The sequence below is a fragment of the Eleutherodactylus coqui genome, chromosome 2, assembly GCF_035609145.1.
Source record: "Eleutherodactylus coqui strain aEleCoq1 chromosome 2, aEleCoq1.hap1, whole genome shotgun sequence".
Taxonomy (NCBI): domain Eukaryota; kingdom Metazoa; phylum Chordata; class Amphibia; order Anura; family Eleutherodactylidae; genus Eleutherodactylus; species Eleutherodactylus coqui.
Genome location: NC_089838.1, coordinates 286,183,705 through 286,255,793, shown reverse-complemented (window position 1 = coordinate 286,255,793; position 72,089 = coordinate 286,183,705). Strand labels below are relative to the sequence as shown.

The 72,089-nt window shown below is 44.8% G+C and overlaps 1 protein-coding gene across 1 annotated transcript; it reads right to left on the bottom strand.

Annotated features, from left to right (window-relative positions):
• Positions 1 to 24,877: 24,877 nt before the first annotated feature.
• On the bottom strand, positions 24,878 to 59,565 carry NPC1L1 (NPC1 like intracellular cholesterol transporter 1). Its single transcript, XM_066589421.1, is given in 20 exon segments — positions 24,878 to 25,188; positions 27,131 to 27,293; positions 29,377 to 29,490; positions 32,165 to 32,396; positions 32,642 to 32,792; positions 32,893 to 32,948; positions 34,476 to 34,611; positions 36,834 to 36,952; positions 43,751 to 43,941; positions 47,053 to 47,142; positions 47,244 to 47,381; positions 47,882 to 48,009; positions 48,120 to 48,234; positions 48,314 to 48,496; positions 49,751 to 49,879; positions 50,026 to 50,198; positions 50,716 to 50,816; positions 51,597 to 51,811; positions 57,147 to 58,484; positions 59,512 to 59,565. Coding segments are annotated over 20 exon segments (4,137 nt in total).
• Positions 59,566 to 72,089: the final 12,524 nt, after the last annotated feature.

The window sequence follows — 72,089 nt, the reverse complement described above, 5'->3', positions numbered from 1 at the left end:
GCAGCCAACAACGGAGGGACGGAGCTTACCCCCCCCCCCCCTCCCATTGTAAACAGCCGGAGGAGAGAAGAGGGAGGAAGTTTAGCAGTCACGCTGCTAAACTCCCTCCCACCTCCTCTCTCCGGCCGCTGTCATTGGATCCCACAGGAGCCAATGCAGTGGCCAACTAGGTAGATCCAGGACTCCTCGGCCCAGCGCTATATTGGGCTGGGCACTTTTACACCGTGGCAATACGGCCATGTGCTCTGATGCATTGGAATCCAATGCATCAGATCGTATCGTATGTTTGAGGGCTCTTTCTCATGAGCGCATATCGTCTGCCGTGTTCACGGTCTCAAATGAAATGTCGTATATTGTCCAAATTACACCCTTAAAAAGTAAAGACTAAATACAGACATAAAATGTGCCCTAAGTGAGTTCTGACATCAGAGGAAATCCAAAATGTGTTTTTTACTGCGGAATTCACTGCATTGCAATGAGTAAATTCCACAGTGACAATCCGCTGCATTTCCATATCAAATAGAGCTTGCTGTGGATTTCAAAATCTGACTCTTCTGCTGCGGATTCCTTCCACTGTAGGTGAATCGGATTTGTGAAAACACCATTCACTTACATTGCAGTGGAATTTCAGCATGAGATCTGAAGCCAAAATTCCACAGCAAATCTGCAGTGTATTAGCTCATCCCAAAAATCCATTCCATTCACCTGAATGGGGTTATTTTGGTGGCAAGTACAAGGATTTCTGCCAGCCCCATTCAACTAAATGGGACAGTTGCAGAATATTCTGAAACTAACCTGCCAAGTGTGATTATACCCTTTTGGGAGGGGCAGAAATTAAATACCCTCCTGATATCACTCCTATTCACTGCTCTGGTAAAGCAACATGTAGAGTGTTAAGATGGCCGTAGACTGAGCACATCCAGAGGGTCTGCCTATTTTGGTCAGTTAAGTAAACAGTAGGTGCCTGGGAGTAGATGTATGAAGTGATTAGTACTGTATAGACGTAATGTACAGTGCTACATAATGCTACGCTCTTTGTTCAGTGCAGTTGTTGCTATTCACTTTGGCCAACCATGGTACTCAAATACCAAGACCTAGTACACTATCTGTCTAGCATGCCAACTCAATGTGTTAGTGCTGCTATATCTGTACCTCTATGATCCTCGGGATGAGAACGGTTGTACTGTATTGGTGTGAGTATGGACACTACCTTTTGTCTTACAAACCTTACTAGAGTACCGAATAACATTGTGGTACCATATGTAAGAACTTTGGTTGGGGTTATGGGAACATGGATGATGGTAGAACACAGCCTTATAGAGTGTGCCCCTATAGACTTCCATGGGTACTGGTTTTACAGTTCTGTACAGCCTGCAAATTTGTACATAGCGGTGATGCAGTTATGTGCATGAGGTTCTTGTTTCAAGCTACACCGTGATACTGCTGTCTGTTACAAAGGATCCAACTGCCACTTACTTTCAGCCCAGCAGCCAACTACTTACACATAGTGAACAGATCCACTACCACTTGGTTATGGAAGCCTTCAAGGTTTGTAAAATTCCTCTTAATTCCCGGTCATTGTTACAAGGCTTGTATAAAATGTCTGACTTTGGCTTGAAGGAATGCTGCCATCCAATAGGTGGGACTGTGGAGGTTTTATTCCATCACCCTTATTTGCATATTACCCAGAGGAGCGTGCATGGCTATTTGAGTCTCCTCACTCACCGTCTAGGTGCTTTCCCTGAGGAGAAAAGATAGTGTTTTAAACTTCCTCTCAATGACTGAATCTGAACAGATCTCTTGTAGTTTGGGTCATACAAGAAAACTCTAGTGGTCTTCAAATAATTCTTCAAATGTGGTATTGACCCAAAGTTCTTCCCGTTATCGCTGCACAGTCAACCATATCTACTAGATTAAGGATAAACTTACACGGGCCAACTATCAACTGAAAGAAAAATCGCTCAAATTAGCAGTTTTGACAGATCGGTGTCCCATGTAAACACGGGACCCAAACAGGGTGCTGAGCAAAAAATTGCTCACTAGTCTCAGTGTCCATTTACTGAAATGAGGGTACTACTTCTCGCTCCAGTATAAACAAGCAGTTGTTCCCTGTGAATGAAGGTGGGCGACGGGAAGAGATCTCTGGCTCGTTCGGCCTTCATTCACTATAAATAACTATCGCACAGGAATGAAGTCCCCCATCTAAAAGTACACTTAATAACTATCCACCTGCTATGTACACAGGATCAATAGTATAGTAAAAAGTTAAAAATGTGTGGACAGCTGGTTGACGATAGACATAACTGATCGCTGAAAGGTTTTCTAGTCAAGATGATCCTTCTTGTGAGAATGTTTAGGGACTGGTCACATACAAGATGTTCTATTCCTTCTCATAATGTCTTCTACAAGAGTAGACCAACAACAAGGTCACTTACGTTCTCTAATGTCTTGTGTTTCACAGGGAGATGTCCTAAATGGCACCGATCAAGAGAATGGACCTCCTTGGATACCTGAAACTTCAAGAAATTGGACTTGGGAATCTCCTCCTCATTTCACCAACAGTAGCTCAATTTTTCCAGGACCCGCAAGTGGACTTATTCCTGGTAAGCAAAACCTGGACAAATCCCAACCCTGAACTTTCTATGGTCCACCCATTAAGTATCTTCTGTTGGGAATGACATTCTCCTCCTTACTTATCTCCATTTTTTTTCTCAATACCTCCTTTATATTATCTCAATTTGTTTTCAGGCCTCATTGCTGCTGGAATCTTTATAATGTTCCTGCTCTGCCTGTATGCCATCCTCTGGAAATGTATGGTGTCACGCCCACAAAAGTAAGTACATTGCTTTAGTGTTTGCAGAAAATAGAATCCAACATAGTCACACCTCGTGTTTAATATATGCTTCCTATTAAATAGCCTTAACATATATATCTGAGCATTTCTCCATATAGAAATAACTTTTCTGCAGAACCGGCCATAACCAGTCAGTTGGAGATGGAAATGCAAATGCCAGTGCCAATATATCTTTAGCATTTGTACTGGGTGTGCCAGGTTGGCACCCTTGTTCTCAGGTGTAACTTGAAACTCCTGGGATCAAAGTAAAATCCATAGTAGATCCCCCTCATCTACTACCTGTCCACCCATAGGAGGCACTAGAACGGTTTGGATCTAGGCACTGGGTGTGCCCCGGATACATCTTGTTCCATGAGCTGAACATTCCTCCTGTTCTATATCAGAAATGGTAATAAACAGCAGAACACTGTAAATGCCATTGAGTCTTCGTAGAGGTCTGACTAAGGAGTCTAGCATTGGGGAATGCACAAATGTAGCAAAGATTTTAACTTTATTCACAGTGTTAAGATGAACTGCAACAAATTTGCCATTTTAATTGCTTTTTAACCCCTTGAAGACATGGTCATCTTTGGTTTTCTCTTCCCTGCTTTTAAAAAATCAAAACCTTTTTATTTCCTGGATGACATTGCCGTCTGTAGCCTTGTCTTTTGTGGCACGAGTTGTATTTTACAATGGTACCATATGATGTACTGAAACTTTTTAAAAAAACTTCCAAGTCAACGGCAAAACAGCAATTGCACCATTTTTATTCTCCCCCCCCCCCCCCCCCCCCCGTGATTAACCTATCATAATTGTAGGTTCATCGTGGAAAATCGCGGTGACTTTAAATGATCTCCTCTAGTGGAAATCCGCTCGCGAAAATCTGCAACACCCATGGACAGGCAGCCTTACTGTGAGATCATTTTATTAAAGAAGCTTAGAAGTCTAAATCTAACTCCAAAATGTGCATTATGGATGTGAATCTTATGTTGTGAGGGGCGCCTCAGTTGCTAATCTCACACCTGAGAAAAGACCACCGCTGCAGGTTTTCTCCAGAGCACAATCACTTTTTCTAAGCTGGGTCTATCAGATGGGAAGAAGTTAAACAATTTAAAGACCATCTGCTTCCGCCTCTATAGCGTGCTCCATGTATGTCTGGTTAACCAGACTTGAAAACCAACCTGTGGTATAAGGTGACCTTCCGGTTCGTCTGGTGCTTTTATCAAAAAATTGGACTTTAATAATCCGGGCAAAAAAAAATGCTTTGCATAAGGCATTGAATTCTGCCTTTTACCTAACCTCTACAAGAATGGAAAATTATAAGGGTCCGCTCTGTGTGCGCTTAATACCCAGGCCCAGGACCTGTATGCACTTTCCCTAAGGCTATTGGCCTTCTGTGTTTTGCCTTATAGCCCTTATGCTTTACTCTTATTCTAAAATGCCTTTGTTCTTGCTTTATGGCCTTTACGGCTTGTGACCCTTTTTGGCTTGGCTTCGTGGCCAAATAAGCTTTTTGAAGAAATTCCCAAGAGGGCATATTGTGGAATACGGAGGTGTAACTTGAATCTTCTGGGCCCCAGTGCAAAATCTGTAACCGGGTCCCCAAATGTTTTATTCATAATATTGGGCTCACTATATGGAGAAGAGAGGCCTTATGAGCCCCCTAAGGCCCAGGTGTAACAGCATCCCCTATAGCTACACCCCTGGTGGAATATATTCCTCTCCCAAAAATGGCTGTGGCATCCAAGCGTGTTTATGTGCGTACAATCGTGCGCACACAAGCATGCTCCTATTAAAACCATTAGTTCCTTATGGTGTGTTTACATGTCTGTGTTTTACAGGCGTACAAACGCATGTACCTACAAAACATAGGACATGCATGCACCATAAGTCCGTGGTGCACGTCAATATTACCCAGCGGGGAGTCCCCTTGTCACTGAACACTGACAGCACTGACCGTGTTCAATAACAAGGGAACTCCCCACGGGGGAGTAAAGAATCTCCTGCCACAGCTGTGGTGGAGGATCGCGATGTTCTCCTATTGTTTTCAATGGGACCAGCACTTCTGCAGTCCGATTGAAAGTAATAGGCTTCCGGCAAGCCCTACAGGGATTTTCAGGGAAGGGCTTTAAAAAAGCATCCTTAGAATGCTTTAAAAAAAAACAAAAAAAAAAACGTATGTATATAATTTCGCCTCTGCAGCTGCCGGTGCTCAGCGCGTCTAGCCTGTCTTCTCCCTGCACTGCTCTGACTGTTTCAGCAAGCGGGGATTTAAAATCCCTGCATGCTGAAAGTGCTGTATCTGATTGGCTTAGTGCTCAGCCAATCAGATACAGCCATTAGCCATTCATTGACTGGCAGCTAAGTACTGCCTGTGATTGGTCACAGCACTCAGCCAATCACAGGCAGCTCTTGGCCATTCATAGAATTCTGAAGTGCAAAGTTTAAGAGTGCCATATCGGTCCAACTGATATCACACTGCCCGTGTGAATGCACCCCAATACGGTTATGTACTACTTTTGTATTGGTAGCAGGAAATGCCATATTTGTTACTGCTGATTGTGATTTCGTCCAGTTTGGAAAGCCGCTTGTAGTAACCTTCACAATTTGTGAACAAAGCTTCAAAAGATTTCACCATTTTCTGGGGACAGTCTCCTAGCTTTTATTTTCTGAGTAAGGGTGTATGCACACAGGCGGACTTGAATTGCGGAATCCGAAGTGAGCGTCCATCTCCGGTTTTCACAGCAAATACTGCCTATAGCATACAATGCAAAAGTGATTCTTCATGCACAGGAGCGGAAAACAATTGTCGTATTCGCTCACAGATGAAAAATTGCAGCATGTTTCATTTTCCTGCGCATTCCGCACAAACTGCTTCCATTAAAGTCAATGGAAGCCGTCTGACCCACAGCGGATTCTGCAGGAAAACCAGGAGTTAAAAAAAAAAACAAAAAAAAAACTGTCCTGCGCATGTCCGCCAACCAGCTGTGCGGACCATCCGCAGTACAGAAAAGAAGAAAATACAGGTATGCTTGGATGCCAGCCAAGCACAGGGTCTGATTCCGCTGAAGGCTCCTGCATGTGGAATCTGACCCGCCCATGTGCATGCGGTCTAAGGATAGCCTCTGTGTGAGGCCATCGCGGGATGTATGTGTAGTGGCCCAGCAGGTCATACAGAACACTCACAGCATACTTTTCCTGTCACACCTGTCCATATGCCCTCCATGGATATTGAAGGTGTCGTCTGTAGGAGAGACCCTGTGGTTTCCCCCTTAAGAGCCTAGAGCTTAACACTACTGTCAGCTGGTTCCTCATTGGCTGACAGTCAGGTTCAATTTCACTGGTGCAAAGCACAAGGGTGGGGAAGAAGCTTCACTAGTCCCCATGCAGGAGGAGGATGAGCCCAAAAAGTGCAGGAACTGGGAGAGGTTATATAAGTAAATGGCAGTGAGCAGTTAGGAGACAGAGTAGTCAGAGGAGGTGGAGATAGGAGCAGTTCAGTTATGTCGGAGAGGAGGAAGTACCCATACAAGAGCAAGCCAGCAGCACAGCACGTCGTCTTCCACGGTAGAGCGTGGGGTAAACCCGCTTCCTTGGCACCCCACAGGAGGAGGAGGGAAGAACCTTTCTGAGGTCGACCTTCTACAAATAGTAAGTCCTAACTACCTGGTGAATTCAAAGCCAGGATTAGCCTTCCAGCCACTTGTCCCTCTGCTTCATATATGCTTCACTAAAATCTAAATCAATCCTTCATCTAAAGCAGCTAGTGGATAAATTGTCTTACAAATAAATCCACAGGAAAGGAAAAGGGGAAGCGTTTAAGTCAGGTCTTAATCAAATCAATATCACTGTATTTCTCATCGTGTCCAACTGCCTGCTTAGTGCTGCATCTTTGTGTACCTGTTAAATACTTTTACAGAGAACTGTGAATTCAATTTGTGTTTCAAATATCAAAGTTAGGAAATCTGTACACTCCCAGACTTCTAAACTATTGCTGGACTCAACTCTGTTATTTCTTTGGCATACCATCCTCGGGGTCCAATTGGAGTGTTGGCGTCACCGTGACAAAACTAGGCCTTCTGGCCATACGTGCTACAATAGATTCTTTGGGGCCATTACATATGCGCTATGCAGGTTGCACAATCGTGGGCTATAGTGCCCATATTGGCGCTTTTTACTGTACGTGTTTTGAGTAGGTGGGGCAACCTACTTAGTAAGTTGGGTCTCATTGTTTAAGCCTGTAAGCAAGTCGTGTGTGTGTGTGTTGTTTTTCCCAGCGTTCGACATGCTTAAGGAAAAAAACATGTGAGGGAACTCATTAAAATCAATGGGTCCTATTTGCTGCACATTTGACATACAGATTGTGCGGCTGCAAATACGCCAATGTGTCCACCCTAAGCGCTCCAGTTTGTAGACTTTGAGGAGAGTTGTGGATCTTTTAAAAAAAAATAAAAAAAATAATGGCTCAAGTGATGGGGTCCTGTAGTAGATCTTACCCAATGGTTCAAGTTACACCTATGTGCCCGTTACCCTAGCTACCGTATGGCATTTACAGTACTGAAGTCTTATGTGGTGGCAGAGAAGCTTTTGGGCCACTTATGCACTAGGGCTGGGGTTTGACTGCTACCTCTGCACTAATGTATTTTTGTGTTTTTGTTTTTTGTTTTTTTTGTTTTTGTTTTTTAACTTTCTTTAACCTGCCATTTTTTTCATCCCCCAGAAAGCAGAAGAAACGAAGTCTTGCCAGCTTGCACTCTCAGAAGCCACTTGATATAATCTGAATAAGCCGACATTGGACTATTGTGAATAAATGTTGTCTGCTGAGCTTCTCGATGTGTTCTTCTTTTAGATCTCTGCACCTTGCAGATTTCTGAGGACTATTCCTAGCTGCTCTCCCTTACAGAAGGCTGCAGAGCATCACTCATGAACGTTCTTTGCACACCGGTCTCTGTCTTACCGCCTGCAGTGCAGGTCTGTGTATATTTTTGCCCTGGTATTTATTCTCTGCATGTCTCTATGCCAAGTACCGCAGTCGGACCCCTTCTTACTGTGGTGTAAATACAGATGTGAGCTGCTCCTCTGCTGAGAGCTGAAGATTCCTTTTGAGGAGATGTGGCCTGAACAGCATCTTATCCCCAGCTGAGGAGGAAGAATGTGCCTGTCTCCTCACAAGAAGGATAGAAGAATGACACGAGGCATGGTGACATGGATGGAACATTAGAGAACTAATTTATTTTTATATGTGAACCTTCTGATTTACGCTTCTTGTATATAGGATGTCGGTGTATATACTATAACTTACAAGTGACGTTAATAAAAAATATATTAACAAAACCTCTGAAGTGATATGTATTTGTATTGGAGTCCTTGTATCATCAGCAAATAGCGCTGGCCTTAGATGGCACCTTGTATTGCATTTATTTCCCCCCCTTTTCCCCACAGTCCTTGTGAAAAAACAATATTTATTGCCCTGATTGACAGGCTACCTATATTCTGCTTCTGCTTGCCCAATCAGAAGGGCTTAAAATGTAAATACAGTTCCAGAACCTATCTTTGTGCATAGATACAATACCAGAATCAAACCCATAACAAATACAGTAGCAGAACTAAGCAATTGTTTCACAGGCACCGATGGGCTGAGAGTGGCGCCTTGGAACATCAGAGGGGAGGAGACCAAGCCAGGAGGAGAATGCGTGTAGCTCTGCAAGACACTACTGCACGATGGAAGATGATCTGGCCAGTTGGGCCTAAAGAGGGTGGCTGGTGCCCTGTAAAACTCCATTGGTCGCACGTAGCTAAGGTCGGCCATGTCAACAATGTGGTGAGTTCTAATGTGGCAATTTGTTCACATACAGCAGATCTTCTATACATGTGAATGGGGATGTTTACAAACCCCATTCAGTTGTATGGAACAGTAGCAGAAATCTGCTGCATGTGAACAAACCCTAATAGTGTCAGTGGCCACTGAGAATGCAGCGTCCGAGGAGTGGGGTCACAGCCAAGGAGATGGCGGGGTAGATAAAGGCCTTGTCACAGGGCTCTACCATCTCCTTCCCTGGGGATAGCTTGGGACCTGACCACATTACTGCTACAGACGGTCACAGGGAAAGTAACCCGAGGTTACCAGAAGTCCAAATGTCACACGTTACGCCACCGTTACGTCCTCTGTGGTGAATCTTGATGATAGAATTAAGTAGTTCACACATAGGAAAAAAAGTTCTGGACAAAACCGGGACCGGTCGGTATGTCAGTTTACTGTAACTTTAGCAAAGCCAAATTCACAACAGCAGCTTGGCACAAATTCAACAAGATTAGGGGGTGCAAAAGGGAGGATTCTCGGGGTATTCTGGATGATCCACAGTCCAAGTTATCTGTGTGATCCTGCTCCCGGCGACTCTTACTCTACCAGTCAACATTCGCGTTACTTGTGCTTTCTTCTTGCCATGCAGCGGTCCTTCTTTGACTCAGTGCATAGGGGTAGCATCGGCATATCCTGGGTAGGCTGGTCCCAGGCCAAGTATAAGGAAGTCGCTCAGCTTCCTCCATTCTTTTGACACGCAGACAGATCAGTGTCTGTGTGGCTCACTCACTGACTTCAACTAATTGACTAGACTACTACAGACTGATTTGCATCCCTCTTGCAAACACATATATAAAACATAATCACATGACGCACAAAGTGATACATTTTCTTGACTTAACCCAGACATTAACCCATTCAATCCTGCAGAGGTGCAATACACATAAACCAAATGCATACTACACATGACACTGACAAGACAATGGCACGAGACAGACCTATAACATGATGGAGGGGCCCCACTAACTCTGGGCCACTACAAGAGCATTCATGCTTGTAATCTTAGAGTATTTCCAGTGACCTGGATCATTCAGGATCTGTCATGGGATTTTTGAAGTTCTAATGCTCCATCTGAACACATGGTCCAAATTCCATAAACCGTTTTTGTTTTGTTTTTGGGGGTGGGTGTTTTTACCATACATGATCATGTTAATTTAATTCTATGTGTTGGTACTATTATGATATGTTTATAGATTTTATGCTTCACTACTTGAAAGGTTTAATTTTTTTTTTTTATACAAAAACTTTTTTCTTTCATAGCTAGAGGCCAATAACTATTTCCATAACCTCGCCCTTACCCACACTTCTATGGGGTCGTATGTTGGCACTTTTTTTGTGGGTGAGTTGCATTATAGATTTTTTATTTATTTTTTCCTCAGTTCCCTTAGGCTGCTTGAACCTGCGATCATTTGCTCTCCAAGAATTTACTGTCATACTGCAATACAGAAGTATATTGCACTTTTAACATTCGCCTGTTACATGGCAGCCCTGGGAGTGTTCACTAGTCCTAGGGCTACCGTGGCAGCCATCAGCACCCTGTGAACACATAATGGGGGCCAATAGTGAGTTGAAGGGTGACCTCTTCCCTGTCAGTTGACAGCTTACATGTCATGGTCAGGATTGACACGTATAAGGTGTCATACAGCTGCTGCTGGAGCTAGCACCAATCATGGCTGTTTGCAACAGTTGTCAAAAGTTTTAAATAGCTGGCACCTAGCAGGTATGCAGCATGTTTGACTTCTGAGCCCACTTAAAACATGCATGTCTGTAGCAGTTCAGGCACTAAGGTTGAGCCTCAGATGTAGCAGCCGCAGTACTGAAGAGTAGTCAGATGGAAAGCCAGGAGTCGGCAATGAATAATCACTGTATGCAGTACAAGGGATGAGGCGGGTAACGTAGGCAGGAGAGAAAGCCAGGAGTCATAACAGGTAATCGTGTAGCAATAACGGGCAGACGGGAAGATGGATCAAACACTGTGGAGTATAATAACCTTGCACTGAGGGAGTGGCAGTAACTGGTTTTTATGGGAAGTCCAATAAACAGGTACTGTGGAGCCAAAACGGGGACTAGATCAGGTTACATGAACAAAGCTGAGTTTCAGAAAGGGAACTGTCCAAGGGCAGTTGGAGATGGCTACTGACTGAAGTGCAGGAGGTCCTGGGTTCAAGCCCTGACAATGTCAGAGCCTGGAAAGTAGAAAGGGTATTCTAGCTGTGAGCATAAATGTAATGTATCAGTAAGGTCCATACCCTCACACCGCCATTGGTAGAATAGGGTGCATTTCTTTTCAGGGTGGCCACAGTAATGAGATGTAGGGAGCTGTGCTCATAAGTATGTATTGCTTTAGACAATGGCCACTTTGCTGTTCCTGTCCCTCATTTGAGTTGTATAGATCTATATACGATATGTCCCTGCTATAGGCACAGTAGTAATTCGATGTTCTAAAAGGATATGTGTCCCTTCGTTTTTGGAAGTTGCTATTGATTAGTCATGGGACAAAGGTCAGACATGCACCAATCTAGCGTCACATATGTGGCCAGCATCGGAGTGTCATCAATGTCCTCAGGGCCATTTTAAACGGTCCGATAAGTCGTTCAACGTAAATATATGCCCCGACTGAACGCTGAACAAGATTTTGTTCACTTTTTGTTCATTTGGTTTCTGCAGGCAGAAAACGGAATAAGGAATTGGCCCGTGTAAAGAGGTAATTGGTCACTTATGAAGGACTGCCTCATTACTATAAAGGGAAGTGGTCGGACCACAACGATTCCCTGACCTGCTCCATCTCCATTCACAGGTGCTGCTCGTTTATATGTAACAGCCCAGGAACAATTATTGCTGGGATGACCTATTGGACATCTGTACCCGGTAGGTTGTCCTGTGTAAAAGAATCCTTATCTAGAAGTGTTTCCTATCATTTCTTATGTTAGCAAGAGGTGTAGCTACAGCAGGTGCAGGGATAGCAATTGCACCCAGGCTCTGGTGCCTGCAAAGACCCAAATGTCCGTATGCCATTATAAGGAGACATCAGTATGGCAAATGGTAGGTTGGGGCCTGTTATGGACCCTACAAGGCACCCCTCTGAGTTTTTTTTTTACTTTTTTTTTTAAACCTTTTTTCATAATGATTTCAGTTATAGCTATATGTTCCTTTTTCAGTTAGATTCGCAGGGTGAAGGCAGCAGAGATTTGGAATGCTGTATGCATGGTCCTTGCCCAGTTTTAGAGGCAGAGTCAAAACTTTGCTAGGTTAAGAGTTGTGACTACCTGCACCCCTCCTCAGGACCACAGGCACAGACCGCAGCATGATAGCATTAGTATCTTGGAAATGGCCTCAATCTCTGCTTTTAGATATTATTAGAAAAAACTTTCTGACCGTGCGGGTGATCAGTGAGGGGAGCAGGTTACCACGGGAGGTGGTGAGTTCTCCTTCAATGGAAGTGTTCAAACAAAGGCTGGACAAGTATCTGTTTGGGATGATTTAGTGAACCCTGCACTGAGCAGGGGGTTGGACCCAGTGACCCTGGAGGTCCCTTCCAAGACTATAATTCTTTTAGCAACCCTGTGATCTATTTTAATATGGACGTATTCACAGCTGCTGACACACTGATAACATTTTCTCACTATGTGTAGAATCAGCAGAATGTTGCAATAGTGCAGACAGATTATCAGGGAAGTATGTGGGGATTAGGTTGTTAGTGGAAAATCTCGGTCAGACTCTAGCGATCAGCGGACTGCGCACCAGCCGGACTTACTGACTGTGAACTTTGATAGTAATTATGGGATGTGGAAATATAATTGAATGCTGCAGAAGTCTGTTCCTTCATTATAGGAAGTTGCTAGAAGTAAATGATACATGTGGGGCTGAGGATGCACACTGTGTATGAAAGAGGAAAGATGTAGAGTAAAGGCCAAAGACTTTATAGGTCACGGTTATCAAGCAGCTTTCTTGGTGTCTCTATGATTCTGCTCATGGTTTTGTGTTCGTCATCCTGAATTAGAAAATTCAGAGCACCATGTCGGGCTCACATGGACCACGCAATTCTATGGGCGAAGATGGCTGCCGTGACATGACCTGGGAGCAGGGTTTAGTCTTCATGCACAACCTCAGCACACAGAGCTACTCCTAGTGACTTTCAGGAACCTCGTAATATTACGATCATGTGACATCTGTTTTCGAAGGTCCTTCTACCCATGTATTGGGAGGCATATCAAAAAGGGATTTACCGCTTTATTAAAACTAGTATCTAAAGTAACAGAGGGGTATTTGTGCCCCCAGGAACCAAGCCGTGGTGCAACTGCTACTCTTGCATCCCTATGACTATTCCCTTGATAAGAAACCCGCTTTAGGGTCCATTAATGCTGGCATATGTGAGTTGGACCCAAGTTCTCAGGTCCAACTCAGATGGGGCAGCACATGGAATCATGTCTGTGTGCAGAGGCGTAACTTGAAGCTCCTGGGCCCTAATATAAAACCTGTAACAGGGCCCCCAACTATAATGCTTTAGTCATAGTACTCTTCTCCCTATATGTAGAAGAGGCCTTATGGGTCCCCTAAGGCTCCTGGGCCGGGGTGTAACTGCATCCCCTATAGCACAGGTGTCAAACACAAGGCCCACAGGCCGAATCTGGCCCGCCACCTTATTTTCTGTGGCCCGCTGGCTGTGCAGTAAGTTCCCTCACCTCCGTGCTGCTGTCAGTAGGCGATCTTTTCTCGGCTTGTTCTGTCTAGTGCAGACAGTAATAGAGGAGTGCCGATAGCAGACTGACAACGGCCGCGGAGGAGGGAAGAAAACGGCAGAGAACATGATCTGTGCAGCGAGGAGAGCGACGCTGAGGAGGAGCAGCTGCAGGATGAGAGCTTGGTCAGCGCGGACCTCGTCTCACCGGCCCTCCCTCTGATCATGGCTGCAGGCCTGGGGAGACATCAGGGGCCCAAGTATGCAGGAGGCCCACAAAGAAGAGAGCAGCCGGTATACTTGCCAGTGGGACCACATTGGATGCAGGTTAGTATAAAAATGTGTATACAGAAGTGTCCCTGTGTGCGTGTGTATGTATGCATGTGTATATGTATATATATGTGTGTGTGTGTGTGGGTATATATATATATATATTAAATGTGCACCTGTGTGTGTATGTGTATATGTATATATATATATATATATATATATATATATATAATAATGTGTCTGTTGGCATATGTGTATAATAGTGTGCGTCTTTGCATGTATGTGTATAATATTGTGCGTCTGTGCGTATATGTGTATAATAGTGTGCGCCTCTTTATATAAATAAAAATACTAGTGTGCGGCTGTGTATATATAATATATATATATATAGATATATTTATAGTAGTGTGTGCCACTGGCCGCTATGGGGGACCTTAAATCGGGCCAATTTTACTATACTGTCTTACAATTAACAATTAGAATCGGCCCTTTGAAGGCAACCATATGGCTGATGTGGCCCTCTGTGAAAATGAGTTTGACACCCCTGCCCTATAGTTACGCCCGTCTGTGTGCTTTCCGATACCGGCAGAACAATAGACGTTGCATGTCTGATTCTGGTTTCTGATATAGAACACATAGACTATTGGCCTGCATAAAAAAACCACCAGTGTGTATAGTCTAATTGGCTATAATGGGTCTGTGAGCTGTCCATGAAATACACAGACAGCACAGTGATGTGAAATACGCCCATGTGAATGGGCCCTAAGTCACTTCCTTCTGAGAGATTCTGAGTAACTGGAAATAATTAATGCTAAAGCCCTGTCTACCTGGAAATGCGCAGGATGAATAATTCTCAGAGACTGCTGCATATATCTAGTTCTCCCGCGATCATGTGGAAACACTCAGGATCTTGTTTCTTGCTGCATTAGACTAAATATCACTTTGATTCCTATCCTGGCTGTCACCAGTACCAACCATGACTTACTCACCACTTCCCATAGACATACTGTGGCTAACAATCACCAGTCGTGGAGCGTCACACCTTCCTGACTAATGGCTGACACATCCAGTACCTATATCTGTCATGATTTACAGTATGGGCCATCTGTCCTATACTTACTCTTATTTATAGCCTTGTACTCATACATTGGAAATAAGATTCTTAAAGTTTACTTTATCACAGTGAAATTATCTATATATACTGTATATTACCTTTACTGTATGTGTTTATCATACAGCATATGCATATATTGTAATGTAATTCCCATAATTTATGATGGGTGTAAATTATACACAAAATATCAATCTGACATGAAATAATTCAGAGTGCCTAATAGCTGCACTCAAGATTGATGGGGGTCCCAGCAGTCAGACTCCTCTGATTATAAAGTCATCCCCTAGTATGTGTATAGAATATAACTTTAGATCTTGGAACAACTCGTTCAAGACCCCTTCTCTAAAATAATACCCTCTGGCAGTCAGCTGACTGCCCAATTTCTAACTTCTGAAACTCTTTACAGTGGCTGCCTAGTAGAGGGGGGTCTCGTACAGGGGGAGAATAAAATAAAGAAGACTTTGGATTTTGGGCTGATATTTCATTTTGGATTCTATGCCAGTAGGTTCTTTTTTCGCTTTTACATAGGAGTTTTATATTGTTGATCTATGATCTTCCAGTAAATCAGGTAGTTCAAAATCTATCAGGGTAACATACGGCAACGGTTGAGCGGAGCACGCCAAAGTGGGGGAGACCACGGGGATTGCATGATGTTTGTCACGGGTGGCTGTGTAATCCCTCCCAACAGTGGCAATAATGGGGCTCTGCCCAGCTGTCGCACAGTGGCACAAATAACGTATGAGGACACGTTTGAAATAGGTGTTTTGTCACGGGTGACGCCAGTACTCCAACCTGAACTCCCAAGTGTAATGATGGCGGAATAACTTGAGACGAGACTAGTAGATTGAATTAGAAAACTGGGAGCACGGAGATTTTCTGAAGCTTAATTGTAATAACAGATAGACAGCCAACGTTACACAGGTATAGCAGAGTCCACAATAATGTAGTAAATTGACACGATGATAACAGTAGATCCACAATTTGATTTCCACTTATCTTCAACGCTGTCTCTCTCCAATTCTAGAGGATACTCAGTAATAATTTCCCCAGTTATTTCTAGTTGAGGCTTTACTGGAAGTTTAGTATGAAGGAATGAAATGAGAGTTGTAATGGCCGCTGAACTAATCCTGGCTTTGAATTGACTGGGTAGTTTGACTTACTGTTAGGTGGGAATGATGACCTCCAATTCTTTCCTCCTGCTACAGAAAAGACAAGGGAGTGGAAAGGGACCTCGCTACCCTTGCGGGACTGCTGGATCACTGAACACACGCTGAACTGCGGACACCTCCTTTCTCTGACCACGTCTCAGCTGCCTCTCCTCTCTTCCGCCTGCAACCAACTGACTAACTCCACCTTCACTTCCTCTCTCTTCCCGCACTTTCTCCAAACTCCACCCCTCTGCATAAGAACTCATGTTAGTGTTTTCCTGCTCTAGACTCTCCAACCAATCTGGTGAGGCTTGATATATAGCTAATAGGCAACCACCTATTGCCAGCACTAAGCTCTCAGCTTAGAAAGGGGGTGAAACAGGGTTTCTCTGACGCACGGCACCTTTTATGCTTAAGGGAAGCGCATAGACAGGTGTGACAGGACCAATTGTTATTGAGACTGTCCTATAGGACTACAATACCGTACATTAAGGGAATAGTCACATATACCAGTTTTACTGCATTTTAGCCACTATAATAATTTAGTGACCAAATGTTACAATGTTAAGAACACTATTTTTGGCATGAATCTCGTACAATATGGCAGAAATCTGTATTAAATTATGTCACAGCATGTCTGATCCATCATGGTTTTGTTCATATTGATCACAGTTCACAGACCATAATGCAAAAGTAGAGAAATACAAATGAAGTTTTCTATATGTATCCTAAAAGGCATGCAACTTGGCTCCATTCTTCATGTTCTTCAGTGTTAGTACATAGCTTAGGAGAGATGTAGGATTCTTTGTTTATTTGGAAGAATATTTGTTTTAGGACCTTGTAGAAAACAGGATTACCACCCAATGGCTCAGGTTGTTTTTGATGCGACTGTTGGACAAAGCTACACCTATCTGCATCCTCAACATTGTCAATGACCTGATAAGGTAATAGAAAGTTCAACAGCTATGATATACAGCCCTAGGATTACACACACAGATATATATTACAATCACTAGGTAATGTAGACAGATATGATTTCTACACAGTGATAGTGTTTATAGTGCAGTTACCTCCAGTGATAACAGATTGCATCTTCTTTAACTGGAGTCATCATATTTTCCCTTTCCTCCCTATCTGTGTGTAAATCACTGGCCAGGTGACAACCCTACTGTACCTGGACCCCAGGGCGAGATAGGTAACAGAGCCCCCCACCTATAAGGCACCAATTATGTTGTCTTATGTAGTAGAGGGGCTGTTGTGACTGCTACCGCTGCATTCTCTATAGCTAACCTCTGCAGGCTTTAACTAGGTTTCATGGTACATTACTGAGTGGGTAATGATTGTACGGGGGTATAAGCTTTGCTGCAATGGACATTTTCACTGTGCAGTTGGTCACTATTGAAAAATGTGAACTTTCTCCCATACTTGGGACCAGTGTTGGGCTAGGACATCAGAGACTGCTAAGAGGAAATATATGTCCACTGTATGCTATACTTAGCAGTTATCAGTGTGCACTCCGGTCATACTATCTTCAATTAGGGTTGTCTTCTGTTGAACCCCTGGATCCCACTTTGCATCCTACGTGGCCATTGGAGGATTGAATGGAACACTGGTGGGCTTGGCTAACACTGAAAGGTCAGTACCGATCTTGGAACTGAGATAATCATCCCTACTTAGGGTCAGTAAGCATTATAAACTTGAACATCCATTAGACTCAAAAAGTCCAAGCCTCAAACTCTAACCTATACTCCTCCTTAGGTGCCGTATAAGGTGAAATATCCGAGAATGGAGATGATTCATGTTTTGTTTCTTTATTATGCTCAATAAACATAACCCAAAATAGTTCTGCTGGAGACAGTCTTCAAGACGTTTAGATAGTTCATATTAACGTTTGTTCTGTAGCCCAGTGTAAACTGTTGTTCTACATTATCTGTCATTTTGAGCTGGGGCCAATAAATAATCCTTAGGAAGCCGGTTGTGCCGGAAAATAGATCTTCACCTTAATTAGTTTTAATCGTCTTCATAGTGCATCTCTTCAGAGAGGCAAGATGCACTATAAGGAGATGGAGCTCCCCGGAAAAGGGTCTGTCCCTACATACAGTACATTGGGTAGGTTAGCAATCAGTAAGTGACCAATGCAAGGGAGTATGACTACTGTAGGATCAGGCTACAAAAGCTGTGTATTCTGTAACAATCAGGATACAAAATGATATTTATTATTAAAGATTATTCGCAAAACAGCTTAATTTTTGTAATTTTAGGTTAACTGCAGCAATAAAAAAAGTGTCTAGAGATATATAGAGAGCCTTTTCGTCTGTATTGTCCACATATTAAATGCAATGATGGGAGATTTTTGAGAGATCTTCAAAGAAAAATGACCAGGGACCTTTTGGAGGCGTGACTAGGGTTGGACAAGGGTGGGGCTTAAAGAGGTTGTGTCTACTGGATAACTCCTCCTTAGAATAAAGCTGTCCCGGCAATCAGCTGGCCCAGGTTTTCTAACCTTGCACAGTTGGTACTGCCCAGGGACTTGCTGCAGTCTAGGAACAGTTTTACATAATAAATATTATTAGCCAAACCGCTTGATCCTGATCAACGACTTTAGCAATTTTTGATCATTTCTAGAGATGAGCGAACGTACTCGTCCGAGCTTGATACTCGTTCGAGTCTTAGCGTGTTCGAGATGCTCGTTACTCGTAACGAGTACCATGCGATGTTCGGGTTACTTTCACTTTCATCTCTGAGACGTTAGCGCGCTTTTCTGGCCAATTGAAAGACAGGGAAGGCATTACAACGTTCAAGCCCTATACCACCCCCCTGCAGTGAGTGGCTGGCGAGATCAGGTGTCACCCGAGTATAAAAATCGGCCCCTCCCGCGGCTTGCCACAGATGCGTTCTGACATAGAGGAGGGAAAGTGCTATCTTGTTGGAGCTGCTATAGGGAGAGCGTTAGGAGTATTTTAGGCTTCAAGAACCCCAACGGTCCTTCTTAGGGCCACATCTAACCGTGTGCAGTAGTGTGGAGGCAGCTTTTTGCAGTGTTGCACTTTTTTTTTTTTTTGGGTATATCGGCCGTGCAGAGCATTGCGCCCTGCAGTAATACTCCAGGGCCAGAAGCGCTTAGGCAGGGACAGAAGACATATTATTGATTGAATATAGGCAGTGGGCCTTTGCAAAAAAAATTTGTGGGAAAAAATCTATTTGGGCTGCCTGTGAGTGTCCTCAGTGTTCTGGGTCTGTGCTGGGTGTAGTAGTTCTCCAAATTCATACGCAGCCAGCTAAGTGTTACAGCAGGCTTGCGCAAAATTATTTCCTGGCTCTGTCTGGGCTCTGAAATCACCGCTGTATTGCAGTTCACAGTGCAACACTCTGCAGTTCTGTGACATACCCTAGGGCCAGAAGCGCTTAGGCAGGGACAGAAGACATATTGATTGAATATAGGCAGTGGGCCTTTGCAAAACAATTTGTGGGAAAAAATCTATTTGGCCTGCCTGTCACTGTGCTCAGTGTTCTGGGTCTGTCTGTGCTGGGTGTAGTAGTTCTCCAAATTCATACGCAGCCAGCTAAGTGTTACAGCAGGCTTGCGCAAAATTATTTCCTTGCGTTCCGTAAGCGAAGTCAGCCTCCAACCACAGGCCAATAAGCGGCACATTTAATTACAGCGTTCTGTTTCTGCACTACTGGTAATACACCATGCTGAGGGGTAGGGGTAGGCCTAGAGGATGTGGACGCGGGCGAGGACGCGGAGGCCCAAGTCAGGGTGTGGGCACAGACCGAGCCAGTGCGGTGGCCCGGGGTAGAGGCAGGGCCAGACGGAATAATCCACCAACTGTTTCCCAAAGCGCCCCCTCGCGCCATGCCACCCTGCAGAGGTCAAGGTGCTCTACGGTGTGGCAGTTTTTCACAGAGACGCCTGACGACCGACGAACAGTGGTGTGCAACCTTTGTCGCGCCAAGATCAGCTGGGGAGGCACCACCACCAGCATGCGCAGGCATATGATGGCCAAGCACCCCACAAGGTGGGACGAAGGCCGTTCACCGCCTCCGGTTTGCACCACTGCCTCTCCCCCTGTGCCCCAACCTGCCACTGAGATCCAACCCCCCTCTGAGGACACAGGCACTACCGTCTCCTGGCCTGCACCCACACCCTCACCTCCGCTGTCCTCGGCCCCATCCAGCAATGTCTCTCAGCGCAGCGTCCAGACGTCGCTAGCGCCTCTGTTTCAGCGCAAGCGCAAGTACGCCGCCACGCACCCGCGCGCTCAAGCGTTAAACGTGCACATTGCCAAATTGATCAGCCTGGAGATGCTGCCGTATAGGCTTGTGGAAACGGAGGCTTTCAAAAGCATGATGGCGGCGGCGGCCCCGCGCTACTCGGTTCCCAGTCGCCGCTACTTTTCCCGATGTGCCGTCCCAGGCCTGCACGACCACGTCTACCGCAACATTGTACGCGCCCTCACCAACGCGGTTACTGCCAAGGTCCACTTAACAACGGACACGTGGACAAGCACAGGCGGGCAGGGCCACTATATCTCCCTGACGGCACATTGGGTGAATTTAGTGGAGGCTGGGACAGAGTCAGAGCCTGGGACCGCTCACGTCCTACCCACCCCCCGAATTGCGTGCCCCAGCTCGGTGGTGGTATCTGCGGCGGTGTATGCTTCCTCCACTAAACCACCCTCCTCCTCCTCCTACGCAACCTCTGTCTCGCAATCAAGATGTGTCAGCAGCAGCACGTCGCCAGCAGTCGGTGTCGCGCGGCATGGCAGCACAGCGGTGGGCAAGCGTCAGCAGGCCGTGCTGAAACTACTCAGCTTAGGAGAGAAGAGGCACACGGCCCACGAACTGCTGCAGGGTCTGACAGAGCAGACCGACTGCTGGCTTGCGCCGCTGAGCCTCCAACCAGGGTTGGTCGTGTGTGACAACGGCCGTAACCTGGTGGCAGCTCGGCAGCCTCACGCACATGCCATGCCTGGCCCACATCTTTAATTTGGTGGTTCAGCGCTTTCTGAAAAGCTACCCACACTTGTCATACCTGCTCGGAAAGGTGCGCCGGGTCAGCGCACATTTCCGCAACTCCAAGACGGACGCTGCCACCCTGCGGACCCTGCAACATCGGTTTTATCTGCCAGTGCACCGATTGCTGTGCGACGTGCCCACACGGTGGAACTCTACGCATCACATGTTGGCCAGGCTCTATGAGCAGCGTAGAGCTATTGCGGAATACCAACTCCAACATGGGCGGCGTAGTGGGAGTCAGCCTCCTCAATTCTTTACAGAAGAGTGGGCCTGGTTGGCAGACATCTGCCAGGTCCTTGGAAACTTTGAGGAGTCCACCCAGATGCTGAGCTGGGATGCTGCAATCATTAGCGTCACCATTCCTCTGCTATGCCTCTTGAGAAGTTCCCTGCAAAGCATAAAGGCAGACGCTTTGCACTTGGAAACGGAGGTGGGGGAAGACAGTATGTCGCTGGATAGTCAGAGCACCCTCATGTCTATATCTCAGCGCGTTGAGGAGGAGGAGAAGGAGGAGGAGGAGCATGAGGAGGAGGGGGAAGAGACAGCTTGGCCCACTGCTGAGGGTACAGATGCTGCTTGCCTGTCATCCTTTCAGAGTGTATGGCCAGAGGAGGAGGAGGGGGAGGAGCATGAGGAGGAGGGGGAAGAGACAGCTTGGCCCACTGCTGAGGGTACAGATGCTGCTTGCCTGTCATCCTTTCAGCGTGTATGGCCAGAGGAGGAGGAGGATCCTGAAAGTGATCTTCCGAGTGAGGACAGCCATGTGTTGCGTACAGGTACCCTGGCACACATGGCTGACTTCATGTTAGGATGCCTTTCTCGTGACCCTCGCGTTACACGCATTCTGGCCACTACGGATTACTGGGTGTACACACTGCTCGACCCACGGTATAAGGAGAGCCTTTCCACTCTCATTCCCGAAGAGGAAAGGGGTTCGAGAATGATGCTATACCACAGGGCGCTGGTGGACAAACTGATGGTAAACTTCCCATCCGACAGCGCTAGTGGCCGAAGGCGCATTTCCGTGGCCCAGGTAGCAGGGGAGGCGCAGAGATCAGGCAGCATGTACAGCGCAGGCAGGGGACCATTATCCAAGGCCTTTGCCAGCTTTCTGGCTCCCCAGCAAGACTGTGTCACCGGTCCCCAGTCAAGGCTGAGTTGGCGGGAACACTGTAAAAGGATGGTGAGGGAGTACGTAGACGATCGCACGACCGTCCTCGGTGACGCCTCTGCCCCCTACAACTACTGGGTGTCGAAGCTGGACACGTGGCCTGAACTCGCGCTGTATGCCCTGGAGGTGCTTGCTTGTCCTGCGGCTAGCGTCTTGTCAGAGAGGGTGTTTAGTGTGGCTGGGGGAATCATCACGGATAAGCGTACCCACCTGTCAACCGACAGTGCCGACAGGCTTACACTCATCAAGATGAACAAAGCCTGGATTTCCCCAGACTTCTCTTCTCCACCAGTGGACAGCAGCGATACCTAAACAATACGTAGGCTGCACCCGCGGATGGAAGCATCGTTCTCTATCACCATCCAAAACGGGGACCTTTTTGCTTCATCAATCTGTGTATAATATTCCTCCTCCTCCTCCTGCTCCTCCTCCTGCAACCTTACATAATCACGCCGAACGGGCAATTTTTCTTAGGCCCACAAGGCTCAGTCATATAATTTTTCTAAACAATTTTTATACGTTTTAATGCTCATTAAAGCGTTGAAACTTTCACCTCAACCAATTTTTAGTTTTACTGGGCTGCCTCCAGGCCTAGTTACCAATTAAGCCACATTAACCAAAGCGATTAATGGGTTTCACCTGCCCTCTTGGTTGGGCATGGGCAATTTTTCAGAGGTACATTAGTACTGTTGATACACCAATTTTTGGGGGCCCTCGCCTACAGTGTAATCCAATTAATTTTTTGCCCACCTGCATTACAGCTGACGTTACATCAGCTGTGATGGGCAATGCAATGGGATATATTTATGTACCGCCGGTGGGTTCCTGGCACCCACCCATGCTGTGGGTCCACAGGGAGTTGTAACTGCATGTGTCCACTTCTAAAGAACCCCAGTCTGACTGGGGCATGCAGTGTGGGCCGAAGCCCACCTGCATTAAACATGACATTACCTCAGCTGTGTTGGGCAATGCAATGGGATATATTTATGTACCGCCGGTGGCTTCCTGGCACCCACCCATACTGTTGGTCCACAGGGAGTTGTAACTGCATGTGTCCACTTCTAAAGAACCCCAGTCTGACTGGGGCATGCAGTGTGGGCCGAAGCCCACCTGCATTAAACATGACATTACCTCAGCTGTGATGGGCAATGCAATGGGATATATTTATGTACCGCCGGTGGGTTCCAGGGAGCCACCCATACTGTCGGTCCACAGGGAGTTGTAACTGCATGTGTCCACTTCTAAAGAACCCCAGTCTGACTGGGGCATGCAGTGTGGGCCGAAGCCCACCTGCATTAAACATGACATTACCTCAGCTGTGATGGGCAATGCAATGGGATATATTTATGTACCGCCGGTGGCTTCCTGGCACCCACACATGCTGTCGGTCCACAGGGACTTCACAATAGGGAGTTGTACTTGCCTGTGTCTATGAATTAAAAACCCCAGTCAGGTTGGGGCATGCAGTGTGGGCCGAAGCCCACCTGCATTTAATCTGACGTTAGCTCTGCTGTCCAGGGCACTGCAATAGGATACATTTAGGTACAGCCGGTGGGTTCCAGGGAGCCACCCATGCTGTGGGTGCACACAGAATTCCCATTGCGGAGTTGTACCTGCCTGTGACTATTTATAGAAAACTGCGGTCTGACTGGGGCATGCAGACACCTTGACAGAATGAATAGTGTGTTGCACATAGGTTCCCCATTGCTATGCCCACGTGTGCAGCTCCAGATGGAGGTGGCACAGGATTGGATTTCTCATTGCTTCTGTACAGCATTGTGGACTATCGCCCCGCCCCTTTTAAAGAGGGTCGCTGCCTAGCCATGCCAACCCTCTGCAGTGTGTGCCTGCTTTTCCTCTGGCAGACGCACTTATAAATAGACATGAGGGTGGCGTGGCATGAGGGCAGCTGAAGGCTGGGCAGGGACAGTTTGGTGTGCGCTGTGGACACTGGATCGTGCGGGGGGGTTGGGCAGCATGTAACCCAGGAGAAGTGGCAGCGGAGTGTCATGCAGGCAGTGATTGTGCTTTGTTGGAGGTAGTGTGGTGCTTAGCTAAGGTATGCATTGCTAATGAGGGCTTTTCAGAAGTAAAAGTTGTTGGGAGGGGGGGGGGCCCACTCTTGCCGCTATTGTGGCTTAATAGTGGGACCTGGGAACTTGAGATGCAGCCCAACATGTAGCCCCTCGCCTGCCCTATCCGTTGCTGTGTCGTTCCCATCACTTTCTTGAATTGCCCAGATTTTCACAAACGAAAACCTTAGCGAGCATCGGCGATATACAAAAATGCTCGGGTCGCCCATTGACTTCAATGGGGTTCGTTACTCGAAACGAACCCTCGGGCATCGTGAAAAGTTCGTCTCGAGTAACGAGCACCCGAGCATTTTGGTGCTCGCTCATCTCTAATCATTTCTTGATGAAACAGACAAATAATAAAAATATTAATTTATTGTACAACATTTATCCATATATTACCGGAAACACAAAAAAAAAATCAAAGAAGCATAGTCCTGGTGTGTTTAATCAACAGTACTACTACTTGGGTGTAAATATAAGTGCTGCATAAGTTACTGTCACACACGGGCCCTGGAGGCACTAAAGGTCTCACTGCCTTATGTGAAGAGGCCAGTACTATATATGATGTGTGGTAGCTGAGGGGTCCTACTGCAGATTTTGCATTGGGACCCAGAAGATTACAGCTTTGAGTAGTTTACATAACGTCCAATGGATCCTTGCATTTCTATGTGAACAGAGTCACTTCACAATTTCACATTCTGCATCTCACTTATAGCAGAAGAGGCTGGATCTTGAAATAGTTCATGAGGTAATGCAAAGTGCTAGCAGAGATGAAGACAAAGTGTGTCTTTAAGATCTGTGTTTTCCTTTAAGAACTTCTCTTCTTCTTTGTATTTTTTTCTTCTCCCTGGAAGGCTTTGTTATCGTATACATGGGTGCCGTTTTCCTCCCCTTTGCTCTTCCCAGTGTCCTGGAGCGTGATCTCATGACATACGTTAATGTCAGTCTGCCCGCTGTTGTCCTTGGCTTTCTGTTCTTTCTCCTGATACTGCAGTAGTATGGCTCGGTTAATATCAGGACCTGTATATAAAGGATGGTGTCAGAACGTACAACAAAACCAGATGTATTTTCCTTTACTGAAGGCTCTGTTCACATATACAAGGACACTCTTAACATACATGGATCTATAATGGTCTGCAGACATGCCTGACAATAATCCCAACATATACTGTACCCCCTCCGTGCCTAAACTGTTATATAATAACTTCTACAACCTTCAAATATACTTGGTGATTTTTTTTCATTTTGCACCATTTTTAAGATCTCTGCTTGCTTTCAACATGCTCATCTACATCCTGATCTTATCAACTGACACAGGTGCACGGCTCAAAACAAGGAAGAGCTCTCTGGTGTACCTGGCACTACAAGGAAAATGCATAGAAGGGCTTGTTTTTTTGCGTGACGAGTTGTAGTTTTTATTGGTACCATTTTGGGGTACAAATAATACAAATAATGATTATGATGATACTAAAATTATATGTTTTTTTAGGGTTTTTTTTCCACTTTTGGACAATAATACTCCTATCTTTTGGAAACCTTTTTTTCTTGCTTCAGCGCATTCAAAGAACTGCAGATCCAGAACTGTTTTATCTTTCCATGGACGGAGCTCTGTGAGGGCTTGTTTTTTGTATGACAAGCTGTAGTCTTTATTGGTACCATTTTGGGGTATGTATGATTTTTTTAAATCACCTTTATTGTGTGTTTTTTTTTAATCAAGATACAATTAAAAAAAGATCACTAAGGCTGTGTTGGATCGCTGGGACATTTTCGCTGGGTGAGTAACGCTTATTTTTTTCCCACTATTCCCTGCCCTTAAAGAGCTTTTCCAGGACTTGCTGGAACAATTGCTAAGGCCGAAATCACACAGATGTATTTAGGCACAAAATTTGCACATGCAATACACAGTGAATAGAACCCATTGATTTCAATGAGTTTGTTCACATGCTCAGCAATTGCGTGGGCGCATTTCGGACACATAAAAAAGGATAGAACATGCATATGTGGGCATTAAAGGTCCCCATAGAAGTCAATAGGGGTGTGAAAATGTGCGTGCAAGGAGATGAAGCACTGCGGAATTCTGCTGAGAAAAGAACACATCTGGAACTCCGTAGGCGAATTAGCCATTTCAATTGGTGTGTCTGTGTCCCGCGCGCAAAATAGCATGCCCCGCGGGCAGAAAATGTGCGGTGAGATATAACGATATGCACGCAAAAACGTTGCGCTTAGGCATGCACATTTGCACTTACGCTCATGTTAAGTCTGCCTAAGTCCATAATGTCATGTAACATCATGACTATAGCATTCAATGGCTGCCAAGCAGCAACAATTAGTTCTAATCATATCAGCGACAGGGAAGAGGAAGAGAATTCAAGAAATTTACAAAATTTAGTATTTTTTATTTTGTTTACAGACTAGAAGGGTTTTTATCAAATGACTAAATCCCAGATAACCCTGTTAAAATATATGAATTCTAGAGGAAGGTAGTAGACGGGCTGGCCTTGGAGGTGTGCAACTCGCGTACCACTTTCTTGGGAAACCAGAGATTCTGTGTCTAATCCCACACTTGGTGATACATAATACAGCATACTAGTAGGCATTACTACTTTCATTGATGCCTATTAGATATGAGCGAGCATACTCGCTAAGGGCAATTACTCGATCGAGCATTGCCCTTAGCGAGTACCTGCCCGCTCGGAAGAAAAGATTCGGCTGCCGGCGGCGGGCGGGGAGCGGCGGGGGAGAGCGGGGAGGAACGGAGGGGAGATCTCTCTCTCCCTCTCTCCTCCCCGCTTCGCCCTGCTCACTGCCGCAACTCACCTCTCACCCGTGCCGGCAGCCGAACCTTTTCTTCCGAGCGGGCAGGTACTCGCTAAGGACAATGCTCAATCAAGTAATTGTCCTTAGCGAGTATGCTCGCTCATTTCTAATGCCTATGTGTTTTGCACAACTTCATCCAACTTACCAAAGTAGCTGAGTGCGACGGGGAGAAAGATGAGACCATGCACCAGTCCCAACAGAGTTATGGTCAGATTAAGGCGGAAGAAGAAGATCTGAATGAGCTGCGCTTTGGCGAATGCTAAAACAATAATTCCTGGAAGGTTTGTCATCGCTACTCCTGCGAATACCTGTATGGAAAACAATGAAATGGAATAAGATCCTGGGGGACTATCAATGATCGACTATTTATTAATGGGTTACTACTAAAATAAAATTAGTAAAATTTGTGAGGTTTTCATAATTTTCTGTATGCGCATGTGATACAGCTCTGATGACCATTCACAGCTTGAGCACAAGGTATCCAAATTACCTCAGTTTAAATGTACATTTATTTTGCCCCTATTTTTTTTCTGAGTTAGCGACAATCTTCCACCCTGCAACATCTTACTTACCTGGGGACCCACACTGTAAAATGTGCCCTTCTAACTAATACAGTTGCAATCAAAATTATTCAACCCCCGTTGCAAATTAGGCACACCTGATGCAACTAATGAAACTCTTGATTAGTTGTATCAGGTGTGCTTGAGACAAAATGTGATTTGCAAATGCATACACTTATGAGGGATTCTATTCAGGGGGTTGAATAATTCTGTGACTGCAGAAGCCAGTGGCGCTTTGTGGTGAATTTGAAGAAACCACTTGTTATATCAGCTGTGTTAAGCTATTTAAATTGTTGTTTGATAGTTTTTTGCAAACAGCTGAAAGTTTGTAAATTTGGCAAATAAACTTAATTTGCAGAGGGGGGTAGAATAATTTTGATTGCAACCTTACATGCTTTTTCTAGATATTATATGGAAGGTAGCTACCCTATGAGTCAATATCCGACCTTTTAAAAGGCCTTGCAACACGACTAGGGATGTAAACCAAAGCTGAGTACCTATGTACATACAGCTGTTTGGGGTTCTGGTTGGTGAGAGGCCATCAATGTGAGTCAATGTTTCTCCTTGTGGAAAGCTAAAAGAGTAGTTATGTAAACTGGGAGTCTATAGATCTAGAAAGCTAGATGCAGAAATATGTAGAAAAAAACTGAAAGGGCTCCGACCAAGGTCCAAGGGCCTCTTGTTCCTTTTCTGCTTTTCCTAAAAAGGTTGGACCCCAGCGAACAACTGTCATCTGTTACAGAACTTGGACTGCACTATACAGTCACCAATGAAATCAATAGGCTATAATGCACGGAGGTGGTGGGTCCTCCAGAGCGAGAAACACTCTTTGTACAGTAGTTGCTCTCTACTCTGGCTGTTAGATGAGGGTCCTAAATGCTCCCCCCTCTCCCTATATTTAGTGTATGAAACTAATCCCAACATAGAATACACGATGACATCCGTTCGTCTCTCCATAGTCTCAATCACGTCATGCGCCAAAGCCAAAAGGTTATGGAACCGCCCATTAGATGGTCCCATAGTCATTTGCATACTGTAAATTAAAGTTTTTGTGATTGAAGGTATGGAGGAAATTAAAAAGAGGTACTGGTGCTTTCATCTGTAGTTGGCACATTGTATGTTGGGATTAGTTCCATACACTAAATATAGGTGATAGACTCCGGCTATGTTCACACTAGCGGTTTTTGTTTCCATCTAGCTGTTCTGTGTTCCATTGCCAGCAATGTTTAAAAAATTGATGCATTTTAGTTCTATTTTTGAAATTGGAAGCAAATGTCTAGCAGTCTACTCTTTTGCGCCAATCTTAAAAACGGAATGACGATGGAAAATTGACAAACGCATTGAGGCTCCGATCACACGGGGCGAAATTGACAGGATTAAGCAGCAAAGTGGACCAGATTTTGCAAAAATCTCGTCCACACGCTGCGGCCACGCCGCACAAAAACCGAAATGCGGCATGGAATTGAATTCCGCAGCATGTCAATTCTTTTCTCTTTTACGCAGCGGCCTCTCTCCTCTCTATAGGGAGAGAAAGCTGCAGCGGAATGCTGATGGCGAAACCGCTTCAAAACCTGCGGCTAAAGGCCGCAGGTTTTGAAGCTGCGCTTTTCCAGCGGAATTCTCGCGTTTTTTCAGTGCAGCCATTCCGTGAGAATTCCGTTCCGTGTGACCCCAGCCTGAAGGTTTTCAGTTTCAATGCATGTCTAAGGGCACAAAATCTAAAGCATTTTCTAGTGTGAACTTCGCCTTCCTTAAATTCAAATACTTGCACTCTTGACCATAGATCTTTCAACTATGGTGTCTCCCTCTCGTTTCCGTCTCTTATACTCACAGCGCTGCCCATATAGATAGTAGCATCTTTCGCTCGAGCTACTTTGGTGAGTTTGTTGCTCATGGCGTAGGACCGTGTAAGATGAGAGACAAATTCCACTGAGATCCCAATGGCCTGTAGGGAACATGGAAGGAATTGAGTGAAAGGCAAATTAAATAATCTGGGCAATATAGTAGTGATAAAGTGCAAAATATCCAGACACCCCATCTCCTCTAAAGAGGGAAACAAACATCAATAAGCATTAAAAAAATTTTCTACCTGCAACCACCACTAGGGGGAGCTCCTCACATATGCGTTTATACAGCTAGTATTGAGTTCAGATATCATAGATATTAATTGATAATGAGTGTAAACATAAGGATACAGGCCCAGCATTGCAGGCGAACGATGCTTTGCCCACTTATGATTGCCAAAGGTTGGACAACTTTTCCTTGAAAGTGGGCAAGTCTTAGTCGCATATGTCCTTATCCTTAAGTGCCACCCTTAAACCCTATACAGTCATAAACTGCCTGAAATAATAATAATTATCCCCTAAACCATTTTAAACCACCAGGAATACTGTCACTAACCAATCACCATCCCATGTAAAATCATGTGACAAGATGTACTTGTAGACAATTGGTAAAGACAGTATAATTGGGTGATATTTTGCCAATTCTGCATGCCCTTGGCACTAACATATTTGGAAATCCCCTTTGCAAAATCCTGTGCTTTCCTGTGCACAATACAGAGATACTACAACACACAGGCGCAGCGGCTACAATCTTACAAGAGACGGATCGGCAATCAGTAATACAAGCTACAACACTTTGTTTCCTGCCGTGTGTTACAGTAAAATGTGGGGTGTTTTTGTCTGTGCTGTCCACGGCCGTGCTGTTACGTGCAGTGCACCCCAATTTAGGTCAGGGGACAGGAGAGCAGATCAACTCTTATTTACTTGTTTTAAAACTTGACAGTTTCCCCTCTGCTTCGCAGAGGCAACGCGCTTTGAGATTGTGTTCACATATTACAGAGTTTAATACAGATCCACGTCAAATTCTGTCGTGGACCCTCAGCAGTTTTCATCATTGAAGGGGTGAAGCCCGCTGCAGATCCCTGCAGAATTCGCACCAATGGGTTCACACGCAGAATTGAGCTTACATTCTCGAGACTAAGCAGCAAAGTGGACAAGATTTGTTGTAATCCTGTCCACACGCTGCGGACAAGCCGCGCGGAAAACTGACATGCAGCGCGGAATTCAAAATCCGTGATATTTCAATTGCATCACCGTTTCCGCTGCAGGCTCACTACTCTCCACGGCAAATGGCGCAGGTTTTGAAGCAGCCTTTCTGCTGCGGAAATCTCGCGGAATTTCCGCAAGACTTTCCGTGAGATGTTCACAGGATCTCCGTTCTATGGGAACCCAGCCTTACAGTTACTCCTGGTGGTGGCTGTAAACCGTCTCTCCCAATCTCAGTCAATTATACTGTTTTTTGGTCACTTGTGGTCATGGCTATTATGGTGTATTCACACAGGGAAGTTTCATCTGATAGCAAAGTGGACGAAACTCACATGTTTATAACAGATTGATGTGTTTATTCACATGAGCAATTTCTCGCTCGCAACAATGCTGCGAGACTGAAAGACCACATGTTCTATTTTTGGGTGATTCCTCATAAGGAATCCGGCATTATTTCCTATAGGTTTTTTTAAAAAATTGCATCCCATCACATGGTGTGCGAATTGCATGCGGGTGCGATATGATTTTTACCATTGAAAATAATTGGATACTCTTGCGAACTTTTCACATGTATGAAGATAGCAAGTACGTAGATGCGAAGTGATGCGTTTTTTAAGCATCGTGCTTGCATCTAGAATTGCAATTTTACAAGTATGATGTCCGTCCAAGTTCCTCGGACCGATATTACGTTCGCTCCTGTTCGCAGCATCACTCCTACTATATACAGTCAGGGGAGCCCCTATACAGCTAGTTTTGTGCTCCTGCTCTCACCCTTACTGTTGGACAGGTGGTGGTACATTCAGGCTGTTCTGCTGGGATTAATATCTAAGCTGCATCTTTCTTGCCTAGTCCATCTCAGGCGCAGTTCTGACTACTTTGCAAACTTGCTCTGCTGTAGGCCTTATATGCTGGGGTCTGAACTACATAATTTTACTCCTGCACCGTCTGCCCCATAGACTAGAGGGAATTCCCTAACACACCTTAGGGGAAAGAGAGCCCCCCCCTAATAAAATCTAAAGGACAGGTGAATCAGGATAAGACAGCACCATCTCGTGGCCATAAATAGCATTGCAGGTAAATGGAATCACATATTGAAGGGATTGTAGCACGATTACAAGTTAGAGAACCCACTCGAGTAGGGGGTCCCATGTTCCCCATTGTCGAGTTACTGCACCCCTCCCCAAAGTGAGAAGGAGGCTGAATGGAGCACTGGTCATGCAAGCGAGTTGGCGCTGCATTCACTTTGAATGATATTGCATTGATACCCGATTGGGATCTACTCGGGTATTTCTGTCAGCCCCACCGAAATGAATAGAGCGTTGACCACGCATGCTTGGCCGGTGCTCCCTTCATTCTGACATTACTGCAGGGGGAGAAGCGACCCCTGCAGTGATATGCAGAGCGGGATACAGGAGTCTTGTTCTCGAGATCGGCAGGGGTCTCAATGGTGAGACCCCCACTGTTTGGCAAGTTATCCCCTATCCTATGGATGGGGGGTAACTTGTAATCTTGCTACAACCCCTTTAACCCTTTACATGCCTCATGTCAAAACCAGATGTAGTCACTCACCGTTACCAGGTTGATGAGAGAGACAGCATTATAATCAATGCCCCACAGAGTCATGACGCCAACTGTGTCTACGATGATCATAATGATGGTGAGTAGATTAATTAAACCAGAGCGGAGGTCCATGCCCAGAAGGATGCAACACACAACAAAGGTTGGTAACAGACAGACGGCTAAAGTGAAAAGCCCCTCGTATACAATGGTGAGATACTGTTCATAGTAGACGTATGTAATCCTGTGTAAAGAAGTGTTACATACGGTGAGAACGATGCAGTGGGGTTTCATACGAAGGTTTTTCGTGAAAAATACACAGTTTTTGGTGTGATTTTTCGAGCCAAAGCTAGAAGTGGATTCAATGGGAATGGGAAATATACAGAAGGGACGTCTACTTCTCCTTCCTACTGAATCCACTTCTGTGTGTAAAATGGCCCTGAGCGTAATATTTGTGATAATATTACAAGGAAAAGGTAGAAGACTCACGTGTAAGGGAAGACGGTGAATTCTGGGTCGGTGCCTGGCACCTGCCTCAATGTCTTCGTTATATTAGCCGCCAGTTCTCGGGCATTTTTCAGTGCACCTGTATACTCCTGCGAGTTCTTTAAGGGTGTATGATAAGCCATGAAACGAGTTGCTGTACAAGATACCAAGCCAGGGTAAGTTTATGATTAGTGACATTGTACCAGTGATATGAAGGGTCACTCCATATGTACAACACATACAATGTTCCTTACCTATAATGTCTCCTGCATCGTTAAACTTAACAGCATTATCATAAGAGCCCAGTCCCCTGCAAAAAATAAATTAAAAAAAATTCACATTATATTTGGGAGCAATCCAACTAAGTACCATATTTGCAGTGATGCAATGATTTGGGGAAAATAATTCTGATGTAGAAATCTCCATATGTGCTGCAGATTATTACAATCAGTAGGAATTTCCTGCTGTTTTGTCATCTCCTCTCTACTAGTTTCTTCTTAGGGTAGTTGCTATGCAATTGCCCTACTGCGGATCCATTGGAGTGAGTCAACTGACCACATGGTTGCAACAGCAGTTTGCTTTGAGAGAAATTCTCGATTGGCTAACGTTTCTTTAAATATTCCTGGCTTCTGCAGTGTGTTGCTGGTTATGGTGTAAGTTATATGCATTTAAATCTAGTATTTCATATTTGCTTCTAGTATCGTGTTCCAAGTCTAACTTTGTTTCTTGATAGCAATTTTTGTCCCTGTAGTTATTTCTAGTGCTTCTTAGCCTTGTAGTTTATGGTATAGTTTTTTTCTGTTTGCATCTCCCTTTATCCTGCTTCTTAGTTCGGCTCTACTCAGTTTAGTTTTCTTGTTTCTGGGTCTTACTACTCTCTCTTTGTTTGTTAGGGTCAGTGTTTCAGATAGGGTTTTCCTTAGCCATATCATAGATATTTTTGGACAGTGTTGTCTGATGTAAGGGTCAGCTCTAGAGATGAGCGAGCACACTCGGATAATCCAGTTACTCGAGTGAGCTTCGCTCTTCTCGAGTAACTGCATTCTTGTCCGAGCGTGCTCGAGGGGGGCGGCGGGGGTGAGCGGGGTGTAGCGGGGGGGGGAGAGAGATCTTTCTGACTGGCTTATCCGAGCATGCTCGCTCATCTCTAGTCAGCTCCATGTATATATTAGGGGAGGCTAGAGTTAGGGCCAGTTATTGTCAGTTTGTTATTATTTGTTTGCCACCTCCATCTGCTCCATTATCTGATAACGGTTACCATCCTCTGTCTGTTTTATTATCTAACTACCATCACGATCATCTGTTTGGTGATCATCTGATTGCCATCACCATTCTGTTCCTGTCATCTATTAATTTCTATTGTATTTTTGTTGCCTACTAGTGTTAATAAGTGCTTCATATTATTCTGGTTGTCACATAATTTGTCACTACTGGAAGTCCTGGGGGTATCTGAGTACTGGAAGACACCATTAGTACCCAGAAAAGGTGGCTGCTATAAGTGAAGTTCAGTTCTGTTGTCTTATGATATGGAGAGCAGCATTGGGGTCATAGGGTTGAATCTGATCATGGAAAAATCTGCATGGAGTATATGTTCTTTTCAAGTTCATATGGCATTCCTCTGGTTTTCCTCCAACACCCCAAAACGTATTGACAGGTTAATTTACTTCCTATGTAATTGGCCCCGGCATATGCCTTTTAGGTAGGGAAATTAGGCTGTGTCTGCCAATGGTGACCAGGTCCGACATAAATGGTGATCAGGAGATTGCAGTGTATGACCAATGCCCTAGCAGTAGAAATGCTGGAATACTGACTTGGATGCATTGCCAGCTTAACTCACCCTTTTGGACATCTTAGATTTGGATAGTCTCCCAAGAAATCAGGCAAAAAATAATTAAATTCTTCCACTGAGGGTCTTAGAGGTTTATCTGATCCAAGTGGACTTTCTATACAACTCTGTCTGCATCCTTCTGCAGCTGTTAATAGAAGAATCATCATCAGTTTCTACATTCATAACCAGCACAATCAGCAGGAGTAATCTGTTGCAACAACATGCAATTGTTCTCAGTAAGATAAACCAAGTAATCTTGTAGATATGATACCTTTTAATAGCTAACAAAAATACATGATGTTACAGCAAGCTTTCGGACCTCTTCAGGGTCCTTCCTCAGGCATAATGGAACAAATCTACAAACATATTTAATAAAGGGAGGGCACAAACATGGTGAACTTAATTTGCACTAGATAAATACCAGAGACAGAGGGTAAGAGGGCACAGACATGTTTTGATTAGTAGCATTTAGATAAATAACAGGGAGGGATGACCATAACAGTAAATAATTAGTCCAGGGACAAGAAATGTGAAATCTCTCCTTCAGACCTGCAAACAAGGAAAATGGAACAATACCTCTGCAGTGACACAAATGTTAATCTATACCTGTTTTTATCATAATGTAAGGTCTGTTTCACATCTATGTGGGAACCTCTGGTCGGAGTTCCCATTGCAAATCCAGATATAAATACCAGATGAAAAATAGCTGCATGCAGCACTTTTTCTCTTATCCAAAAGCCCAGCAGCTGAGCGGAAGCCAAACGGACGCCATTATAGAACGGAGCCATTCAGCCGCAGGGATTCCTCTTTCCTGCTCCCCGAATGTAGCAGGAAAGTGGAAAGCGCAGATGTGAAAGCACCCTAAAATATATATTACCTTCAATGTAACTTCAAGCTTCTGGGCCCCAGTGCAAAATTTGTAACAGGCCTTTCACCTTGTGGCATTTATAATACAGGTGTCTTCTTATGGGCTTTTGGCACTAGGGCCACGATGTTATAGCTACACTGCTGATTACCATAGGCTCTGTTCACATATCTACTCCTTCTGTTGGTGGTATCTATCGAGACTATTCCCTGAAATACATATCTGATGGAAGGCAGCAACATTGTGCCGCTACAAAAAAAAAGGTATACCAATACACACCAGTCCGGCATATGCCAAATATTACATGCCGAACCTGTTCACAAATCACTATATGGACAAAGTCTTAGGATGCCTTCACACGGGCCATAAATGCTGCGGAATGCAAATATGCTTATGCTCATGTGAAAAGAGCCTAAGATGTGAATTTTGGTTGCTGCAGATTAGCTGCATATTCACTGCCGATTTTCTGGCTGTTGAAATTCTGCAGCAAATACGGCCTGTGTGAAGGCACTCTTGGGATATGTCCACACATGGCAGATTTGCCGTGGATCTTCTGTGTGCCCCTTCCACATGGAAAGCCCACTGCATTTACAGTAGCCGTAAAGTGAATGAGGTTTTAAAAATGCTGCTGAAAAAAAATTTGCTGTAGAAATAGACATGCGGTGCAGAATTTAAATCCGCAGCATGTCGATTGCAGCATTCGGTAATGAGTGGGTGAATTCTGTACCAAATTCCACCTTGAAAACCAGATTTGGTGTGGATCTGCTGCGGAATTTCCACTGCAGACATACCCTTTCGTATGGCTTCAATGGGAAACATCGCATGCACAACACAGGACATGCAAGTGCCATGCAATGGCTTTTTAAGGTCCCATTGAAAACATTGGGCAAGGCGTTACAAGGGGAACACCCAACGATAAAACATGCGGCAACCTCTTTTTATCACAACTATGCCCCAAAGAAAAAAAAAAAATCGCTCATGTGAATGAATCTATTCAAAAGAATGGATTTTATATTTGTGCGGACTTTGTGCCCATCACAAAACTCAGGCGAGAATTTTACTCATAAGCCCTTACTCTGAAGTGCTGCAGCATTTCAGAGGAAACAGGAATGGAGAGAAGAGTCATCAGGGTGGTTCCTGACTGGCTTCTCCCCGCCTAGCTTGGTAGATTGACAGGTTGCTCCCTATACACAAATCAAAAGAGACCTGTTAATCTAGTGAGCCAGGCGGGGAGAAGCTAGTGGGGTACAACCCCATGCCTCTTCTCCCTGCTCCCGGCTGCATTTTAAAATACCTTTTTTCAGAAACATTGCAGCATTTCAGAGCAAAATGCAAATGTCTGCAATGTGTGTGCCTGCCGGGTTTTACGCTACCCATGGTCCCGGCACCATAAAACTGCTGACAGGTTCCCTGTAAGGTTCCCAAGTGTATTTTATTGTCTGCTACGGTAGATTTGGTTGTAGTTGGGCGTAGGTGGTGGAGGGTAGCTAGCTGATACTTACTGCTGGTGGAGGAGCAGAACGTCACATTATCTTCTAATACTCTGCAGCAAAATGATGAGGGGTTTAGCCAGTCCACAAAATCATCAATAAAGGAGGATGCCGGGACTGCCAAGTACGATCTGGGAAGAGATAGACGGACAAGAAAATAATTATATTTTTACACAATAGGACACAGAAGGAAAATTGAATAGGAAGGTCATTAAAGGGGTATTCTGTCTGAAAACATTTGGCATATCCAAAGGATAAGTGTCTGATCAGTGCTGTTTTCTTACCCGAGTGGGTCCAATGCAGCCAACGTAGTCAATTGTCTGGTCTATGATGCTCTCTACTCCTTTGGAGCTAAAGCTTCAAAACTGCCCTCTACTTCTTCTTTCCCTTTCCCCCCTTTCCCAAAATCTTAGATCCTCGCCCCCTCCTCCCCATCTACCCTTCCCCTTTGCGTCCCCTTAGTTCCTTCTATATCTTTGAAAAAATAAAAAAAAATTATGTTTCATTCATTTGTAATGTTCATGCAAGTTGTTATTACAAACTTTTGTACTATGCGAATAAAGCTGTATTGCATCGGTTACTTAGATTTTCAATAAAAACTGAATTTGCAAAAAAAAAATGGGCGCCCCCTACACTGGGCGCTGCCACCTTTCACTGTCACGCCACCCTCTTCATTCCGAAACTTATTTTTTGGCAAAAAAAATGCTCATGTAACCCAGGCTCAGTATGATGGCTGCAGCCAATCGCTGGCCTCAAGAGGTACTGAGACCAGTGATTGGCCAGAGCAGTCATGTGCTTCAATAGGCATGTGACTCATGGACCCAGAAGTAAGTGGGAAACACATGGAATAGGTGACTATTACTTTTAACCTCCTCAACACTTTTCAACTGTATCCGTATCCTGAGGAAGCGGATACAGTTGAAATTGGTGCCGCTGCCAGAGGGGTTAGGACTATCCGGTGGCTTTTTGCAGATGTACTACTGGTATTTGCTTTATGGGTCCTACAAATGGTTGCACTACTCCCATAATCTTCATAGACTATTAAGGAGAGTGTGTCGCCCATTCCTGACCTGCTATCATCTGCCTGTGTTTTTTTGAATGACACAATGGGGTTTCACCCAGGGGCGTAACTATAGAGGATGCAGGGGATGTGGTTGCACCCGGGCCCAGGAGCCTTAGGGGGCCCATAAGGCCTCTCTTCTCCATATAAGTAACCCAGTACTATGAGTAAAGCATTATAGTTGGGGGTCCTGTTACAAGTTTTGCATCGGGGCCCGGGAGCTTCAAGTTACGCCTCTGGTTCCACCTTTTGGATTTATGTTGTATCCTATGATATGCTATAAATGTCTATAGTTGTGGTCTTCACAGTAATGACTGAAAGAGATATTTTTATTAGGGCATAGTTGGAAATGTTTGTAATGCTACTGGGCAATAGTACAGTCAGACTTCCAAATGTTTGTACTCCAATGGCTGATTTAAATCTGATGCCTATGATCAGTTTTTCAAGAGCAAACTTTGAGAACAATTTTTTTCCAAGGGCTGCAATACCCAGGTTCACCATGTGATGGCATTTCTTTCTGTTTTTGAAGGAGGCTAAAATGTTCTAAAATTACAGATATTCAGATAATTCAGCTAATATAAGCTAAAGAGGAGAGGCAGCCCTCCAATGTGGTGCCAATCCCAATGCTTTTAATGGCATAAGTGCAAATGCAGTGTTTCGGCTGAACATAGGCTTTTTCAAGCACCGAGCATATGCACTCATTTATACCTGCTCATTTCCCTGCTATACCAATAGGACTGCTCTCACACCTGCGTTAGGGTCAGTTCAGGGTTTCCATCTCGGTGTTCCATTTTTCTATTTTTGGAGGAGAGAAACTGAAATAAAACTGGAAAAAAACGGATCATTTTTTTCCCCCAATGATTTCCATGCGGTTTCCACAAAAAAAAAAAAAAAAAAAGCAAAACAGAATCTTGGCAGAGTGGAAGCAAGTGGAAGCCTTGCCATTTGCTTGCTGTTTTTTTGGAAACCCCATTGAAATCAATGGGGAAAAAAGCTGATGCATTTTTTTCAGTTTTATTTCAGTTTCTCTCCTCCAAAAATGAAACAGAGTTGAAAACCCTGAACTGACCCTAACGCATGTGTGAAAGGGCTTATTGAAACAAGCGTATATCGTCCGGTATTTTCAATATATGCTTCCATCTGAACAGCCCCCCACCCCTCCCTCGCCCTCACCGGCTCTTTGCCTTTCTCCTCCACTCCTGCGTTTGCAATGGTAGGGGTTGAGGTTGGGGGCAGAGTTAAGCTCTGCTCTATCCCGCCACTCCCATTGCTGGCTATGGAAAAGGGGAGCGGAGGGGTGGGAGCTTATCTCTGCCCCAACTCTGCCCACTCCCATTGCAAACCGCTTGGGGGGGTGGGGGGGGGAGAGACAGTGACGGGGAGGGAAGGGGGGGACTGCTCAGATGGATGCATATATTGGCCAGCCGTGGCCGATATACACTTGTGTAAATAAGCCCTAAGACGGATAGCAAACTTTTAACATCTTAGCATTTATGGTGACACATTGGTCGCTACTAGAGATGAGCGAGTATACTCGCTAAAGGCAATTGCTCGAGCGAGCATTGCCTTTAGCGAGTATCTCCCTGCTCGAGACTGCAGGTTCGGGTGCCGGCGCGGGTGAGCGATGAGTAGCGGCTGACAGCAGGAGGGAGCGGGGGGGAGAGAGGGGGAGAGAGATCTCCCCTCCGTTCTGCCCCGCTCTCCCCCGGAGCTCCATGCCCGCTGCCGGCACCCGAACCCTCTGTCTCGAGCGGGGGAGATACTCGCTAAAGGCAATGCTCGCTCGAGCAATTGCCTTTAGCGAGTATACTCGCTCATCTTTAGTCGCTACTTATTACAATCTGATCAGTCCGTTGGAAAATTTATAAGAGATTTTGGATGCTTTCTTTTACTAATGGAGTTTACACTTAACTTTCTATAATTCTCTATATGGTCGGTGACACTAGTACACTGGTCTGCATGACAAGTGCACTTTAAACAGAAACTTTTCAAGCAATTTGTTGTATGATAATCTGCAATAACCAGCTAAATTGAAAAATCACTCCAAAGTGCTGGCCAGTAGAGGTCTTCCTTCCTCCTAACTTGCTATCCACAGTTTGCTGCTTAATAATTAACAGGGGTTGTGGAAAGATTAGAAGATGATGTGGGGAATGGGGATGAGTCATCATGCTTATTGAAATGTATTCATAGCAGAGGGGAGGGGGGAGGAGGTGAGGAGAGAGCCACACAAATGCTGCTTGCAGATACTAGGGACTGTTTACTGTGTTTTAGTCACAAAAGAATTGGGAGGGGTATAGTTTCTCCTTAAGTAGAGCACCTAGAAGGCATGAGGAAACGTATCAGGCTATGCATGCTCCTCTTCGAAATATGCAAATGTGAGATGGAACAATGCCTCTACAGCGCCATCTATGAAAGGGGCAGCATTCCTGCAAGTCAATGTCAGACCTTTTAACAAGCCTTGTAACAATGGCTTGGAATATAAGACAAAGCCAGAGTCTTTTCCAGATGAAAAAGATAACCATGTCCAGGCAGGGTTTTTGCCCTTCATCAATGTAGGTAGGTTTCTGGCGTAGTGAGAGGCCTATGATGTGGGTCAGGAAGGGTATAGTTTCTACTTAGGGAGATAACCTAGAAGGTGTGAGGAGACTTATAAGGCCATCCATGCTCCTCTGGGAAATATGCATATGGGTGTTTTCTCCAGAAGGAAAAGAGCATGTACTCCTTCTGACATCACCCAGCAACCTACTGTACACTGATGCGGGGGGAAAACCTCAAAACAGCTGTCTGTACATGGCTATCTTTTCTTTCTGGAGAAGATTTGGGCTTTGACCTATATTCTCAGTCATTGTTACAAGACATGTTAAAAGGTCTGTCATTGACTTGCAAGAAAGCTGCCTTCTAATAGCTGTCACTGTAGAGGCTTAGGTACATCTTCACTTTAGCTACAGAAATCACATCTCCACTGCTCACTCTTGCTGTACACTGATGATTTTATATCTGTGCATGTTACAGACAATTAGAGAGCAGAATCTGTAGTTCTCTGCCCAGGCTATAGAACACAGCACAGCAGCAGGTTCCTTACACCAGTCATGAGAGAATTAAGAATCATAGGGGAAATAGGGAAAGATGCAGGATACAAGTCATATAATGGCCAGAAATAGTGCTATTCCTCATGTACACACATGACAGCATATTCTGAAAAGTTAGGTATCATACACAAGTGCGAAAACCTGAGAACCTGAGTATTTCCTCAAGTTCCAGGAACAATAATTAGGATCAATGTAATATTTAACAAAGTTCAAAGAGCTCCAAGACTACTCTATGTATTATAGAGAATCAAGTGGCATGATTAGATATGAGCAGGTGAGCTCAGAGGTAACTGGGTTGTCGTAGGAGATAACTGGTGACTCGGGGTGTGAACAGTGGAGAAGGAAGTTTTACGCATAGAACCATTCATTTTATTAATGATAATTGCTAAGCGTTCGTAACAAAATCTGCCTAAACACTTTAGATCAGTGTTCCCCAACTCCAGTCCTCAGGGACCGCCAACAGGTCATGTTTTCAGGATTTCCTCAGCATTGCACAGGTGATGTAATTCTTGTCGGTGCCTCAGACATTGCCACAGGTGTTCTTACCATAGGATGTCCTGAAAACATGACCTGTTGGGGGTCCCTGAGGACTGGAGTTGGGGACCCCTGCTTTAGATAACTGTTGGCCAAACACTACTCCTACCGCCTTCATCATTAGAGCCCATTTACACGGCTGCATATTTGGACTGTTTGCTGTTCATGTATTCCATGGATAGCACATGGTCTCATTGTAGTCAATGAGGCGCTTCAGGCAGCTGACTTTTCACATAGACTGATTGCCCCTGTGCAAAAAATGACTGCATGTCCAATTCCTGTCTATTTTCATGGACAAGAGTAGGACATGCGGTGCATGAATATTGCACAGCACACAGCCTCAGCTGTTGCCATATTTCTCTTCCAGCGGCTTATCTGTCCCGAGAACAAAGCATTAGATATGTTGAAATGCAACATACCTGTTGCAGCTTTTCCCCCCAAATCAGCTGTTGGTGGAGAGTTGGCACATCTATGTACGCATAAGATAGTCAGCAGGTCCTGCCTAATCAGCAGGTTTTAACTAATGTAATCTAATGTGCATGGGGAGCTTAAATGATAACTAGGGCTCAACAGCAAAATTTGGTCACCAGCGAGTTGCCTTCATGTTGTCACATCAACAGATGTCACAGTCAAAAGTCCCAGTAATGCCACAACTCGGAAGATTTTCCCATATATCAAATACATATAGTTTACAATCAGTGAAACATATTTCCACCTAGTAGAACCAAAGGTGCACCAATCAATTTGACCGACAGATTGGCCTTATTACCAGGGCATCTATGGGCGGGCTCAAGCTGGCCATAGACATGAGCTATTTATCCACAGATCATTCCAGAACTGCTGGAAATTGTCCTCTAAAGGGCAGCACAAAAAGTGGTTCATCCTATTTCATTACATTTTTGTACAGTGCCTATTATACTCTATAGCTGACCATGCAGTAAGATAAGCATTGGCACAAAATCCAGCCAGTCAATCATTCATCAGATCATTCATACAAAAACAATCCAACCATCAAGATGGCAACTAAACTGGCAGATCAGGAAGACCGTTTAAAAAAAAAAAACAGTGGGCTCAGACAAAGTGGCAAATGATTGACCATTGAAGCCCTGCCCTTGGAAAACTTTCCAGCTCCTTCACTTTCTTTTCTCTCAACCCCCCAGGAATGTTTTCTTGCGTCCTAAGACCACTCTGTCTAGGTACTGGTCCTCTGCGATATGCCTTATCCACGTCCTAGTCGTTATTACAGTCTCTTCTGGATCAGCCTCCTCCTGGGTTTCTGCTATGGTGGAAGGTTGATCTCAGCTTGTTTCTGACCCCAAAAGAGCAAATTCGGGCTTGTGTTCTGGTGCATAAGACGTCTATTTGTTTTCCATTCCAAAAGGCCAATTTTAAAGTCATGTCACGCTGGTATAGAGTTCTGACCCGTTTGCATACATCAGTAAGCCCAACATGTTGGCATTGTGGAGATGTGAACAGTTCATTTCTCCATATTCCTTCATCTTGTCCAGGATGGAGCCCTTTTAGGACAAGGCCCAAAAGGTAATCAATATAGTACCAGGGCACTTGTTCCACCTGGATCCATCCCTTCTCCTCCTTCATCATTGTGAGATTCCTTTGCCCCCATATAAACATTCTATACTTCACCTTCTGATGGTGACACCCCAGGGCCTGTATCAACCATATGAAACCGATCATGCCATATAAGTGTAGTTTCAGCTGTCATTGGCCAAAAAAATGCCAACCTGACAGATCACACTTTTGGCATACAGTAGTTGACTATTGTGTATAATTCTCAAACAATGAGGGGGCAAAATGGTCAAAAATGGGCATTTTGACCAACTTTTTTTCTTATGTGTACAGGCAGTTTAAGCATGCACTCACATGTGATTTTCTTGGTGCAGATTTTGTTACGGATTTTGGTGCAGATCTGCAGCAGATTTCACCCTTTCGATTGAATTCACATTAAAGGGATGAAATCTGCTGCAGATTTGCACCAAAATCCATAACAAAATCCACAGCAAATCAGCTACGTGTGAATGTACCCTAAACCTCCCAGAATGCAAATCACCCCAGCAAGCTCTGTGCTGACACTGAACAAGTAGGGGATGGGATGCTCTGGGATATAATACCAAGTCATATGTTTAAAAAGTTACTCCACTGCTAAGAGGTACGTAATAGAGATCAGATGAACAAGCTAAGCTATTCATTTCTAGGTTCAATGTCCCACTTATCTCAGCAGCATTTACCTGTCTGGATAATCCGTGGCATACTGTATCTTCTGTGTCATTGAGTTGGGATCACACCCAGCGCTGGAGCAGATACCATTTATTCCATCTAATGAGGTAAAATTATATCCAGCTGTGGTCACAAAGTACGTAGGGACGCCGACCTCAAAATACGTGTTGAGATCACTAAAATACTTAAGCACATAGGAATCCTGTGGAGAGATAAGTCATGGAGACATTAGATGTATATTGGAAATAACCGGAGACAACCTTTCCAGGCTACAAAAAACTATCAGTAAAAAACAGGATCTGGTGATAGCAGCCTGTATTCTGTCAAGGCGGAGCTTCTCTTAACAGGCTGCTACCGTATATACTTATACAGTATTCCCATTTTTCTCTTGTAAGGGACCATTCACAAGGGATGGAATATTTGGCAACAGTGTTGCAGATAGACTGTCTCTGAATTCCACCTCTAAATCCACACAGCTGACTGTGGACTTTGATACAAACTTGCCAGCAGGATTCTGCTATTTTCAATTCTGCACCAAAATCCATATGTTAGCAGTGTGGATTTTGGGGTTGAATATTCCGCTGGAGGGCATATTCTGCAATGCTGTTGTGGAATATCCTGACCCATCTTAAAGGTCCTTATAGAGGTGCTTCAATATTAACTAGCTATCATTCCTACCGTGTTTCCCCGAAAATAAGACAGTGTCTTATATTTATTTTTGTTCAAAAAGGTTAAACTTTTTTACATGTATAGCTGCCTGGACACTATTTAAATTGACTTTTTAAATTAACTGTTAGCAGGGCTTAATTTTGGAGTAGGGCTTATATTTCAAGCATCCTCAAAAAGCCTGAAAAATCATTTTGCATCCTCAAAAATTCTGGAAAAACATGCTATGTCTTATTTTCAGGGTATGTCTTATTTTCAGGGGAACAGGGTAGCTGCTCTTGGTCGTACAGCATGTTTTCTCCCACATTGTCGATGTTCTATATGTCACTGCCTCATTTCTATACTTATTGTATAATGGTTTGCACTTTGCATTTACACAACAGCTTGAGAAAGGTGACTGTACACCACTGAAACATGTTGCATCTGTTTGACTTTTATTCATATTTAAGAAATAAATCGTTTCATCCTTTACATTCCATTGGTCAAGCTGCCATTGGTGCGTTTAAGGAGGGGGTTTCTGTTCTCCTATAGATTCCCCTCCTCCCTTCGTAATTACTGCCTTTTTATCCATGGACTTATTTTATGAGCGCAGGTAATTTTATGTACTTCAACATTTTCTTTGCCTTCCGAAACCTGTAATTTTGGATTCTACCCTGACGCTCTCCTGTATTGGATGCCCGAGTGCATAAGAAGTGTATCCACCCACAGTGAATCGGGACTCAAGATGTGGTGGCAGCAGTTCTCCCCTGGGTAAGCAGTCCACACCGGGTGAGTCCTCATCTTTTCTTCATCTTTGTTGCTTTTTTTTACATTTCCCTTTCTACAATCCATTATCTGCACAAGGCACTATCCTATTGATGTGATATTTCTGTTTACACAGCAGGGGGAAAGTCAAATTCTTGTTAGATTTTGGCCAAGATGATAAAAAGAGCCTGATGTAATAAATACATTTCTGACAAAGCCAATAGTATTGTAGGTGAGAAGTGTAACAGTGAGCTATAACCCATTAAATTAAAATATACACTCATTGACAAAAGCACAATGGGCCCAGATAGAAATGTCGGATTCTTGCAAAACTCTTCCTGCAGGTCTGTCTCTTGCAGATATGTAAATGATTACAGTTGTGGTCTGATTAGCATTGGGGTCTTGCCTCCAGAAGCCATAAAACGGCTTCCCCCATTGCCCTATAAAAAGGCTCTCGGAGGCTACTTGTGTAGTGGACCTCTTGTTGAGAGATTGTTGACCACTAGACGCACTCAAAGATATTTTGCCCATGTAATAAGCTTTGAAATGGGGAAAATCATTGGAATGAGAGAAGCAGGATGGATGTGTCAACGAATTGCCCACCAACTACGCCATTCTGACCAGGCTATTAAGAGATGCTGGGTGCAGTACTTACATGAGGGCAGGCATATATGCCAATCAGTATTCGCTCAGGAGTAGTTCAGTGAATGGAAGCAGAATGTGATGGATATCTCTTTCGAGCACCTGCCTCCATTCACTGCAAACATTCAGTCATTCATAGATGAGCGTCTTCCTATTCATACTGAGTGCGAAGTAGCTCACTTAGTCGTTCCACTGAGACGGTAAAGCTAGCGACTACTAAGTGCCTTCTCGCTCAGTACCCTGTCAGGTGCCATGTCACACAAGTCAAAAGTTGCCCACATTCTCTTGTTTAGGCGATTATTTGGGCGACTATTGGTCCATGTAAAAGTGCCCTTAGAGACGGTCCTGAACGGGTTAATTCTCGTGTGAAGCCAAAAGACTAGGAGCAGCCCAAACGGTAAGGTGCAGGAGTAAGGGCTGAGAAGAGTTCTAAAGATAGTTAGCTATAGGGAGTATAACCCTGAAGCAAGGAGATGCTGAGGCAAAGTCGTGAGCTGAACTGGTGTAATAGATTAAGGTTATACCTCTCTTGCTAGAGAAGTGACAAATATACTGGGATCAGATTAGCGCTCCTACAGACATATATAGGTAGGAAACAAATAATGATGAGAAAGTTATGGACTTACCTGGTACTTAGTGAGGTCCCAATAATGGGCTCCCTCACTAGTACCTCCAAGTCCAGAAATGTCTGTAACGTGGATAGTCCTTCTTCCCAATCCTTAGTGGAGAGCTGCTCGGATCTTTGTGTCCACCCAGAGATAGGGGACCCAATGGTAAACGACTCCAAAGGTAGAAGAAAAATAACCCGAGCGCTACCCGGGAAAGATGGATCCACTATATGGGTAATTTTCCTTAATTTATTGCAACACGTTTCAGCCCACACAAAAGGGCCTTTTTCAAGCCTTCTACCTTTGGACTTGCTAGAGAAGTGCTACTGCAAAAAAGGGCTGTGTATATAGGCTACCCAGTTGAGGCAGAATGGCCATTGCTGAAACGTCAAGGTATGCTGCGCCCTACTATGGAGTGCTCTGCAACCTGCGCAGACATTCCAGTTTTGCAAGACCTGCATGGCATGCCATTATTTGTGATGAGGCCCCAACCCATTGCAAGACCTCCACTTCAGCCATGACTTTACTGTGTTATGAAGTTGATGTTAGCAGGTGACAAAAGACCTTAAGTGAAATGTTGTCATCTATTCTCCCTTAGCAGCGTTCAGCATCATTTTGGTGTAGTATTACGTTTATATAGATAATTTATTTACCAGAGGTAAAGACAACTCCTGATCTAGGCCCACACGGGAATGCATGGCAAAATATAGCCCACAGCAGAAGAGGAAAATGAACACCACCATCTGTAAAGGGAGGAGGACATAGCAGTCAGTACATAGTATACGGCATTTGGGTTTTGTGTACTGGTGTGTGGATTATAAAATGTGTCCAGTGGATTACTCACAATTAGCACTCGGCTGCATGGATTTAGAATAATGGGACAATAGACTTTCTTCATGAAGGTGACTAGCAGCCCCTTAGATTTCTTCTTGGGTTTTTCAATCTTGCTCTCGATACAGCAACAGAAATCAAATTTATTTGCCTAGTGGAAGAGAATATGGTGATCATTGAGATAGTAACACGTCATGTACAATGTGATTTACAATAAAATCGTAATCCCTATCCACCCATGATAGAAGGAGTGGGGGGGGGGCAAAAATATGGAAACACTGTATAAAATGCATGCCTTAAATTACATGGGATTATAAATTATATTTCAATAAAACAATAAAAATAGAGACCGATTTTAAGTGGGAGTAATATGACATAGATGCTGCCGGGCAGAAGTGAATATCTGCACTGAGCAACAAGGTTCCATTGGTCAGGAATTTGAGCCCCTTAGCTGCTGTTACCAGCTGGCTCCTGAAACCACGCAGAGCAGGGCAAGTGGTGAAATAATCACAAATTTGGTGGGAAAGCTCTCAGCCAAGCAGGGGTCAAAAGGGCAGCTCAGTTCTAATGATTAAATTCCCATGCATTTCGTATATTTTTGTCCACCCTCTGTATATTCTTCACCCCATTGCCCCAGGTTCTTCATCTTACTTCTTGACGCTTAGCATCCAAAGACACAAGAGCCACAAACATGGAGATCTGTAGGATAAAATCAAAGAGGATGGAAAGGGCTGCGTTCAAGGCGAAGGTCCGAACAGCAGGCATAGGTGAGAGGGCACCTGCAACAAATAAAATAATTCAAGCTGTGACATTTTAAAACAGGAAAGCATTCCCATATTGCTCCCTACTATAGACAGATCATATAAGGTTCCCCTAATGAATGTATTACCCAGAAAAAAGCACAGAGACTCCGACACGCTGCACAGTAACATGCTGGGGGCCACACCACCAAGGACTCTTCCAATTTGCTCCTCTCTTCGTTCACCCTCCCGCCGTTCATCTCTCTAAAACAAGAGTACAATTGCTTACTCTGATGATTTTAGACTAGACTTTAGCATTCAGTAATCAAAGTGATGATTGTACCTGAAGCTCCAAGACAAAGATAAAGATGTTGTCTGCTCCCACTGCTAGAACCAAGAAAGGCACAACTTCTACAATGATAAGCGAGGATGGTATACCGAGGTAGCAAAAGAAACCCATTGCTGACAAAACAGCGCCCAGAACAACCAGAATTCCGCCCAAACCAAGAGTCACTTTAGAGTCCACCTGAAAAAAAGTAACTGTGATTACTAAAGCATATAAAAGAATAAGAAATTGTAAGACGTAAACACATAAGAACACAAGTTTGGTTATGGGAAAATGTACGCTTTTACATTAGTTGGCTGTTCAGGGTAGTCTGGTACAGACAACTTATTCTTCTTTGCCAAGACAACTCATTTTTCTCTGCCCCTTCAGGGGTGTGCTGCTTGGGCCGCCATATGATTGAGGAAGTAGACAATAATTCCCCCTTTGACAACAGCTGCCTGCATAGGGTCCCAGCAATAGGACCATGGTCTTTGAAGAACCAGAGGTTATTCCTCCAGTCTTTCTTCAGTACTCTTATCCATGCAATGTATGTTTTTGCTGTAAGAAAGCTGGCTGCATTTGGCCAACTCACATTACTCTTTGGTTATCCATACAGTGTTTGGTAAGTGTCTGGTAAGTTGCTCATGTACATTTTAGATAAATATCGGTGGAGTTTTTGATAATGTGCAGACTGTCCCCCGAGGGCAGACGTTGGGTGAAATGAGCATCAGGCATGTTGGATTGCTCAATCCAATGTTCTTTAAGAAAATATGTTGCTGCCAAAAGTGTCTATCTCTCCATTATAAAATAAATGCGCCCACTTGGCCAAGCCAAACCTGCATTTTTATAGGAAGGTCAAGGAAGATAGTTTTTAGCCTACACAAAAGCTAGCAATACGAATAAGATGGTTAGCCGATGCCACCAAAATCAGGCCTCCTGACTGTCTTCTGGTGGCAAATATCAAGGGCAATAAGGATCGGTCAGTCCGATTTCAATTTGCCACATCCTTTTGTTCTCAGGCAGATAAGTCGTCTTTAAAGGAATCTAGTAGTGGCTTGTTTCTCTCTCTCTATTTATAATACAGCAGGTCCAACTAAGCCTATGGAGGGCTCTGGGGCTCATTCATCCAACAGTTAATTAATATGTATGGACAACCTTACACCGGAAAGTCAGGCAGCATTAAGGAAGGGTAATTTCCCAGGGTGGTATTGGGCCCCTTTACCAATTGGTCCCCTGCATAAATGATAAGTGCACCATTGGCTTTCGCTTATCTTGGAAGACACAATAAAAAAGGTACAAGAAAATGTTATTATTTTTCACATTCTCTTTACATCATACTCCATCTGCTAAACCCAGCAAGACATTAGCCTGTAAATGAATTTTGCAAAATTTGAAGAGATTTGCCAACAATTTTCTAATTTATAGGGCCAGTATAAAAAATATGATATGTCTCACCAAGACTCTCCGGCAGCTGCTGTATTCTCCCAGGGCAAAAGCAATGTACAAGAAGATCACCAGGTAACTGATGGCAAAGATGGGAATGTCTTCTGTGGTGGTCCGACTGATTTCATCCTCCAGAGATCTCTGTTGACAAGACAAAATTATAAATTACAAAAAAGCAAAAACTAAATAGGGAAAGATCATATAGAGAAAAAGGGATGACAAGCTAATGATAGAAATTTAGGTTGAGAAGAGGAAGGAGGAATCCACATGTGAGCCAAGACACTTACTTCTGCCATATATGAGAAGGTGAAGTTACTTTTTGGATTGTTCTGATATTCTTTCAGTATTTCAAGGTACTTCTGCTCCCATTCCATAACATAGTCAAACTTAGGATCAGAACGAGGGAAATTGTTCAGAGAGATAGTCAAAATCAATGCTTCTGATTCTGAGTAACGATTGTCTGAGAACACAGGATAAAAGAGTGTTACAGGTACATAGGTATCAGGAGTGAAAAGACAAAAGAAAGTTCAAGGATGTTGAATGGATGGAAACCTCAGGGACGCCCAAAGGTTGGCTAGATTTTATATTTTTCCTAGGCCGCTAGTTAGTTAATTGCCAAAATCCCAAGTTATTGGCAGTTCCAACCAAGGGAAGCTATAACTGGTCAGACATTTCCCCTCCAGTGCCCACTGCAAGAAAAATGTCAGCCATTCCAATGATTTGCCCAACCATGTAATTCAAGAATGGGTCTGGCTAGTGACTCTTCATGTTGGCTCACAAAAGGTGAAGCCAGGTGATTTCCAGATTTTCTTAGAGTGTCTTCTGGTAAGGCGTTGTTGAGATGAGATAGGCATCTTAAATTGCCCTCAATAGAATCATTTCCAGCTTTAATCAACTGGCAATTGTCCAACCTTCTACCTCAACTAGTTATTATATATGAGACCAAAATGACTATATATACATTGAGAGACTATTACCATCATAACCTCCTACAGCGAGGAAGGAGAATACTGGTGCACCATAGTCTGCCATACAGCTCAGTTCCAGGTCTGTAATGTCCTTAAATGACAATGGTGAGCTACAAGAAAAAAAGATTTTTGGTTTAATTGATTTATTATTTAGTAAATTTTAGTCCAACCACCGGGACCCCAAAAAAACCATGAATGAAAGGGTCAAGACTCTTCTATATTTTCTCTGTACAGTACCATATCTGACCAGTAACGAAGAGAATTGGGTGCACCTATGTGAAGGGGATAGGGGAAGAGTGAGACCTCTGCCCTCAGGCATTGGGCAGCAAACGAAAGTGTGTCCGTGAGCTGGCCGTTGTAGGTTGCATCTGGGAATCTCAGGCACAACTTGCATACACCTATGTGAATGGGAACCAATTAGAAATGAGCGAGCACCCAAATGCCCGGGTCTGCGTTATTCGAGTCGAGCTTTTCGTAAAATTCGAGAGCTCTACTCGAGTAATGAACCCCATTGACTACAATGGGAAACTCAAGCATTTTTGTATATGGGACGCCGGGTCCCGAGCTTTTTTTTTCTGTTTTGCTTTCTTGGTTACTCTCTCTCTCCCTTCCCCTTCCTGCCAGACCAAAAATTTTCGAATGACGCGCGCTGCGTCGCAGTAGGGAGGAGCCAAAAGCTGTGGCAGGGTCGAACACGATTTGATGCTCGTTCGAGTAACGAGCACCATTGAGTACGCTAATACTCGAACGAGCATCAAGCTCAACAGAGTACGTTCGCTCAACTCTAGAACCAATATAAAAGTTCTAGTAATCAACCTTATCTTTCACTATGAGTTGAACCTGATTCAGATACGAATGCTAGGCACCCCTGCCTTATGGTCTAAACTTACTTGACGCAGTACAGGAAATGATCCCTCCACCCAACTCGGCCTGTTTCGCCAGACACTGTTTGAGTCACCTCCATGTTGAACCTTGTTTTGTTGTTCTGGAAGTATTGCATTAGGCTATTCACAGCACAGTCTGTTGCTGAGGCGTTTTTAGGATTTAGGGGTGCAAAGCAAACATCCTTCAAGGTGACATTCCTTTTATGCTTCTCTGACCATACCTGGAGGGAGAAAAGGATTAAGTAGGTCATGAGTATCTGCTACATAAAGTAGATTCCATGATCCATCTGCATGCAGAGGCAAAAAAATTCTCAATGCAAATGCAAAATCTTTTAACTTTAGTTGAGGTATCCCCATATCAACTGGGTTGGACTGCTAAAAAATCAGTTGATATCGCCAAAAGAATCTATGGGTAGCAACACATTTCAAATGAATGGGCCACCACTAAACAGTCCCCAAAGTAGGAGCCACTCTTTGTAGCAGCCTTCTGCTCTAGCTGATAGAGGAATAAAGCCAGTTTAACACAAGCATATTACGGTCACATTTCTTCGCATCCAATATGGATGAGTATCGCGGTCCAACTGTGGATCTACTCAAAAAAACTCAGAGCATTGCAAGGATCCACAAGGCTTTGAGTTTAGGTCAGTAGACCTGTAGTTGGGCTTGGACACTAGACCGTATTAGAGTCATGTGAAATTGGTCTAAGAAACATACAGTATGTCCTAATAGGGAACAACCTTTTTAATGAGATTTAATTAAACATGGTACAATTGTAGCACTACAGATCATACAATATGCCATATAAACTCTTTCATTTACATTATTCGGGACACATCTTGGGAAGATTCACTTCTTAGGTAATATTAATGGAGAAACTAATGCAAAATAAAATAACTCAAAATATTGGTAAAAATAGAAGTATTTGCACAGTTAGGCTTTTTTCGTATCACATTTTTGAGGTTCAGCACCGGTTCCATCCCGGTTTCCACCCTCTATGCAAGCTGTATGGATGGCGGAATGCAGGATGGAAGGATCATAAACCCCTAAAAACTCAGTGTGAAAGAAGAAGTCCGACTTAAATTTCTATGTAACTTTTCAACTGAGCAGAATTACAATTTGACATCTTACAATATTGAAATCCAGTGTCTAGAATTAGTTCCTTTAAGATGGCATTTGCCATTTGGTTTGGCCTAGAGTAGCTGACAGATGGGCATCCTGTGATAATGCTCTACTCAAACATGCCTTTCCTACTTCTTGTGTACAGACACACAACCTGCTACGGCTGTGTTTCCTCCAGCATTCACTGAGGAAGAGGTTTTTGCCTCGAAACACGTTTGTTTTGTTGGCTAAATTCAAACAGAAGTCGTGTTATTTAGTTATCCTTTCTCTGAAGCTTTTTTTATTCGTGGAAGGTTGCTCTGCGTACTGGCTTGTATATACCTATAAGATAAGCGTTGTGACATCCACGGTTTCGCTGCTTTTAGATCATTTTTGTGCCAATCCATTATAATAGTATAGGGCAGAAATGTATTTATTTGTCATTATTAAATATTTTGTGTTTTTTGCATGTACACATGCATGTTTTTTTGTGGGTGTGTTCTCTGCTTGTTGGAATTTGGGATTGATTTAGCAATCAAAGCCCTACATTTGTTGTTTTGTTTTCATGATCATGTGACGGTATCTGGGGATTTTAAATACATTTCATTCGCTACGACTAAGAGGGCTGGATGGTGCCAGAAACGCGTTGGAGGGTTTAGCGCATTACTTTGTGTTTTATGTTCGTATTTTGGCACATATGACTTTCTTTTTAGAAAAATGTCAAAGTAAAATTGACATCTTTCTGTACATAGTGATATGGACGATGCTGGTATAAGCTAAGCATCTACTGTATTGGGTTGCAAACCCTTGTTTATTTATGTTATGCGTTCTTGGTTCTGATGCTGTATTTATGTTTTGAGCTTGGTTCTGCGCCTGTATTTATGTTATGTGTTCTTGGTTCTGATGCTGTATTCATATTATGAGCTGGATTCTGGGGCTGCATTTATGTTATGCGTTCTTGGTTCTGATGCTGTATTTATGTTTTGAGCTTGGTTCTAGTAATGTATTCATATTATGAGCTGGATTCTGTGCCTGCATTTAAGTGCTGTGATTAGTTCTGGGGCTTCATTTATGTACTGAGTTTGGCTCTAGCGCTGTGTTTATGGTATGAACGTTTGGTTCTGGTGCTGTATTTACGTACTGAGCTTGGTTCTGGCACAGTGTTTATTCCTTGAGCTATAATGGTGTGTGTATATTGCTGTCTTTCTGCCTTCTGCACCAGCTGAACATAAACAGCCTATCAGTAAAATATATATATATAATGTTCCTTTCTTACGAAAGGGGGTGGATTTCAGCATAGGGTGCCATCTAATTTATAAATCTATGTCTCTTGTCCTGGTACAAAAATTTAACCTGTCTTTGCATCACAAATGGTGTCTATTATGGGTAGTAAACTGGGGATTGCCTCCATGAAAGTCCCTACGACCAAAAGGTAAGGGTGGCAGGGACTTTAGCGGAAGGAATCCCTATGTCTAGCCTGTTCCAAATCTGTTAGCAACTCCATGTTCATTGCATTCTGTGACAGTATTTAGCTAACTGGGTGCATTGACTTCTACTGAGTTGCCTATGAATTAGTGAGCCTCATTTATCAGTAGGCTGTGAGTCAGTGAATGACACTAGCCTATAACCCTACAGCTAGATAATAGAGGAAAGCAACATATACTCCAGTATGCTCACTGCTCCTGAGTTAAGGAATCTTATTCGCCAATATTGAGTGACTCGGAAATTTTATGAATCATCTTAATTACTAATCCTACATTATTATTTACTCACTACTGAAACTCTGATACTTTCCAAGGACATACAGTACATAGAACAGACCTTAGCAGTTCCTCTGTGGCCCATGAAGGACGGGGCCCAAGAGGCTTGCCCCATCTTTTATTAAGATGGGTTGTGTGAATCTACAAAAGGCTTTCTCTCCATAAAACCCCCAACATTAGCAAATAAAGAATGGGATAGCATCCTAAAAACCATAAGTCTATGTTGTTCGGCATAATATAGGTAGAAGGATTATCAAGAACCACACAGGATGGCAATGATGTATGAACCACCACGGGAGGTGCCAGCTCCTCAATACATGCATCCTATGACACTAGTAAAATGATTCCTAGGCCCAGTTGTCATCAGATAGTAATATCAGTATATGTGTGACCAGCATTAAAAACTAAAACCGCATGTATTATCATTGGATTTAGATTCCAATATGAAAAAATATATCCATGCTTAACACTACAGTACGTAAGTTTATGTCCTGGCTGAGGGATACTTAACGCAACAGGACGTTTTGTGGATGGTGCAAGCTCAGAAGTGAGCACGCATCATCTCGCCGTGGGAGCCGACTGTGACTGACTGCCGTCCTCCTCTTGCAACAGCAAGTATCGGTAATAACGGTGATCCCCGCTGTTAACACCCTGCATGCTGCGATTAATGATCATCTCTGACGCTATCAGCCCTTGGTGATGTAACCACGGATGAGTTGCCTTGGCATCTGGATGTTAGACACTGATGCCCCTGCCTACCATGGCCTATGATCGCTATTGTAAGCAATAAGGCATTGCAGTGCAGAAGTACTGCAATGCATTATCATAGGGATCATAGAGTTTATGATTCAACATCCAACATATTTGGTGTCCTCATATATATAGTCACCTGTACCATAAGTTAAATACACTATTTATTCCACATGGCAATAAACATACCCCCCCCCCCCCCCCCCCCAAAAAAAAAATGGAGTCTGAATGCTTATTTTGTTCATTTTGCCTACCAAAAAAATGCAATAAAAGTGATCAAAAGAGCCTTACATACCCCAAAATGGTATTGATAAAAAGTCACACAAAAAACAAGATCTCACAAAGCTCTGTTCATGGAAAAATAAAAAACGTTATAGATTACGTTATATGCACCTAAAAATAATACCAATAAAAACTACAGTTTAGCACATAAAAAAACAAGTCCTCATACGGCCATATCGACGAAAACCAAAAAGTTATGGCTTTTGAAAAGTAGAGATGAAAATCCCCCCCAAAATCATTGCATCCCTTGGGCCAAAATAGAACATATCCTTAAGGGGTTAAAATACTTCCATTGAGCTGTAAGTCATGTGCGGTAAAGCCTACAAAAGACCACCTCTTTGTGAAGACCACCGCCTTGGAACCCTTTGACACAGGGCGATAAATCGTTCAACTTCCTGCATGCAGTGGGAATCTGAAGGATTATCGTTGCGTGTGAATGCATGCCCCGACTGAATGACAAACAAGAATTTGTTTGCTTCTCATTTGTCATTCAGTTTCTGCATGCAGAAATCTGTAAGACGGATTGGCCCATGTAAACAGTCCTTCATTTACATATGTATGACTGACTGTTTACTGTGAATGATCTCCAACCTGCTCCCCCTCATTGTTGGCACAACCTGTTGGGTATCTGCGCCCAACAAGTCATCCAATGTGAAAGGGCCCGTATTCAGACCAGATTTTCGGTGACACATTTTCAGTTCCACACTACAGGGTGTCCATAGAAGTACCTATCCAGGGGCAGACAAGAACTTTTCAGCACTGTCAGGAGGCGATGGGTGTGGAGCTGCTTATTTCAGCGCTAAAATACCCAAAGGGAATCCATTTAGTTAGCATAGGAAACAATTTCTGACTATAAAGGACAAAGACAAATGCAGGACTGGGACCAAAAGAGAGAGCTTTAGTACCTTACAGAAAATGTTCAAAATGGCCGTCATCACCAGCTATATGAAGATGTACACGATTGCGTGTGGCGGAATGTACAGCACTTAGCATTTCTGGGGTCACCGTTTCACAGGCCACGTCTATTTGTCTCTCCATTTCGCCAACATCATGAGGTGCTGCTGGGTGTCCGTTGTAGACAAAGGGGTCAAATCTGAGGAACATGGTGGCTAAGAAACTTGGCCATGTTGTCCAATCTAGCAGGTTCAAAACTGAACTACAAGTCACTGATGTAGTCTCTTCAGTAGAAATGTTGAGTGCCACCGTGCCATTACCAAAACCGTTAACGTTGTGAAACATTGACCCCAGAAATGCTACCGTGTACATCTTTATATAGCTGCTGACAGCAACTGATTCCCTTCAGTTATTCTAGCATTGGAACAAGTAGCTCCACACACATCCCCTCCTGCAATGCTGGAAAGAGCACTTCTGGATAGGCATTTCTGTGGGCACCCAGTATATTATACATATTAGCACTCGTTCTTGAGTAGACCGTTCTCCTAGAAGACCACTTTTTAATGCACTTAATGGTCGGAAACTCAAAGAGGTCCCAGAGTATTTGCAAAGCTATAAGGACAAATGTCTCATAAACCCGTTCTTCATCTCAAACCATAAAACACATCAACAAATACCCAAAATGAAATGACTATAATTTGGTCTAGGTTCAAAATAAGGAGATAGGAAGACATTCCTGTCCACGAGGTACTGACTGTAGTAGTACACTTACTTCAATGCTTTGCAGCTTGGTCTGTAGGTCCAGAAGTTCCAGTAGGATATCCGTGGAGAGAATTCCACTAAAATTCATATTTCCAAAGAAGACGGAATTGTAGGTGTATGAAGGGCGATTCTTAGCTGTGATGATGAGCTGGTTAGTTCTAAAGAATGGCCCAAAAGTTGCATCATAAAAGTCCTTTTCCTGTCTGCCTCTACTACTTGGTGACGACCACAATTCTACGGGATCTGTAGTTAATTGAATTAACGCCATGCCCGATGAGAGAACAGCGACTACAAGTAGAGAGATGCCAAAGACCGTTTTAGGGTAAGTCGCTATAAGAGTGCCCCACCATTGAAATGCTTTCTCCAAGGAGCGATTAGTTGCGTAGCTTACTTTCCCTGAGCAGTTCAGGTCAGCACGTTGAACACGTGGTAGCTCTTTGCTTTTTTGCTTGTCTTTCTTGCAATTATTTGCTGCACATCCCATAATCAAAAACACAAAAAAGAAAAACAACAAAGTACCACAAACTACAATGCTTATTATTAAGTATCCATCCATAGGTCCTATCAAAAAATCGTCTTTCACTGGTTCGGGTGCAGGGATTACTGGGCATGCTTCTTTACAGTCCTGGCAAGTGCAGGCAGCTTCTGTGTCTCCCCCTACTCCAACACTGCAACTCCACACTTTGCTGTTATGTGGCACAATATTGTCACCAACATAAGTGCCATTGTCTATAAGTCTGAAATCAATATCAAGTGGTGCCAACCCATTGCTGATGTCTCCTTGGAAGTCAAGCCAGCGTTGAGTGGTGCAAAGCTCTGCTCCATATTTTCCACACATCGTAGCAATAGCAAACCCACCGGTGGAGGGCAGGCGAACATTTTTGCAAGAGTCAAAGGATTTTTCAGCAAACTGTCGCTCATAAAAGCTCTGATACTCCAGTACGCCTGTTTTAATTATCCCACTGTTGTTGTAAGGTGTTGTGCGGGTGACATTGATGAATGTGCTCTGATTTGGGCTGCAGGTGTTCTGGCAATGAAGGTTGGCATGGTTTGTGGCACATGACGGGCATCGATTTAAGATGACCTTAGCTAGTGAAAGGCTGGTCCTGAGGCTTCGTAGTTGTGACAAGGAGCAGCAGGTATATGTATTGTTGTCTCCATTGTATAGCATTGGGCAAACGTTTTGCAGAAGAGTGAAATATTGTTGCTCAGTTACTTGCCTGCTTGGCGTGTTGGATACACAAGGAATTTTGGAGATAAGTAGACCGTTAGTCACCTCAGGATTGATGCCGCACTCATCGTACATAGAACAATATCCATCTTGCTTTATAGAGGAATCTCCTTTAACCTGGCAATAAAAAAAATGGTAAAATACAATAGCTGTAAGAATTACAATACAGTAACAAAGCCCAGTAGCAGGGGCGTAACTATAGAGGATGCAGGGGATGCGGTTGCACCCGGGCCCAGGAGCCTTGGGGGGGCCATAAGGCCTCTCTTCTCCATATAGGAAGCCCAGTACTATGAATAAAGCATTATAGCTGCGGGCCCCGTTCCAGGTTTTGCATTGGACCCCAGATGCTTCAAGTTACGCCTCTGCCCAGTAGGCTACTACATTAACACTAGCGCAGCACACAGAAGCTCAAAAAGAAGTGAACTTTGTATGAAGAGATAAAAACAGAGCAAAAAAATGGATAAAACATACTGTTTGCTAAAGATAACGGTGATTATACAAAATACAAAGAGAAGACCTATAAATGATGAAGTCTATGATGCCTGATTTTTCAAAATGATTTTAAAAGTTTTCTAAGAAGTTGGTCAACTACCTTGGAATTCTCAAACTATGGGAGACATCAGATGTTTCGTTCTGCCAACGTTTACAGCTATTATGAAGGACAATTCTATAATATTCTCTCCTCTATAGTTGTCAGATTGCTTACATTAGATGGAGAAAAGTTGATCCAAGTTGCCCTGTGGCATTTCCTTCAAAGGTATGTGAAAAGCCCTCCCTAAAATGCAGCAATACCGATGGACTGCAAAGCCTTGCTCGTGCGTGGACCCTACTGTATGTCTAATACAATGGCAATTAATCTAACTACACTTAATGGTTCTCCAGATGTATCAACATTACAGATTACCCCGTATATAAATGAATACCAACAAACTATGCAGTGTTAGCAGCTTTTGATATTGGATATACTCGAAGCAAGTAATGATGAGTCTAAGGGGCCGCGTGCAGAAGTCCATTGGCAATCTCTGCACATAAATGGAAAGAAAACAAGCTTGCTGGGTTGTCATTCCATGGCAACTATATATGGCACATATACCGCTGAAGTCCTATCTACTAAAAATACTTTCCCCTTTAATTGGCTACCAACCTGAATTGGGAACACGGCCCCCAGTATCACTACCATGAGAATCCTGGGCAGCATTTTTCTCCCCTTCCAACTAGAACAGGGGGTTGTTGTCAGGAAGGCCGAATTCAACTGTACAAGTAACTTACAATGTGATATCGATCTTTTTCTAGCTCAGGATTCTGCACAGGAGCCAATTGGGAGCGACAGACATGATAAATTCTGCTTCTTATTAACTAGGAGAGGAGGGGGTGGGGGGACGTGACTGTGTACAATATTGACTTACACAGTGAGTTCATTTATGTTGCTACATAAATGGAGACTAATTATTACTCCAGGTCACTTCATCCATTTATAGTAACTTAAAAAAGTATATTTCAAGGGATTGTCCAGTTGTAAAAAAAAAAAAATCTCAAGTGATAAAAATATTTGCATACAATCTGCTAGTGATGACGTGAAGTTCTGATGTGTGACCGCTGCAGCTAATCAATGGCCTCAGCGGTCATGCCCTGCATTTACTGGCATTGCCATGCCAGTAGTACTGCACATGACCACTGAGTTCACTGATTGGCTGTAGCGATCATGTGCCACTATGACATCACTAACAGCTTGTGAACAAAGATTGGTGAAGGACCACCCTAGAATCACCTATACATCAGAATCTTTCATGACATCCTCCTCTGACCCCTTTTGTCGACAGGTTGTTTAGGTCCACAGGATTCCCTTTTGCTGGATGTTTTATCTTGATCACGCCATTCTTGATTTCACAAAAAAGATCCCACAGTGCTGGCAGTGAAATCCTGGCCCCGGCTAGTCTAGCACTGATGACCAGGCCTCATTGGAAGTAGCTGAGATTGCTGCAGTTTCCCATCTAATGTGGACTAACAGTGATGCACTACTGGGTCACGAGTTTCATTTCCATACAGGAATATGCTTCAAATGCAAAAGGACTGTGGTCTCTAAAAAAAGAGGTTAATTTAGTGTATATTGATATAATTAAAGAGGCTTTCTGTGAATGCTTTTTTTTTTTTTATTGATAACCTCTTCTCAGGACAGGTCATCAATAGATGATCGGCAGATCTCCCATTGAATTCAATTGGAGTCGTGCCTGCAATACCAAACAGGACCACTGTGCTATGGTCAGCGCAATCAGCTTCCTGCATTTTCCACAGTGACAGTGGTGCTGGTAATCAGCTGATCAGTGGGGATCCAAGTGGTGGACCCCCACGATCATCTATTGATGACTTGTCCTGAGGATAGTTAAGGAATAGAGATGAGCGAACACCAAAATGTTCGGGTGTTCGTTATTCGGAACGAACTTCCCGCGATGCTCGAGGGTTCGTTTCGAACAACGAACCCCATTGAAGTCAATGGGCGACCAGAGCATTTTTGTATTTCGCCGATGCTCGCTAAGGTTTTCATGTGTGAAAATCTGGGCAATTCAAGAAAGTGATGGGAATGACACAGAAACGGATAGGGCAGGCGAGGGGCTACATGTTGGGCTGCATCTCAAGTTCACAGGTCCCACTATTAAGCCACAATACCGGCAAGAGTGGGCCCCCCACCCCTCCCAACAACTTTTACTTCTGAAAAGCCCTCATTAGCATGGCATACCTTTGCTAAGCACCACACTAGCTACAACAAAGCACAATCACTGCCTGGATGACACTCCGCTGCCACTTCTCCTGGGTTACATGCTGACCAACCGCCCCCCCTCCCCCCCACAGCGCACACCAAAGTGTCCCTGCGCAGCCTTCAGCTGCCCTCATGCCACGCCACACTCATGTCTATTTAGAAGTGCGTCTGCCATGAGGAGGAACCGCAGGCACACACTGCAGAGGGTTAGCATGGCTAGGCAGCGGCCCTCTTTAAAAGGGGCGGGGCGATAGCCCACAATGCTGTACAGAAGCAATGAGAAATATAATCCTGTGCCACCGCCATCAGGAGCTGCACACGTGGGCATAGCAATGGGGAACCTATGTGCCACACACTATTCATTCTGTCAAGGTGTCTGCATGCCCCAGTCAGACTGGTAATATGTACCTTAACAGTAACCGCGTTGGTGGTAATGTGGTGGTGACTGCGGACCTAGTAGCACGGTTGTATTTTGTTGGTTTTCGGAATGCGGCCAGGATTAAGTGGGCCGTGGCGGGGGGATGGTGTGGGGGCTCTCGTTGTGTCGGTAAAGGTGAAATTCTTGGACTGCCACCAGACGAACCAATGCAAAGACATTTGCCAAGAATGTTTTCCCTGTTGGAGGAGGAGGGGGATGTTTTTGAGGCACTACGTGTCCTCTCCACGTGTCCGTGGTTATATGCACCTTTACAGTAACCGCGTTGGTGGGAAATGGCCTCGCCGCCATCATGTCTTTGGGAAGCCTCTGTTTCCACACCCCAGAGACATACCATTAGCAGCGGTATAGGCAGAGGCCAGAATTCGTAACATTTCAGCCGTAGCATTAGGACAGGCCCCACTAACATATCACTAGCAGCAGTATAGCGGGAGCGCAGTCTTCGTTCCATGTCAGCAATAGTAGCACTCAAGACAGGCCCCAGTAACAATTCCGAAGCAGCAGTATAGCGGGAGCGCAGTCTTCGTTCCATGTCAGCAATAGTAGCACTCAAGACAGGCCCCAGTAACAATTCCGAAGCAGCAGTATAGCGGGAGCGCAGTCTTCGTTCCATGTCAGCAATAGTAGCACTCAAGACAGGCCCCAGTAACAATTCCGAAGCAGCAGTATAGCGGGAGCGCAGTCTTCGTTCCATGTCAGCAATAGTAGCACTCAAGACAGGCCCCAGTAACAATTCCGAAGCAGCAGTATAGCGGGAGCGCAGTCTTAGTTCCATTTCAGTAGCCTTAGTATAGCCAAGGCCCAAGTTACATTTATGTAGCTAAAGTGTAGGCCAACCCCACACACCTTTCTGTACCATGAGTGCAGGCGAAGAACATACAAATTGCTATGATTACACTGTAGGTGAGGGCCCCAAAAATTTGGTGTACCAACAGTACTAATGTACCTCAGTAAAAATTGGCCATGCCCAACCAAGATGGCAGGTGAATCGCTTTGGTTAATGTGGCTTAAGTGGTAACTAGGCCTGGAGGCAGCCCAGTGTAACGAAAAATTGGTTCAAGTTAAAGTTCCAACGCTTTTAAGCGCATTGAAACTTATAAAAATTGTTCAGAAAAATTATTTGAGTGAGCCTTGTGGCCCTAAGAAAAATTGCCCGTTCAGCGTGATTACGTGAGGTTTCAGGAGGAGGAGCAGGAGGAGGAGGAGGAATATTAGACACAGATTGATGAAGCAGAAATGTCCCCGTTTTGGATGGTGAGAGAGAACGTAGCTTCCATCCGCGGGTGCAGCCTACGTATTGCTTACGTATCGCTGCTGTCCGCTGGTGGAGAACAGAAGTCTGGGGAAATCCAGCCTTTGTTCATCTTGATGAGTGTTAGCCTGTCGGCACTGTCGGTTGACAAGCGGCTACGCTTATCTGTGATGATTCCCCCAGCCGCACTAAACACCCTCTCCGACAAGACGCTAGCCGCAGGACAAGCAAGCACCTCCAGGGCATACAGCGCTAGTTCAGGCCACGTGTCCAGCTTCGACACCCAGTAGTTGTAGGGGGCAGAGGCGTCACCAAGGATGGTCGTGCGATCCGCTACGTACTCCCTCACCATCCTTTTACAGTGCTCCCGCCGACTCAGCCGTGACTGGGGAGCGGTGACACAGTCTTGGTGGGGAGCCATAAAGCTGGCCAGGCCCTTAAAGACTGTTGCACTGCCTGGGATGTACATGCTGCTCGATCTACGCACATCCCCTGCTACCTTGCCCTCGGTACTGCGCCTTCTGCCACTAGCGCTGTCGGCTGGGAATTTTACCATCAGCTTGTCCGCAAGGGTCCTGTGGTATAGCAACACTCTCGAACCCCTTTCCTCTTCGGGAATCAGAGTGGGCAGGTTCTCCTTATACCGTGGATCGAGCAGTGTGTACACCCAGTAATCCGTCGTGGCCAGAATGCGTGCAACGCGAGGGTCACGAGAAAGGCATCCTAACATGAAGTCAGCCATGTGTGCCAGGGTACCTGTATGCAACACATGGCTGTCTTCACTAGGAAGATCACTTTCAGGATCCTCCTCCTCCTCCTCCTCCTCAGGCCATACACGCTGAAAGGATGACAGGCAATCAGCCGGTGTACCGTCAGCAGCGGCCCAAGCTGTCTCTTCCCCCTCCTCCTCATCCTCCTCATGCTCCTCCTCCTCCTCCTGTACGCGTTGAGAAATAGACAGGAGGGTGCCCTGACTATCCAGCGGCATACTGTCTTTCCCCGCCCCCGTTTCCGAGCGCAAAGCAGCTGCCTTTATGGTTTGCAGGGAATTTCTCAAGATGCATAGCAGAGGAATGGTGACGCTAATGATTGTAGCATCGCCGCTCACCACCTGGGTAGACTCCTCAAAATTACCAAGGACATGGCAGATGTCTGCCAACCAGGCCCACTCTTCTGAAAGGAATTGAGGAGGCTGACTCCCACTGCGCCGCCCATGTTGGAGTTGGTATTCGACTATAGCTCTACGTTGTTCATAGAGCCTGGCCAACATGTGGAGCGTAGAGTTCCACCGTGTGGGCACGTCGCACAGCAGTCGGTGCACTGGCAGCTTAAAGTGATGTTGCAGGGTGCGCAGGGTGGCAGCGTCCGTGTGGGACTTGCGAAAATGTGCGCAGAGCCGGCGCGCCTTTACGAGCAGGTCTGACAAGCGTGGGTAGCTTTTCAGAAACCGCTGAACCACCAAATTAAAGACGTGGGCCAGGCATGGCACGTGCGTGAGGCTGCCGAGCTGCAGAGCCGCCACCAGGTTACGGCCGTTGTCACACACGACCATGCCCGGTTGGAGGCTCAGCGGCGCAAGCCAGCGGTCGGTCTGCTGTGTCAGACCCTGCAGCAGTTCGTGGGCCGTGTGCCTCTTCTCTCCTAAGCTGAGTAGTTTCAGCACGGCCTGCTGACGCTTGCCCACCGCTGTGCTGCCACACCGCGCGACACCGACTGCTGGCGACATGCTGCTGCTAACACATCTTGATTGCGAGACAGAGGAGGAGGAGGAGGAGGGTGCTTTAGTGGAGGAAGCATATACCTCCGCAGATACCACCACAGAGCTGGGGCCCGCAATTCTGGGGGTGGGTAGGACGTGAGCGGTCCCGGGCTCTGACTCTGTCCCAGCCTCCACTAAATTCACCCAATGTGCCGTCAGGGAGATGTAGTGGCCCTGCCCGCCTGTGCTTGTCCACGTGTCCGTAGTTAAGTGGACCGTGGCAGTAACCGCATTGGTGAGGGCGCGTACAATGTTGCGGGAGACGTGGTCGTGCAGGGCTGGGACGGCACATCGGGAAAAGTAGTGGCGACTGGGAACTGAGTAGCGCGGGGCCGCCGCCTCCATGATACTTTTGAAGGACTCCGTTTCCACAACCCTATACGGCAGCATCTCAAGGCTGATGAATTTTGCTATGCGGACGGTTAACGTTTGAGCGTGCGGGTGCGTGGCGGCGTACTTGCGCTTGCGCTCCAACAGTTGCGCAAGCGACGGCTGGACGGTGCGCTGAGCTACACTGCTGGATGGGGCCGAAGACAGCGGAGGTGAGGGTGTGGGTGCAGGCCAGGAGACGGTAGTGCCTGTGTCCTGAGAGGGGGGTTGCATCTCAGTGGCAGGTTGGGGCACAGGGGGAGAGGCAGGGGTGCAAACCGGAGGCGCTGAACGGCCTTCGTCCCACCTTGCGGGGTGCTTGGCCATCATATGTCTGCGCATGGTGGTGGTGGTGAGGCTGTTGGTGTTGGCTCCCCGGCTGAGCTTTGCGCGACAAAGGTTGCACACCACTGTTCGTCGGTCGTCAGGCGTCTCTGTGAAAAACTGCCAGACCTTAGAGCACCTCGGCCTCTGCAGGGTGGCATGGCGCGAGGGGGCCCTTTGGGAAACAGTTGGTGGATTATTCGGTCTGGCCCTGCCTCTACCCCTGGCCACCGCACTGCCTCTTGCAACCTGCCCTGCTGATGCCCTTGACTCCCCCTCTGAAGACCTGTCCTCCTGAGTAAGCGTTGCACACCAGGTGGGGTCAGTCACCTCATTGTCCTGCTGCTCTTCCTCCGAATCCTCTGTGCGCTGCTCCCTCGGACTTACTGCCCTTACTACTACCTCACTGCAAGACAACTGTGTCTGATCGTCATCGTCCTCCTCACCCACAGAAAGTTGTTGAGACAGTTGGCGGAAGTCCCCAGCCTCTTCCCCCGGACCCCGGGAACTTTCGAATGGTTGGGCATCAGTGACGATAAACTCCTCTGGTGGGAGAGGAACCGCTGCTGCCCAATCTAAGCAGGGGCCCGAGAACAGTTCCTGGGAGTGCTCCCGCTCCTGAGCAGGTGTTATTGTAGTGGAGTGAGGAGGCTGGGAGGAAGGAGGAGCAGCAGACAGAGGATTCGGATTGGCAGCAGTGGACGGCGCAGAACTGCGGGTAGACGATAGGTTGCTCGAAGCACTTTCTGCCATCCAGGACAGGACCTGCTCACACTGCTCATTTTCTAATAACCGTCTCCCGCGTGGACCCATTAATTGGGCGATGAATGTGGGGACGCCAGAAACGTGCCTCTCTCCTAATCGCGCAGCAGTCGGCTGCGACACACCTGGATCAGGAGCTTGGCCTGTGCCCACACCCTGACTTGGCCCTCCGCGTCCTCGGCCGCGTCCACATCCTCTAGGCCTACCCCTACCCCTCAGCATGCTGTATTACCAGTGATTTGATTTCACAGGCAGGAAATAAATTGGCGCAAGACTGCAGGCCAAATATAATTTTTTCCCTTTTTTGAAAACGAAAGGCCCCACTGCCTCTAGTGAATGAATAATCTAAGTTTAATAACTGTGCTGTTTTCCTGCTAATGTGTCACAGAACGTGAGGGTAGCAGAGTTATTAACTCTGGCAGAGCAGGTATTTTTTTTCCCAATTAAGGAAAGCAAATGGCGAAGCCAGGAGTAAAACGTAGCTGGGTGCGTATGATTTTTAAAGGTGTCACACGCAGCCGATACGTGTCCACCGCCCTTAGGACGGACAGAGGCCGGACAAATAGAATTATTTTCCGTTTTTTGGCACCAAAAGGCAGCACTGCGTATATTCTATGAACATGAGAAGTTTAATAACTGTGCTGTGTCCCTGCTAATGTGTCACAGAACGTGAGGGTAGCAGAGTTATTAACTGTGGCAGAGCAGGTATTTTTTTTCCCAATTAAGGAAAGCAAATGGCGAAGCCAGGAGTAAAACGTAGCTTGGTGCGTATGATTTTTAAAGGTGTCACACGCAGCCGACACGTGTCCACCGCCCTTAGGACGGACAGAGGCCGGACAAATAGAATTATTTTCACTTGTTTTACAAGCAAAAGGCAGCACTGCATATATTCAATGAATAATAACTGTGTTGTGGCCCTGCCTATACAATTCTTTCCCTGCAGTATCAATGGAGGGTGCAATGCTCTGCAGAGGCGATTTTGAGAAGCAAAAAAAAATGCAGCACAGCTAACAGCAGCCTGGACAGTACTGCACACGGATAAATATGGCCCTAGAAAGGACCGTTGAGGTTCTTGAAGGCTACACTCACTCCTAACACTCTCCCTGCCTATGCAGCACTTCTGTCCCTAATGCCGGGTGCAACGGTCTGCAGAGGCGATTTTGAGAAAAAAAAAATTGCCACTGCTAACAGCAGCCAACACACAGCTATCAGTGGCCCTAATAAGGACCTTTGGGGGGTCTTGAAGCCTACACTAACTACCAATTCTTTCCCTACATTTCCCTAAAATGTTTGGAACCGATGAAACTGACACTCTGCTCCAAATTTACTATGAAAATGATACATTTTGTTTTTTATTGGAAGATTTTCCAATATTACAAACAACATACAAACCATTCAATCACATTCCCCCCCAAAACAAATAAAAAAGTTGCAGAATACTTCAAGATACCCCCTTGGTCTTATTATAAAGTAGACAGTAGATCTCCCTGTCCCCACCCAGAGCCCCAGCTATATTCAGCCCACATGAGGGGTCCCCACCAACCACAGCAATTCCCACAGATCATGTTGCTAATGTGCCCAGTGAAGATGATAAGGCATACTGATCCTTTCTTTATTTTTACATTCTAGGGACACGAATTCTATCATGCACAAGTGCAGGAGTTGCCATGCAGGAGACATCCAAATAAGGAGCCCACAATTCTTCAAATTCCTTACAGTTAACTTTCTTCCTTTAAACATATTTTTCCATTGTTATGAGCCAATTTAGTTTGTCAATAAATTCTCTACGTCTGGGCGGACAGTCTTGCTGCCATTTAGATGCGATAAGTTCAAGGGCCAGATATAGCATTTTGGCTACCACCACTCTATGTCTTTCAGGAATCAGTAGATCCTCAACATAGTCTAACATACACATGTAGGCCGAAGGGCTTAAGTTGGCTGCATAAATGTTGCTAAAAATACTTGTAATCCCATTCCAAAATCTTCCAAGCTGGGGGGAGATGGGTGGGTTGTTGGAGGCTTGTGTCATATACGGATTATAAGACAAGGAGGGGATGAAGTGGATATCAGGGTGCTGAATCATATCATGATCATTGGATACATCTCATTACTGCTTGTGGTCTTACGCTGCCTTCTTTTTATTTCCATATGTCTTTTTTTTTTTTTTTCCCCCTCTTTCTTTTTGTCTTTTTATTCTTTCCTCGTTTATTCTTGATTACACTTTCCAGGACATTTAGATGCCCCCTGCCTGGGGAATTTATAAAAGCTGTAATAATAATAATAATAATCTTTATTTGTATAGCGCCAACATATTCCGCAGCGCTTACATAGATAGGGGGATTACAGAAAGACAAAAGTACAAAAAATTACAGAACCACGGTTATATGTAGTAATCAGTTGGTGGAAACAATAGGGGTGAGGGTCCTGCTCCAACGAGCTTACATACTACAAGTAATGGGGTGATACAGAAGGTAAAGGGCTGGAGGTGTGCACAGTATCGCTCGGTGGAGAGTGAGGGATGCTATATACACAGACAATGGTCAGACATTTAGCTATGCGACGGCAGGATCAGTATGACTGCAGGAGCGGTTTATGAGGGCTAGCAGGGATTGCAGTCAGTAGGTCAGGAAGCATGTTATCAGGCGGAGTACAGAGGAGCTTGTTTAGAGAATGCAGTATGCCTCCCTGAAGAGGTGCGTTTTTAGAGCACGCCTGAAGTTCTGCGAGTCCTGGATTGCCCGGGTATCCTTTGGTAGTGCATTCCAGAGGACCGGTGCTGCTCTGGAGAAGTCTTGGAGGCGGGAGTGAGAAGTTCGAATTAGAGGGGTGTGCAGTCTAGTTTCGTTTGCCGAGCGGAGAGCCCGGGCTGGTTGATGGATTGAGATGAGGGAGGCGATATAGGTGGACGCTGCACTGTGGAGGGCTTTGTGGATGAAGGTAGTAAGTTTAAATTGAATTCTGTATTTAACTGGCAGCCAGTGCAGTGACCGGCACAGGACAGAGGCGTCCGAGTAGCGGCTGGACAGGAATATGAGCCGTATGAGCTGTACTTCATGATCTACTACAAACTCTTAATAAAATTCTTTGAAACAAAATCTTCCAAGCTTAGGGCAATATGGCTCAATTTGACCATTGTCCGTGTATATAACCTCCCACACTCTCCACCTCACCATACCGTGCACATCTCCAGCCCCTTTACCTTCTGTATCACCCCATTACTTGTAGTATGTAAGCTCGTTGGAGCAGGACCCGCACCCCTATTGTTTCCATCAACTGATTACCATGGTTTTTGTATTTTGCTTTTTGATTTTGTTCCCTCTATTTAGTAAGCACTGTGGAATATGTTGGTGCTATATAAATAAAGATTATTATTATTATATCCACCCGCTGCACCAGGGGTTAGAGAGATGTGTTTTTCGAGAACATATCTATTGTAGACATGGTATGAGTAACAGGTGAATGCTTAGTTGTTGGGATGTTTAATATTCCAAATATCAAAAATATTTGAGGTAAGCAAAGAGAGCTGTCCGCTCAAGTGCCATGATAAACTTTACATTTTCAGCCATTTATTCATTAATGTGAAGAAATTACCTATACAAAAACATAACATGCAAATAATAAAGCCCAGCATGAGATTGGAAAAGCAGCCCAAGGCAGGGATGAGAGACATCCCAGGGATGGAGGGTCAGGAAGTATTCCCAATGTACTCCGCATTAGCAGCCCCCTGTAAAACAAAAATAAAAGCACAAATACAAGCATAACAGCAAAGTTCTGGGGGTTTCTCCATGCCGTACGGCCCCCCAAAACAATATCTCTACCCGTTCCAAACTAGTGAAGTAGAGCAATAGTCCTGCTCAAAGGAAGGGAGGAAAAGGAATATACATGTTAAGTACAAGTGTATGAATCCCACACTATTGTTCTGGCACACTTAGTTTAAGTCCGTGGAGGACCGTATCACAGTCGGTTGTATATTAAATGAAACAGAGAAAGAACCCCACTCACATACTCTACAGGAAGTCCTACGGTGCAGCTCTCCACAGAGTCCCCTCCTGTGTCTCCAAAAATTGTGCAAAATTGCCTGGCGTTTTGAAGAAGTGAGTTGCACCCATTGCCACTACCCACAGCCTTGCTGGATATAGCATGGAGCCTGGTACCTGAAGATTACGTAGCCGCCTCTTAACCTACACAAATTTATAGCCTTTCTTCTGGATTTCCATGGAGTAGTCAGGAAAGAAGGTAATCTTGCTGGCATTAATGGCGAGCTTTGGTATATTTCTGGCCCTCTGTAACATTGTGTAACAGTCTTTATAATGAAAAAGTTTAACTAACACAGTCCATGGTGGGGCCCCCGGGAGGAGGGGTCGCGTAGGAACTCTATAGGCACATTCTATTGCGTAGAACGGAAATAAGTGATCTTCGCCAAAGTTGTTACATAGCCATTCTTCAAAATAGGCAAAGGCATGGGAGCCCTCTATCTTCTCCAGAACACATGGATATTGTTCCTCTGCAGCCAAGGTCATTGGTTTTAGAGATTAATTCTGCCAACGATTGAGGATGCTGCCGAACATCTCTTGAAACTGGGGTCAGTTAGTCTTCCAGGTCACTGATACTCTCCTCAGCCACAGTAGTATTCTCCAAGACCCTCTAAATATTTTGTTGTAGGATATTAATCTCCTCCTGTATAGTCAAGGAGGCTATAGCAGCACTGCATTTTGTAGCTGCTTGAAAGATGTCCCTTAGGGTAGGCTCAAGGGGTCCCTTTGCAGTATTGTTTTCCTCCTTGCATGGCTGGGAAGTTCTAGGTTGCGGCTCTTGCCTCCCACTCTCTCTTAAACGTACTATAACCTTCATGGCCACATCATTCTCACTGCACTCTTCCATGGGGTCGGGGCTGGTTAGGACAGTACTGCTACTCTTTCAGGGGAACTGCGCCTGATAAAATGCTGCAGATGGAAGCTATTCTGAACTAGTGCTCAATGGACCCGGAAGTGCATGCCAAGGAGCAAGGAGTACCAGTGTCATCTTGGGACTGTCAGTCCATGTAACTTCCCTTTCCTTTAGTCATGATGCTCCAGGGGCCCCTATCAGCTCTGGAAAGATGCGCCCTGCAGATGTATGAAACAGGCCGAGTGTGCAACTGTCAGGTATGGTCCTGGGACAGGAGAAATTGTGGAGTTTGGATCTTCTAGCACGAGAGCTCTTACACCCTACATCTACTTATATGTCACACTATGTCAAGCCCTATAAATGATACATTTTTGCAATGAAATTTCACATAATAACATTATAGCAATGTATACCGGTTAAAGTTAGATTAGGTTCATACTGTTATTTGTTTCCGTTGTTTGACTCCATCCTCAGAGCCATGTCTGGGACTACATGATTTGGCACCCAAGGCAGGTTGGGCAAGTTGCCCTCCTTCTTCACAAATCCCAAAATCTCAAAGAGATGTAAACACATTTTAAAATTAACATAAAAGCAGAGTAAATATTTAATCCGGTAACCTACTTTACTTTTTTTCTCCATTCGGCTCAGACCATCCTGGCAATTTCACTCAAAAATTGCAGGTTGCTGCCGAGACGTCTTTATCCAGGAGTATAGCTATAGAAGGTGCAGAAGTAGCACTTGCACCTTGGCCTTGGAGCCTTATCGGGCTCAAAGGCCCCTTTATCACAAAACAAGACACCAGCATTATAAATGACACATGGTAGCTTGGAGACCCTGTTGCAGATTTTATACTGGCTCCCAGATCAGACCCCATTATTAAAATAGACCCTTAAATCTGGCCCCATAATTAAAAGAGACCCTCATAACCAGAGGCGTAACTTGAAGCTCTTGGGCCCCAATGCAAAACCTGTAACAGGGCCCCCATAGTACTGGGCTCCCTATATGGAGAAGAGAGGTCTTATGGGCCCCCTAAGGCTCCTGGGCCCGGGTGCAACCGCATCCCCTGCATCCTCTATAGCTACGCCAGTGCTCATAACTGACTGTATAATTAAAACAGACCCCCAGATCTGATGTAAGTGCTCATTGTATAGAATGTTGAGTCAATTTTAATAATAAAA